The 72,089-nt window shown below is 38.5% G+C and overlaps 1 protein-coding gene and 1 non-coding gene across 4 annotated transcripts; both read left to right on the top strand.

The window, feature by feature from the left end:
• Positions 1-5,502: 5,502 nt before the first annotated feature.
• On the top strand, positions 5,503-5,576 carry TRNAT-AGU (transfer RNA threonine (anticodon AGU)). Its single transcript has one exon. It is a non-coding gene; the product is annotated as a tRNA-Thr (tRNA).
• Positions 5,577-17,224: 11,648 nt separating this feature from the next.
• Positions 17,225-64,347, top strand: LOC150088764 (uncharacterized). 3 transcript variants are annotated; one of them, XM_090369632.1, is made up of 3 exons: positions 17,225-17,609; positions 23,075-23,155; positions 62,625-64,347. In XM_090369632.1, exons 1-3 carry the CDS (start codon positions 17,594-17,596, stop codon positions 63,665-63,667), a joined length of 1,140 nt encoding a protein of 379 aa, XP_090225758.1. In that variant the 5' UTR covers positions 17,225-17,593; the 3' UTR covers positions 63,668-64,347. The 3 variants fall into 3 exon arrangements, with proteins under 3 accessions (XP_090225758.1, XP_090225759.1, XP_090225761.1); XM_090369633.1 differs by lacking the exons at positions 17,225-17,609; positions 23,075-23,155 and adding an exon at positions 29,234-29,770; XM_090369635.1 differs by lacking the exons at positions 17,225-17,609; positions 23,075-23,155 and adding an exon at positions 53,389-53,478 and having other exon boundaries at positions 62,625-64,346.
• The last annotated feature ends 7,742 nt before the right edge of the window (positions 64,348-72,089 follow it).

Raw genomic sequence — 72,089 nt, 5'->3', positions numbered from 1 at the left:
TTAAAATGTTGATTCCCATCGTTCGCGAGCTTCGAACTGCCGCATTTAAAAATGTTCACTTCCATCAGTCACGATTTTTTTTTTAAAGCAGACGAACTGCCGCATTTAAAAATGTTCATTTCCATCGTTCGCGAGCTTTTAAAAGCAGACGAACTGTCGCATTTAAAAGAATGTTGATTCCCATCGTTCGCAAGCTTCGAACTGCCGCATTTAAAAATGTTCACTTCCATCGTTCGCGAGCTTTCAAAAGCAGACGAACTGTTGCATTTACAAATGTTCATTTCCATCGTTCGTGAGCTTTTTTTAAAAGCAGACGTACTGCTGCATTTAAAAATGCTCATTTCCATCGTTCCCGAGCTTGTAAAAGCAAACGAACTGTCGCATTTAAAACTGTTGATTTCCATCGTTCACGAGCTTTTAAAAGCAGACGAACTGCCGCATTTTTAAAGATGTTGATTACCATTTCGACTGAAACTTTTTTTTATCTCTTCTCGATTTGCGCGCGCATCTTTGCGCATGCTGTACTTTTAAAAACAGATAATCCGAACTCTTGATAGATAAAAGCCTAGAACCCAGCTCAGCTTAAAATAAATGAATACATAAATGTCAAAATTAAGCTGAGCATAAACTCATCTATTCTAATTTTCGAACACGTGATGGACATCCACTTCCTCGTGCAATTCTTGTAATCCTAAAAGTGACCCGCTTCTGTAATTAAAACACACACCCTTAACTACGAAGAGGTCGAAGAGAGGGGACGGGTGGGGGGGAGGGAAGAAATAAAAGAAAAAAAATTAGACACGGATGTTGACATCTAATTCCTCTTCTCTCTCTGAGCCTTTTGTGCACTTGTAGAACACTTAATTTATGAAGCCCGGGCATAACTGACGTCATAACACCCGCGTTACTATAGTAACGAATACGTCACAATCCCGGGAATCTTTTTTTTTTTTTTATTGCTATTTCCCGTTTTGGTTAATTTCAGTTATTTGTAGGAGGTTTGCACACGAGATTCTTAATTTATTTATGAGTGAATTTAAGATTCGGGCCCTTTTAGAGGATTTTTTTTTTTTTTTTTTGAGTTCCAATTGATTTGTGAGTGGCTAGTTTTATCTTAATCTCACTATCAGGAGAGTAAGATAAAACTTTCTAAATTTTAACCTATTTTTGACTAAAGGATTTATTTCGTATGTATTTAAAGAAGAAAATATTAGACGTAGGTTGGCAGGGCAATGGCAGACGTATTCCAGACTAGATGGACGCCATAAATTACTGAGTTAAATTATAAATAAATAAATAAAAATAAATTTTGGCCTTGGATTTAAAATACGATCATAAATAGAGAACTTAAAGTCCACGCGCTTAGGATGAAGCAATTGGCAAAAATATTTGTCAATTGTTGTGAAATTCGAGATTAAAGTTCTGTGTGACGTCATCAGTCACGAGGTAGTCTGCTATGAGTCACGCGCTCTTATAATCTGATCGTTTAATTGTCCAGTTGTTTTAGTGAGCGCGTTTTAAATCTGATAGCAGAACAAACAAAATAAATAAATAAAAAACAAATTCTTTGATAACAAAAGACACGATTTTATTATCCATTTTTTTACGCCTGCTAAACACAATTGACTTTCTCCTTTGTGTTTTACTTATGATACCCGTTTTGTGTGTATGTACGCATATGTGTGGAAAAGAGGGGTGGTGTTTGGGGGGGGGTTGAGGGGGTAAACTACAAGTATCTGTCACGTCCGACAGCGTGCAAACGACTATAATCGGCCGGGATAAAAGCAGCTGGTGGTCACGGCATCTAAGGTTTGAACCTTAATTTTGTAACCCAAGCCCAAAGATGTTGACCTTGCCTCCGGAAACACTAATCACGAAGCGGAATTCCGACCATCGGGTTTCGCTCGAGCGATTATTTGTCTACCACCACAAGGGGGCGTAGGGGGATAGGTCATGACGTACCCGATGAGCATGGAATACCATAATGCTAAACCTCTCTTTTTTTTCTTTTAAGGAGTTCAATTTTTTAACCACTTTTGTGTATCGCAGCGCCACCAAGCGGCACGTTTCGGTACTAACGTTTCAATTAAGGTACTCGTAGATTTCCCATCAGTATGGAAGTATGTTTTTAACAACTTTTCCTTATGTGAACTACTCTTTTTTTTTTTTTTTTTTCCAGTTATTTCAACCATCGTAATCTCTTCTCAGACGACACTAATCACCAACCTTCATCCTTGTTTGACTTCCCCATACGGCACAATAAGAGCTAGACGCCGACAATAATAAGGAGTAAATGAGCAGCTTCCGGTGCCGCTAACATTACTTTCAATTACTATCCTTGTCGAGAGGTGGAGGGAAGTCAAATAAGGGGTTTGAAGATGATCCATAGCAGTGAACAGCTGCAGTCAGCAAGGACATCGCTTTCTTCTTCTTCCCCCCCTTCTACTTATATTGCTAAAGGTCAAAGGTTACGTTTGAGAGTAATTACGGTGAATGCGGGTACGCCATCAGCGATAATAACAACACAGTAGCCCCCCCCCCCTTTTTTGAGCTGCAGAGTTATCGCTTAATTGTAAACACTAGAAGTACAGAGATAGCAATGCGCATGCGCTCGAAGGGGGGGGGGACTTCTTCCCCTTCTATACTTTAATTTTTATTAGGCTGTCGGACGAGCAGATTTCTGCTTTTATAGTGTAGTCTGTTACTCTCCCTCCTAAAAACATCTTTTCTACCCCCCCAGAAAATGGGGGGTTTTATGCTGTAAACCTCTGATAGGTTCAAATGCCCTGTTACCTGCATTAATTACTAATCTCAAACAAAAACAGCGTTCATGGTTGACGGTGTGGCGATCACTTCTGAGAACCCCCCCTGTGTTCCCTCCCCCCCTTTGATTGCGCTTCTAATTAAGTCCAGCAAACGTTGAACGATAATTATTCCTAGTGCAAGGATCGTAAGTTTAGAAGGCGGGGGTCATTAATGGAGGGGTAGGCACTAACGTGGTTTTTTTGCCACCTATCCCCCCCCCCTTTTAGATACGAAGAGAAATGACCTAAGGGATTTTTTTTTTTTTCGGGAGCTGCTTCTTGGTAATGTTTATGAACAATTAAAACACCAGGGATAGTTAAGTAGCATTAAGTCAGCAGACTGAACACCGAGCTGCTGTTGCGCCTGCCCTGGTAAATAGCGAGTTAAATATAGACACACGCAGACGAAAAGTGAGCCGATGTTAATGATCCTTCTACGAAGATACTTGAAACGATACTACGATGGATTCATTGCTTTAGAACTTCAATCTTAGCCGTTAAGAAAGTTGGCGATTTTTGGGACCCTCGTTCTTTATGTAACTATTCCTATTCCGCAGCAGACGTATTTCTTTAAAAGCAGAAGACAAGTTAATTATTGCAGATAACTTTTATCGTAAACAAAAAACATTGTTGAAAACAAAAACATTAAATAACTGTTCTATGATCTGTTGGCAGTTAGAAAGATTTAAAAAAAAAAATGGTGGATGCTAACGACCTCTAATGATAAATAATAACAACTCTCTATAGCAGACGAAACACGATTTCAACAATAAAAAGACGAGTGGAGCATTAAAAATTTTCAACGCGCATGTCAGTCGTCTGGGATATCAGGCTGAGCGCACGTGCTGATGTAGAGGAAATGTACAAGATGGTGTTAAAAGTCATCAAGGTGACACATTGCGGTAAGGACTGACCAGGATACATCATCTGACTCTTATCAATATTTCCTAGCGGTGTAACCTACTTTTCTTTTATAATGTGGCGACTTCGTATACCTTCCAAGTGTTAAATATCGTTCGTACTTCTTTTCTAGGTCACCTTTTCTTTATCATTGTTGCTCTAATGTCAGGTGCTTTACAGATGAAATTATGCCACAAGGAGAAAAGCTTTCCGCTTCTTTGAATGTTTGCAGGAACCGGGACCACCTTTCACAATGAGCTGCACATTAGAGGAGTTTTTGTTAGAAATTCGTTCTTTTAAAATACATATAAAAAAAAAATAATAAAAAGAGAGAGAGAGATGGATTTGGCACCAAAAAAAAAAAATATCGTATGTACATTTATACACTACCCCGACAGGAAGTATCGGAACTGTCATTAGACGATTAAGTTAACAAATATAAAGAAAATCCGATCCGAAAGCTGATTTTAAACGTTTTTTTACACTGTTGATTAACCAATGCTTTAATAAATTAAGCAGTATTAGGTGAAATAAAACGGAAATGCGAAACTTTTCCAGGTATTTACTACTTTGTATCCCAAAATAAAGAAATATTTCGGACGCTTTAAAAAAATATACCACGCTAACATGTACACTATCCAGACACGAAGTATTGGCCTGGAGAATGATTTGGGTGTCAAGTATAAAGAAGGTTGAACCCGTATCCACTGAATCCAGAATTTAAACATTTTTTTTTTTTTACTCTTAATTAATTACAGCATTGTACTTTTATCAATTTGGTTGTACTGTTACTGTAATAAAACATAAATGTGAAACTTTGTCAGGTGTTTACTACTTTGTGTTCCAAAATGCTAATAATTATTTCTTGGGTCTACAAGGAATAAATATATGTAGGTAGGGGGAGGTTTGTATTTCCTGGTGCTGTTTTGCAAGGCCATCTTTGCCCGCATTGACTAATTATGAAGCCCTGAACGGATACAGCTATTACTGCATCCAGTAGATTTTTAAAAGCGCTTATTAAATGACAATTACACACTTAATGATACTCGGAACTTGTAGTTGATTCGTCGTAGGTTCTCTCCCCCCCACCAACCATTCTTAGGCAGCAATTTATCTTAATAAAAAGTATAAAAAAGCCGACGCTTATCTGTGTCATGACTTAATCAAATATATTAGTTTTATCGATAAATTTACAGTACAAAATGCAGATGGCAGCCATTGAGCTAGAATGGCTGCTCGCGTGGTGAAAAGTACAACACAGTATCCCACGTGGTCTGCTTTCTATTGTTTACTTATACACAATCCACGTGACAGTAGAAATGGACAACTTTTCTCGCTCAACTAAGCACGTGACATTATTCTTCTACGTCACAATAACTTTAACAATGAGAAACTTACACCGAAAAATGACGTCTGCTTTTTTAATTGCTACATTCGTATAATAGAAGTGATTATACTTCTGGTGCGTTCTTAAACAATTAGAGGCTTTATGAAAACTTAAATGGTTTTTACTTTTTTTTTTTTTTTTTTTTAAACGCGCTGACGTCAATGAGTTTTTTTTTTAGTTATCTTCTGTATAAGAAGTTAAGTGTCTTTTTATATATAAATATGTATAATGTTTTAAAAAAATGTGTCGCAGATGTGAATTCTTAATTTTTCGTATTCTCTTGACTGTGTTGAAAGTACTTGAGAAGAATGAATGTAGAAGGATGACAATGAGAAACGAATGAAGAGAGGCAGGCGTAGTAGGGTGTGAAATACGCCTTCCAAATGACCATTAAGCGAAGCTAGTGGACGTGGCGTCGTGGCTTAGTTGGTTAAAGCGCCTGTCTAGTAAACAGGAGATCGTGGGTTCGAATCCCACCGATGCCTAGGTAGGTTATTTCTTTTTGCTTTTTTTCTAACACAATTATAAAAATATACCTATTTAACCCTAAATACATTTATTTAGAAATTTTGGATAAAGAGAGAAAAATAAATAAATAAAAATATGAGATTCTTTAAACCTAGATTTACAATAATGCATTAAAATTCTGTTTTGCATTTTCGCCAAGGACACTAAGGCTACGAGGTTTCGGTATATCGCTTCCGAAATGGATAGGCTCAATTTGCTGCTTTTTTTTTTTTTTTTTTTTTAATGAAAATCTAAAAAACGAAAGGTCTTTTGGCCTCTAGTATACTTCATGGGTTGAAGGTTGGGAAGACAGAAGAAGATACTTGTCGGAATTAGACTTGAATTTCTGTAGATTGTAATTTTTGAAATACACGAGAAGGGAGGATGTTCTTGAAAATAGAAGCAGAGGGAATAAAGGAGGAAGAGTAAAAGTTGGTTCTGTGAGTTTGAAGTTGGACAGTAAATGGATGCTGACTGGTTGTAGCAGATGTTTGGAGTGATTTGTAAGAGAGAGAGAGAGGTCAGGATTTATAGAAGCCAATTCAGAAGAATGGAGTCTGGAGGCTTGAGAGAGGTTTTAGGGATACCATCCCAGATGTGGGAACAATATTCCATGGTAGAATGGATCGAAATTTCGTACAGAGTGAGTATCTGCTTAGAAGGAAAACAACTCCGAGAGCGAAAGAGAAAACCAAGTTTTTTAGATGCAGAAGAAGCAATATTTGTAATGTGCTTGTGCCAAGAGAGATTAGAAGTCAGGGTAATCCCCAAAAGAGATATATATCATTTTGCCTAGAAATCGGAGTGTCACCAAAGATAAGCACAGAAGCGGAAGAATCCTTTTTGCAAGGTATAAGACAAAACTGAGTTTTAGAAGGGTTGAAATCAACTAAGTTGTCTTTGCCCCACTGGAGAATTACCTGAAGATCGGCATTTAAGGAATTGGAAGTTGATTGAGCAGGACAAGGTTTCTCAAAATGGAAAGTGGAATGCAATGTGCTATCATCGGCAAAACTATGGATAAGATTTCCGGTCAATGGAAGAAGGCCATTAATATAGAAGAGGAAAAGAGTGGGGGAAAGAACTGAACTTGGGGGGTCAGCAGCATTAGTGGAGAAGTTAGAAGACAGAGAGCCATCTACCATCACCCTCAGTGAGCGATCAGAGAGAAAACTGGATAACCAATTACAAAAAACAGTTGGTAAATTGGAAGGTTGTTTAGAAGACCTTTATGCCAAACACGATCGAAAGCCTTTGAAATGTCAAGGGTAACTGCTGCTTGAGTTTCACCAAACTTCTCCATTGAATTTGACCATTTATGGGTAATATAAGCCTCAATATCACCAGTGGATTGACACTGATGGAATCCATACGGCCAATAATTGATCAAATGGAAAGTTTCTACATAGTTTATGGGTTGGCCGTTAATGGATTTTTCCATATCTTTGGAAAGAGAGCAGACGTGCAATTTGACGACAATTAGATGGGGGGTGGGGGTGGATTGGTCACTCTGTTTAAGAACTGAATTTCCCTGCAATTTTCCAATTTTTGTGGAGTGGGGATTTGCTTGCACTAGCTCAAATGCTATTCAATTAATACATACAGTCTTTTCATAAGTACTGGACACCCTTCGGAAGGTAGTGGAAGATGCGAGTCGAAGCGGAGCTTATTGGGGAACTTATTGACTTAATCATGAACTGACATCTTCTACGAAGGGCGTTCTGTGGGATTTATAGTAGAACTCTGGAACAGACAGTGCAGGCACGGAACCTTGATAGAAGATTGACTTTACAAGATGGAGCAATATCGTGCTGATACGTAAAAGGACCATCATGAAATTGGCTGAATGGTATTACGGAATTCTACCGAAACCGAAAATTTACCTTCATACCTGATCACTGTGTAGCATAACTCATTGCTCCAGAATATTTCTTTCCCTTTTTCATCAATCCATGCAAGGCACCATCCAAACAACAAATGGGACTGTTAGTGTCATATGAGTTTTAAGTAGCTCTCCCGTGAAAACCCATGTGCTCTGTCAGTTTTGTAGGAGACATCTTCAGCCATTGTGCAATCCTTTTCAAGAAGTTGCTTATCCGTATTCGTAAACTTCCTGCCTATCGGACTGAGGTCAACTGCTGTATAATATCCCCCTCCCATGTTTTCTATCTTTTCACAGTGTTGAAGACCACTTTTAAGCTTGACACGACAACCGACAATCATGCCTCTTTGGAACCCCATAAACATCTTACTGCGACTCATTTTGGCTGCTATTGTTATAGGTGGTTTTTAGAGCTAGCCTTGTTTACTATCTTCAGAAGATTCCATTACTTTGATACTGTATCACTCCGATAACGAAGTTTGGCAAAGGGTGTGTAATCATCTGAGTCTGTTTTCATATTTTCACTTCCCGTTCCAAATCATCCTACAGGCGTTCAATTGGATTGAGTCAGTCGAATTTGGAGGGCAATCAAGATGGTGATATCTTCATTGTTTTTCTCGAACCACTCGTGCACACTGCGGGCCCGATGACACGGAGCATTACCATCTTGAAAGATTCCGTTTCTGTACGGGAAAAAATCCAACGTGGCAGGGTGCACATGGTCTCCTAAGAGCTGCCAATAGACCTTACCAGTGAAACGTTAATCCATACGCACCAGGGGTCCTAGTTATTGCCGGCAAACGTACTCATATTAAGCAATCACCGCCACCTGGCTGGATAATGGGCACCAGGCACGATGGGTCCATGGACTCGTGTTGCTTTCTCCACACACGAAGGCGTCTTTTGGCGTGTTGCTCCAGGTATTTGGACTCACCCGACCAGCACACTCGTTTCCAGTCCTCCAGTGTCCAACCAACGTGTTATTGACACCACAGCATTCTCCTTCGACGATGATCAGCGGTGAGGAAAGGGTGTCTGTGACCCAAGAGATGCGTGTGCGACACATTGTCATTTGAGGTATTGTTCTTACATTCCCCATATTGTATTGCAATGGTAACTGTTGTATGAGTTCAACGGAAGGTCACAGTATCCTGCCTAGCTCTGCGGCTTAGTCTATTATGGATGGGCGGTCACAATTCAATGATCACTGAGTGTATGTGTGGTCCCCTTTAAGAAGCGAGAGATCCCTCGCGTGTTTTACACTTCAATATTTGTAAAATAATTCACCTCGCTTTAACACCAGGGTGTTTGTCCAGTCTGGTCTCTGATGGACATAATACACATTGGTTACTATTTACTCCTCCCATAATACATCGATAGGTAGGAACACCGTAGGCAATTGCCTACTCTCACTGCTTCGCCTTCTTACTGGATACTCTAGTCCCATATTTGAGAAGCAACTTTTGGTCTTTTTGATCTGGTGTATACGACAGCTCTAAATCTTTTCGTATTTGTTTTACTAATAAAAGGAAGCAGGGTACTTTGTGCGCCACATCTCTAATACCCATACCTGCAGATAACTTACAACTTACACGTCAGCGTTGAAATACCCGTATGTTTTGGTTCTAAGCCGAAATGGCTGTTCCAGTGTGGTAAATATAAAGAATGGTAATGCGCCACCATAACAGACAATAGATTTTCCTTAAGTAAACCCACTAATGGTGTTAGATGGCAGAAGACGATACACATTACATGACAAAGTGGCTAATTTCGGACGTTCCCTTCTATTGCCTTCCTGGAAACAAAGTCGGCTTAGACCGTATTTGAATTCAGCATCCACAAGTGACAATATTTGCATAACCCGCAGAAGATTTGTTGGGTAGAAAGAAGGGTTAGCAGAACAGGTCTCCAACTGTTAAGAAATCAAAAGCGATATTGATAAAGTGGAAACCCCCGAGGGTACTTGAAGCCTTTTTTTTTTTTTTTATTGAAACTTGTTCTTTACATAATCTTGGAGAGACAAAAGTTGATTTCCCAGTTCATTTGTTACGCTGTCCTCCTAGCGACCAGCTAAAGACAATGCAGGGTCAAAGTTCGCGTTCTCCAAAAGAACAAACCAACCTGAAGTAGGGAGTCACTTCAGCATGGCAAATTTGACCTTGGTAAGGTCTGAAAACTATATTTATCTTTCAAATGAGTCCCAAGAAGATGAAACGTAAGAATCCTGAAAAAATAATAATCACTTAGGGTCAGATCTGAGCTGTACAGGGGAGGGGAATTTAATTGTTCAAATCTGGGCTTTATGCACAGGTGCTTTGTGGTTTTAGCTGGAAGGTCACCAACTTACAACAATCCTTTTGTATCCCAGAAAATTGAGGCCGACACTTTTCCAACTGATCGTTGGATCCAAACCTTTTCGGGGTTGGAGGTCCCTTTTGCTTCCTCTGCATGCGTTCTGATTGGGATGCGGGATCGTAAAAATGTAGTCAAGTTTCAACACCAGTCAACAAACGGGATAAAAATGCATCTGGATTAGCGAGAATTAATTTTAAATTCTCTTTTGATGACCCCAACCAGCACTCGTGGGTGGCACAGTTGGTAAGCTCTCCGTCTTCTCCACACCGAGTGGAAAAGATCTCAGTTGGAATCCCGTTGATGACAGGAGGAATTTTTATGGATTTTTTTCACAACATGGCTGAGTTAATCGGTCTCAGGCGAGGTTTCTCCTCCAGCTCGGGTTTCTCGTCCAGCAAACAGAAAATCTACCTCAGTATTTACAGAAAATATACACGGAGCAACATGGCCTTAGTCGCCGATGCTCCTAAAACCCAACAACAACCAACCAACCGAATCCACCCTCTAATGATTGCCATGAATAGAACCCATCGGGAACCCATCTTCCACAAACTTTGGACATTCCCAAATGCTTGTGTATTATTGTTAAAATGCTTCCATGGAAATGTTAAGTACTTTTCCAGGTCCAGAAACTTTAATTCTTCAATAATGGCAATTGTTTCAGAACTGATTGCTTTAGATAGGCGACAAGACTTTGGATCATCCTCAACTGACTTCCGTACTCTTTTGAACTCTGGCGAACATCTTTCAACGGCAGCATAACTGGGTGATACTTCCCCAAACACTCTGGTCATTCTTTTATGGATGTTTTTAGCATTCCTCTCCTCTTTGGTCAAATATTTGATTAGTGAAAGATACTCAGTGTTGGGTATTCGTTCTTTCTCCACCTAACAAGATAAAATTTTGGAAACTGCGTAAGATATTGGCATACAATTCTTTTCGTATTGTTTTATAAGACATTAGGATATCAAAATAACCTACTCCATAATTTCTTAATACATTTTATATTCTCAGAACTTTTTGGCCATCCCTCATAAATTGCTTTTATCCTCTAGTCGATTTTGCCTGTTTTTAGGGATGAAAAACCTGAAATATCGAGTGAAAAAGTCTGTTGAATTCTCATCAGAGACCGTCGAAATCGACTACAGAAATCCCAAAAGATATAAAAGTTTCGTATAATTCCAGACCCAATGGGTGGTTTTGCGAAAAAATCCCCAGCTTGGCATTCTCCTACAGTCCACCGCTGGGTGGCCACTCTGCATACCCATAAACAACTGTGGTCTTTTTAAAGATCTGGAAACACGCCCACCTTGGTGAATTATTGAATGGGATGTTGAGAGACTTCCACAGTAGCGGAGTAATGGGTTTGAAAATATATTTTCTATGAGGAACACGCGGTTTGGAGATTGCAAATCACATTCCAAAATTGCAATCTTAAAATTAATCTCTTGAAATTCGAAATTGGACTGTTGGTTTATCGTCAGATTTGGTGTATACATTTGAAAAGCTAAAGAAAAGGGTTGTTACTGAATATTGAGTAACAGTTACTCAATTGAGTTACTCAATATTGAGTACCAAGCCCCTTTCTTTTTATCCTTTGTCACTATCAGGGTGGAGAAAGACATTTTAACAGTAGACAGCGACGTGTCACATATCATGGAGCTAATATTATAGTCCCTAAAGGGCGTGAAGTCAACCTGGTGGATCTGATCTTCACGGGGAAGATAAAACTAAGGAAGAGAAGCTCAAGAAAGGTAGATCGACCTTTGTCCTATCTCATAAAAACAAATTGGATAATAACTTTTATAGTTTACTCCTTAGACTGCTCTGTTTCAAGAAGGGATGTTTGCGATGTTTTCCACACCACCTCCAAGAGACAAGGGCACAGGAACTAGCATAAACTACGCGTTCCACAAAGTCCCTTAAGTACATCCTTATATAGCATTCCTTCCCCACCTACTCAGTGTGATAACTGACCCACTGGCCCAATGTTCTACATAATATTCGAACATTTCAACTAACCCGATTACATAACGGTATCCATAGAGGGCGCTTCCACCGATGCGTCCCTGGCGAAAAGGTAGAAGGAGGGGGAACGGCGCAATTCAGGTGACCTCATAACTAACCCTCTGTCCAACAAAGGAATTCTATAAGTGCTCGCCCTTGACCTTTCACCTCATTAGCATTTCTCGTGACTGAGCCTCGTTCCGTCTTAGCAAACGTCAACGGTGGTTAGTGTGTATACGGATTCCGTACATATTCCAACGCCCCCTGTAGTGACACGTCTATCAGGGGTCGTTGAGGGAGAGAAAAAAAAATAAAAAAAGTGTCCGACTCTGTAGCAACGATCCGGGTATCAGTAAGGCCGCCTCTTTTATGGCCCTTAAAAACTCCCGCTCGTGCGCAATTTCCGGGACGGTTGCCATGGAAACGGCCGATTTTTCCGACGGGTGGTCGCTGTGCTGGATGTTAGGATCTCACTATCGGCAACATCTTAAGATCTATTAAGCGTCTTCTTGATAAGTGGGACTCTCAGAATTAGTTCGGGCTCGATACAGGTTGCCATCCTCCCCCATCCCACCTTGTGGTTAGTCAGAACACCTCCCTCCCTCGGTGTGAGGTTCGAAGACTGCGTGGTGTTGAAACATAAAATTGCATCTGTGCAAAGTATAAATATCCGACTTAACAAGCTGTAAAATCTCGCTGTTCCAGGTACAGGTGTGTTCTGGGAAGGGTTTTACGACTACTTTTATTAGAGAAACGACTTTGGCTCGCAGCTCGTATCCAACCTTGTAGACCGCATCAACCGACATGAAAGGCAAACCGCTCGTTTGCTACCAAATACCCTTCGAGTCGACTGCTTTTTATAGAACGTTCAACTCTCCTCCCTCCATATCGGACTGACAGAGGAGTTCTTAGAAAACTAGGGATTCAAAATGGCCGGGCTCACATTTTAAGATGATTACAATGCGAAGAGAGAAGACTTTATTTTATTATAGGTTTATTGTTACTCTTTGTAGATTCACTATCCAAAAAATTAGAAACTTTTATTCAATATCTAGTAAGTTCACCTTTTGCCCGAATTACGGTCCGTCTACATCGTGGCTTGGATTCCAGTATGTGTTTGAAGGAGTCTAGCTCCAGATTTGACTATTCTTCCCTCAGGATATTTGTCAACTGTATTGTGATCGGTAGAGAAGTTGAACTGCCCTTTCCAGCATTCCAGACATTTTCAATTCAGTTTACATCTGGAGAATTAGGCGGCCAGTGTAGATGTTGGAAATCTTGGGAATGTTCCTCGAACCATTCAGTTAGAATTTTCGCACGGTGGATAGTGGTATCGTCTTATTGAAAGAATCGATCGCAATCCGGATTAAAATGAAGCATTGAAGGGTGAAGTTGGTCCGAATCGACACTTTAAATGTAGTACGCCCTTCTAACAGTACAAGCGGAGCCAGCCCGTACCAACAGACCATTCCACCTCCAGCTTGAATGGTGGACACGAGACAGTTTGGGTGTACTGTTTTTTTACACTGCTCCAGAGTCCAATGGAATCTTTGAATATTTTATAGAAAGAAGTCACTTTCGTACAGCCACAAAGACTATCAAAACCCAGATTCTTCAACTCCTACCGCATAGTTCCACTGAAAGCGGTTTGTTTTTTTCCTAAATTGAATTTTTCGGACATTTTGCTGCACACTGGATCTTCTATTCTGACGCACAATTCGATTTAAATGAAACCCTTTATTCCACATTCCACCTTAAAATCTCGTCCTTTATCTAAACTTTTGTTTTCCAATAAATGTGCTAAGGCTCTTCAATATAAAAATGTTGCATATCGCAGTTGGCTTGCATCCAAATCTTCAGCTCAATTTCTGCCTACACCAGAACTCGCAACAATTGTAAAACAGTTGTTAATTAGTCCAAACTGGATTTTGAACAGGCTAAGAACAGAAAACTTGTTTCTTGTCCAAATGATAGTCGAGCATTCTGGTCTCTTGCCAAAGTTAGTGGCTGCAACTTTTGCCCATCTCTGCTCCCACCTCTGTCCAAACCAAATGGTTCTGTTGTCACTTCAGCCAAGGATAAAGTTGACCTGCTAGCATCCTATTTTCCTTTCAACTTCGTGTATTGATGATCTTGGTAAACCACCTCCTACCATTCCCAGTACACTCCATTCAATTCCTTCTGTGGCTTTCTGTCAAAAAGGATGTGAGAAGGATTTTGAACGATCATGATGCCAAAAAACCACCAGGTCCTGATGGTATTTCTCACTTATTTCCAAAATCTGTGCTCCTGAACTTACTCCTCTTCTGTTATCACCTTTTTACACTTTCTTATTCCACCGGTGTTTTTCTTTCTGCTTGGAAATTTTTTCAAGTCCAGCCAGTTCCTAAAAACGGTGACAAATCCTTTCCATCCAATTATCGTCCCAATTATCGCACAGCCTTGATTCATCAGACCATCCACGTTCGATGTTGTCATTTAAGATAGTACCAAGTCCTTTTGGAAGTTTCATTTGAATCCAAATGCTTGTAAAGTTGGAAATTTAATATATTTTTTTTTCATTCTTTTGCGAGAAACAGAATTGCTGTTTAAGAAAACTTAAAAAGAACACCAAGAATAGTGACTAGCGTTGCATAAGATGCTTCAGCCAGGAAAGACGAGATGAAAATTGTAATCAGAGGGCGTTGCACGAGGAAAGAAAAACGCATGTACGAACTACCTCTGAGAAACACATCACTTGTGAAAGGTTGACGACAATTCTTAATTTTTCCTTGTAAACATTTTAAGGAAAGTGCGCCATATTTTATTTTCTTATTTTTTGTTAAGTAGGCAACGTGATTGCATTCTCTAATATTGGTACAAAATCATCAGCAATAAAAATATATTTTAAAAACATTAACAGATTCAACCATAGTTAAAAGCAGGGACAACTACGCATGCTCCACGATGTTCAATAAACTTTTCATGAACTCCATCGTGCATAAATAAAGCAGATACATATTAACTTCGTGCCCCCCATTTTGGGCCCTTTTGGGATTATTATAATGTTTATTATGTGATATCATCAAAATTGAAATTGTCCATCAGATATATGATCCAATGGAAGACAGAAGATTGACCATCCCTAACAGTTGCTACTCTTGAGGTGGTCATAAATTATGATTTTTATTAATACTCACTGGCCAAAAAATTAGAAATCTTTATTCACTATCTAGTAGGGTCACCTTTTGTTCGAATTGCAGTCCGTATACATCGTGGCAGAGATTCAGCTAAGTATCAGAGGAAGTCTAGGTCCAGATTTCACCATCCTTCCATCAGGATATTTGTTAGATACTGTGTCGTGGCCGATGGAGAACTCCGAAGCCGAACTACCATTTCCAACGCATTCCAGACATTCTCAATTGGATTCAGATATGGAGAATTGGTTGGCCAGAGTGTTGGGAATGTTCTCGAACCATTCAGATGCAATTCTCGCACCATGGACAGTTGCATTGTCTTGTTGAAAGAATCCATTGCAATTCAGGTATAAATGAAGCATTGCAGGAAGAAGTTGGTTCAACAAGATAGAAAGATATTCATTGGAGGTAGTATGACCTTCTATTGTTATGAACAGACCCAGTCCGTACCAACAGAACATATCCAATACCATGATACCACCTCCGCTTGATTGGTGGACACGAGACAGTCTGGATGCATAACTTCATGACGTTAACACCACACATCACTCCACCATTTGTGTCGAAAAGTATAAATCGAGACTCGTTGGATCAAATGATCTTTTTCTACTGTTCCAGTCCAATCTGCTGACACCAATTGCAAAACATTTCTAATTTTTTGTCCAGTGAGTATGTATTATATTTTATTATTCATCTGTGTATTGTCTATTCCTTCATTATCTTTCCTACTTATTATCCCACCTGTTGCATTAGCATTGTCCTCTGACAACTGTTGTCTATTTTCGAGGCAACAATCGCCCCTGAAGGCACTGAGGTCCACAACGCAAACTGGTTGCTCCAATAATTCTCACAATGATCAGAAGATTCAAGAGCTGAGGATTATTCTCTTCAAAAATAATACACTGGATTGAACCCCATATATCTCATGAGCTATTGAGGATGACTCATAAAACATCTATACAAAAAGGATAGATAAATACATACGTATACGCATAAGGAAATCATCACTAATAAAACACAATTTAAATTTCCATTCAATCCACTATTAATAACTACTATTAGAGTGGCTGCTTTCCTATTCGTCTAAACTTTCAATTTTATAATTAACCAAATATAACTAATTAATTAATTTTTCTGGCCGCCTACGACGACAGGCAGTGCTTCAGATTTACAACTTTGTTTCCCTGAACGAAACAGACTACTTCTTGGTTTATTAGCCCATAATGCAGTACACTTGCAACGAGTTGCCTCGGTATTGCACTACTATATACCTCACTGATTAAGTAACACGATAAACACTTTCAAAGACACATTTTTCTACATGATTTGTTTATAGGGAAACCCAACCCTACCCTTTTCGTTGTTTGCGTGACGCAATGGCTGACGTATTTTATTTTCTAACAGAAACCAACTGGATTTCCTCCAGACTCACTTAGTGTGACGAAATCACCAAAAGAACCTGTTAATAACACGAACAGTGACGAGATTTAACAATGATATATTCGGCTGATTGCTGTTCTATCGATTTTCCTCAACACTATCGAACGTAAACAGATTACAAAAGACTTTTTTTGTATGAAATACCCGGTAAAAATCAACTAGTCGCTTGAACTACTGAAATTAACCATGTTTACTTGTTATGTAAAATTATCATCATTGTCTCAGTTGCTAAGCAACCATTTAGAATGTCGCAGAGGCTATTATTGAAAAGCGCAATGGCAACAATTTGCTTCTGAAATGCGTGCGCGGCTTCTGCTATTCAACAACAATGAAATATACTGTTAGTAGAAGCAGACGAACGTCTTGTATCTGATTAATTTCAACAATGGACTCTTTTATATCGTTTGCGTTGACCAACAGATACAAAATCGGACTCGGTGTCTTACCAGTCGTGTATTTTGGGTAGGACATAAACCAAATAAACAGAAAGGGCAACATTCAACACCGCAAGCTGTGTCGGTGTCAACCCTCGCGTGTTGCAAGCACGCGCAGGTACCTCAACAATACCACGAAACCGACGTCAGCAGAGAAGGGGAGGATTGGCTAAGGGAGAAGAGGGGAGGGAAGGCCGGGAATCCTCGCCTTACATTGTCATACATGGTCATGAAATCGGCTACCTGGGCCTCTGGGGTAGTTTCGTAGCGACCGCCGCAAGGTCGCATGCTTTTGGCGAACTTCTCCGCTTGTTGTCTCAGGTGTGCACCGAGGCACCCAGCTAGTTCTCCGGGACCGCTTCCACAGCGACCGCTGCTCGCTCAGTCTGGCTGTGTGTGTGTGTGTGTGTAGCCGGAAAAAGCCTTCGGGGAGGAGGAGGGGGGAACCTCAGAGAGGAGATGAATAATTTATGAAGTGCGGTGACGCGAAACGGGAGGGTCGATTTCGCCAATCACCGCTCGGAAAGCAACTGCTGAGCGAACAGTCGGGTGCTGAACTTTTCAGTTCCTTTAGCTAGTTCGCTGGCCACCTGTATTTCTCGCGAGGTAGTGGCTCAAAGTGGAGCACCCCAGACAGTTGGTGGATTACTTAGTTGTGCAAAGTCTACCGGAAACGTGCGTCTTGGAAACCCCAACTTCAGATGACCACCCTGAAAGGTAAAATTTCACTTTAAACGCTTTCTCTGGCAGACGTGAATTTTCTCTGTACTTGTACTCACTGTACTTTAGCCGAAATTGTGATTTATCTTTAAATAATGCTCTGATTTCTAATAAATACTCCAGTGCAGTTCTAATCTCAAATAATGGCGCCTTTTTAAGGCTTAGCTACCCGCAATTTAAAATCATTAATGCTCGTGTTGTCTATTTCAATCGTTTGGCCAAAAGAAATCTATTTCTCTGCATAAACATTTATAAAATATCGTCTGATGTTTATGTAACTAACGATAGTAGCGCCATCCCACTATTATTGCCACAGAATGACAACAATACTAGAAGATAATTGTTGCTGACAACAATGTTCCGTTATTCTAAATTGTTAACATTATCTTTGAGAAGTTTGATAATAAAAAGAAAAATGATTATTTATTAAACAGCGCAGAAGACTTTAAAGAAAACAGATTGGTACTTGTTTATATTCCGGGAAAGATTAATCTGTCTAAATATACAGTAAGGAGAAGGAGCAGCTTTGTTTAACACCTGTTAACATTATTTTACCAGCAGTTACAAGAAGATTAGGCCTATCATTGTGATCATCGTACTAGAAACTGCACAATCATTACTTTCCTCGGATAATCACTTACGCCAGTAAAGCCGGTAGCTTTTATCACATCCGATTCAGACAGGTATTTCGAATACGAGAACTCTCCACTAAATTGCCTGATAACTGACTTTGATAACAATGTCCACAATGGCAGTGGCTGAACAATGGGTAATGGTGCGTACAGCCGTAAACAGATGAAACCGCGGAGGTCAATGTGATGCCATCAAGAGGCCACACGGACAGTTGGTTTCACAATAGAAAAGAAAACAAAAAAATTTATTTTTTTCTTTTGTTTTATTTTGGTGATTACGTAGGAGGGGATGAAGGAAGGAGGAAAATCTACAAAAGAAAGTGATTTCTGAGTGGCTTTGGTCTTGGATTCTTCCCGATGGGAATATTGTACGAAATTGTTTGTGTTTAGTGATAACAGTGTCTTTGTGATATTATTCGATTTACAAACATGCCTTAGAGCACACTTGATTTGTAGGATTAAGACATTCTGTGCTTTTATAAATTATTCGGCAGCAGAGCACGATTCAAAGTTGAGTTTTTACTAAGGTCGTAATCATTGGCCTTGTAACAGTTTCGTTTGGTTTTTTTGATATTAATTCAAGCTTCAAGTGCAGCTAATTTAACGATTTGTCCCACCAGTAACTTAATGAGGGCCACTAGCGAACAATGCCAGAAAAAAAAAAAAAAAGAAAGAAAAAGATTTAATTCCATCTGAAGTTAATTTCACCTCATTCATTTGTTGACATATTCTCCTATATCGTGACTGCCATAAATAAAAAACAGGAACTAACACGTGTAAAGTTTTCATTTTAATTTCTAAGTACTTTGTCGGAGTTTTATTTAGATATTTATATTTATATTAGATATTTTATTTATCTGAATATTTCCATTAAAAAAGCATTCCTGTTTTGTTTGAAAAGATGCAAAGTCATCTGTTTATTAAAGCAGACATAAAAATAATATATAGAAAGTCACGTGTTTTGAATTACACGAATTAAAATAATCAATTTATTCATTTATTTAGATATTTATTTATTTATTTAGATATATTTCAATATTTCCATTTAAAAAAGCATTCCTGTTTTGCTTGAAAATATGCAAAAGATATGAAGGCGATTACATCTTTTGCATGTTTATTAAAGCAGACGTAAAAACAATATATGGAAAGTCAAGTGTTTTGAATTCCACGAATTAAAATAATCAATTTATTCATTTATTTATCTATTTATTTATTTATTTAGATATATTTGAATATTTCCATTAAAAAGGCATTCCTGTTTTGCTTGAAATGATGCAAAAGATATAAAGGCGATTACATCTTTTGCATGTTTATTAAAGCAGACGTACAAAAATATATAAAGAAAGTCACATATTTTGAATTCCACGAATTAAAATAATCAATTTATTTATATATAATTTTATTTATTTATTTAGACATTTATTTATTTATTTATTTATATATTTTTTATTTATTTATTTAGACATTTATTTATTTATTTATATATATTTTTATTTTTTTATTTAGACATTTATTTATTTATTTAGATATATTTCAATATTTTCATTAAAGAGGCATTCCTGTTTTGCTTGAAAAGATGCAAAAGATATGAAGGCGATTACATCTTTTGCATGTTTATTAAAGCAGACGTAAAACAATATAAAGTCACGTGTTTTGAATATTCCTAGAAATAAAATAATCAATTTCACGCGGGTTTACTTTCATAGGCAGACGTTACACGTGACCAATATTCACGTGATTTGACTTCAATAAATCCAAATAATGTCAATTTCACGCGCTTGCTCATGTTTACTAATAAAATTGTGTTTTTTTTAATTAATATCTTTATTCTAGCTAAGATAAAAGAATATTCGAAAGTCAAATATTGAATTATTAAGTAAATATTAAATAATTTTATTAAATCAGTCTTCTTTTGAAGTTTTGAAGGGCTTTTTTTTTTTTTTTTTATCTTCTTCTTTTAAGCGAAGAGAGGTGGGGAAGGTGTAACATTCTCCTTCCACTTAAAGCAGTGATGGACTTAAGGTAGGCACGCACAGTGCCAGTTACTGCATTTCTGAGATTTTTCCAAGAACTGCTCAACCGGATATGCACTGGATCGTCTGTTAAATAATCATGGCAGTAGACGGCTCAGCGAATTGGTACTTCGTTTTTCTTTCTTTCTTTCTCTTAGAGGTATGATATTGTCCCAAATTCTGCAACACTAAAAGCTACAAAAGTGCTAAGATACATTTAGGAGTAGGCTAGAATTTTTTTTTTTTTTTTTTTTTAGCATACGTGCAAAGCGACTTTTCTGCCTTCACCGAAAGTTGCAGCAGATAACGAAATACTTCTGACCTTCGTAAAGAACCAAACTACGAGTAAAGAGGCAAAGAGATGACCTAAAGACCTACATTGTGAGAGAAAGTTAGGGTTAAGATATTTCTGGCCGGAAATGGAAATTAGTCTTTTGCAAACATTTCAATATAATGAAAATGTTTTTAAACTAAAAATACTTTTTTTTTCTCTATAAAAACTTTAATTAATTTTTATTTAAATCAACTTTTATGTTTTAAAATTATTAAACACTTTTAAGTAATTAAATTAAAAATACAAAATTACAAAATTTATCAAGACACTTTTTCTTAACTTTAAACATAATAAATATACATTGATAGTGGGAAGACTAGGTTTGTGTCAAGCACGTATATTCGGTGTGCTGTGAACATCAAGGCAACTAAGGTCACGTGACTGTACTATTGTGAGTTACGTTCGGTTTGCTTCAGGTTGAGTCCAGCTGCCTCAGCCATTATTGGTTTTTACGAAACATGTAGGAACACAGAGAAGGCAATTTGTAGAGGTGCGTGCCCTTTGATCTGCTTTCTGGAGCTCCTCGATTGAGAGTTCCTCCTGGATTCTTATTAGGACTGTACAACAAGATTTTAACCTAGACCATTGAAAATTAGTGAAACTACTACACTGTCAGAGGATGCCAGTATGCGAAACGCCCATAAAAGCTGTTCCCGTTACAACAGGAATCGAACCCAGCTTCTTCCACATAGTGGAGAACTTTAGTTCGATTTTTGTGCTAGTAGAGGGCATCGATTTATTGCAAAATTTTCTTTTGAATGGCAAACTAGGGGGATTCTCCACCCCTACTCGCTTCTTTTGATAAAATAAAATACAGAAGCTTTCGACACTGTGTGTGTCTCTTCCTCAGTTATGAATACATAAATACGTTACATATGGAATCAAGAATGGTACCGCGTGGTCATGCTAGATAAATAAAGCGCGTGCACGAGGTTTATCTAGCATGACCACACTAAAACAGCTTGTTTTACCACAGTAAAACAAGCTTCTGTTACGTATTTTAGTATTTGTTACGTATGACCACGTAACCCACATCCCTCTTCTCTCATTGGCTGAATAAATATTACTAGGAGGAAAATGATTTTAATATATAGAAAGATAACTATTACAAAACTCATGATATTTCAATAGATATTGAGCATAAACAGCCGAACTCATTCCGTAGCCGAGTGGTCAACACAAGGGGCCTTGAGTGACTGGAGTTCAAGCCCGTGACTACTAAACACGGTGCTCTTTCTTGTATTCTTTTTATCTTGTGAATTCCTCTGACCGTGTGGTCGTCCCGGATTATAAACAGAAAAATTTATTTATTATTTCTCTCTTTTCATCAGTTTTAGCTGTATTACAACTTCGAAAACTGATTTCTTATACGGCATGAGCTCACATCGAACTTCTTTACCATTGCTTTGTCTGCACATTGCTGCTAGAAACCACCCTCTATCTGATGAGGAACCAGTTAGGACTGAAGTGGGCTGTTTATCTTGTGTAGAAGCCATCTGTTTGAAAGTAGTGCAATATCAGGACAACCCGTTGCAAATGCAAGTTTCTTCTGCTGCTAGAATTAAAACTATTGCATCATGTATGCAATTTAAATTGTGCTGGCCGCAAAAAAGATTCTCAATTTTTGTAAAATGGGCCAGATTTTACAGTTCAACTTGTGAACAAGAGCAACTCCAGGCAAAGGTCATTTTTTTTTTCAAAAGTGCAATACTAGGGCAACTCGCTGCAAAATACACGATTTACTTTTGCTGTTTAGAAACAAAGGAGCACATGCGCAGCAGAATAAACATAACTATTTACGTCTTCCAATTATTGTTTCTGGGCTTCATATTTTTATAAAATAAAAAGGTGTTTAAATATATTTGCATTTTCTGATTAATACTTTCAAAATTTTAAATTTTTTTATGATTTTAAAAATTAACTTAAATATTACAAACATCTTTTTAATAAATCTTTAAAATATAAAGATAATAATGATATTTTTTATTAAAAAAATTGAACTTCACACTATATCGCATGCGTATTAAGAATCAAAAATAAACCACACGATATCGCATGCGCATTAAGAATCCAAAAGAAACTAGACGATATAGCACGCGCCTTAAGAATCCAAAAGAAACCTGTATTTGTGAAAATATAATGAAGATTTTCTTAAATAAATGAAGAGAGAGAGGAAGTTAAGTGTTTTAATTCATACCTGGTCAACCATATCTAATGAAGCAAACGATCACTTACATTAATAATTAATTACATCGACCGAGTCTACCCTGACTTTTACCACATATAACAGCACCAATTAGAAAATAGCTCGAGGATATCAGCAATGCAAGTGCAAAATGGGTTAGATAAGTGCACGTAAACAGCTATTTATAACCCGCCATGTGCAAAGATACCATTGTCTTGCCAGATGTAAATGACCGACATTATCTGTTCTGTTAGCTCCTTTATTTATTTATAATAATTTAATTTTTTTTTTTTTTTCAGAAAGGACGGACGACTGTCTCCCCGCACTGCCCCCAGACCTCATCCAGGAACAACACAAACCTGTCGACCTGACGACACGAGGTAAGCGTTCTGTATTTCATCTATTTCTCCACCAGATGTCCTATCAAACCCCCAATACCTTTAGGCCTAGCAACTTAACAATGGCTTTTTGTTTTCTTCTTTGCTTCCAACCAACCTTTTTTTTTTTTTTTTTTTTGATAAAAGTAGCTTGCCCCGGGGGCATATTCAACACTGGCAGGCGACTTGGCAGTGATTACAAACACATGATCGTCTCGAGGAAACTAATTACCACTAATTATGTTCTCTGATAAAAGAATTGCTCGAGTAGAGGAATGTTCGTGCAGATAGACGTGCTAATATCTATTGTCACCTATTAGCTAATGCAATCGGTTTTTATCACGTGATTTTATATCAATCGATCCTCAATTGCACAATTATAATAACTTAGAACGAGAAATCCTGGTTCTAAATGCATTTATAATGTATGTATCCTATTAAAGTAGTTTCTTCTGATGACCCCTTGTGGAGCAAAACCAACTTTTGGTCCACATAAGGTAACTAAGGCTACGAGACGTCGGTATCCTGAGTCTGTCAATTGCATGTGCTTGATGTGGTTATGTCAGTTCTGCGGGAGAAAAAACCTGAGTTTCTGAGAGTCAAAAAAAAAAAAAAACCTATACAACCCCCATTAGATATTGACTTGCTTGTTTTATTTTTATTTTATTTTTTTTTTTAAATCCTGGAAGCTCTGGCTTTTTATCCAACATAACAGACAAACCGACCATATAATTTACGAGATTTACGTAGTTTCCTCAGCACTATTAAAATCAACCAACCAATCCATGGAGCTAGCATATCGCCATATGTGATTCCCTAATATTTTTGCAGGGTAGTGTATAACGTACAGCGATAAATCTAATAGAAACAACTATTCTAGTAGCAGTTTGTTTCAGTTGAAAGTGAATACTTGACACACTATTTCGATTAATTCAATTTTTAACCACTAGGCGGACTTTGAATTCTGGTATTTTGGCTCTATTTCAAGCTTTCTATAATAATAAAACAATAACCAGTTTGTAATATAATAAAATATTACAAACTAGTTATTGTTTCTTTCTACTGTTTCTGTCTTCTTCTCGATCATAGTTTACCCCCTATAGCTTGATGGATACACAGACAAGAGCAAACCCAAACTTTTGGTCCGCAGCAATAAGGTCACGAGATGTCGGTATCCAGTGTCTGTCAGTTCTGTGGGAAAAGAAACCCGAGTTTCTGCGAGTCAAACAACTATACAACCCCCATTAGATACTGATTGTTTTTTTTTTCCCCTGGAAGCTCGGGCTTTTCATCCAGAAAAACGGACAAACCGGCTGTATAATTTACGAGATTTACAGATACATTATACTGATACCTCGTAGCCTTACTTTCCTAAACACTATTAAAACCAACCAACCAACCAATCCAAGGAGCTAGCATATCACGATATGCGATTCTCTAATATTTTGGCAGGGTAGTGTATAATGTACAACGATAACAGAAACAACTATTCTAGTGGCAGTTTGTTTCAGTTTAAAGCGAATACTTTGCGCACTATTTAGATTAATTCAGCTTTTAACCACTAGGTGGACTTTGAATTCTGGTATTTTGGCTGTTGTGAAATCGATCTTCGAGTGGAATTAATTAATTAAATTAAATTAATATATTTCCCTGATCAAACTGTCAGCATACATTAATTGTAAAATTAGACCTTTTGGCAATATATTAACTGTGGCACTTGCAATGTTTTGGGTTTGAATCCTAATAATGATTGCAACGCATGCGCTAGAGTTTTAGGAGCCGAATACAATATAACTGTGCGAGAATTATCTCAGAAAAATTATGAGTTTTGTCTTTTTATTACTTTGAAGCTCAGACTTCATGCACCATACGAGAATTCGTATGTTTACAACTTTTGACTGAGTATTATCACTAGTGGCCACTTGATGAGGACTAATTAGTTTCAAAACATTCTGTCATAGAGGAGTTTCAAACTTTTAAACAAATGGTCAAGGGCAACTCGAGGAAAAGGTCATCTTTTTCAAAGTAGTGCAATACCAGGGAAACTCGGTGCAAAGGCAAAGTTTGTCTTACAGTACGCGTTCAGACAATTCCGGTTTAAATCTTGCTTGATGCAAAAATTCATGAAAGGACAAGATAGTCCTGCACACTTTTTATAAAGAGTTTTATTTGAAAGCATTTGATTGTTCTATTTCCTCAAATTAATCTCCAAAACTGGAACTGAAACTTACAAGATGGGGAGTGCTCTTAACAATCATGTTTCCACTACTTTATGAACAACCCTCGTAAAATACAACTTTTCTAGAAAGTATGCACAATCGGGATGTGTGTTATTTGATCTTATTAACAAAGAGATCAGGCGCAGTAATAACCAACGCAAAAAAATGCTTCACGGACTTTTCCGATTTATTTATTGGCTCAAATGAATACACTGAGCGCTCAAAAGTTTAGAGAACAAATGCCAAAACGCGAATGCATTTTTAATTATAAATAAAAGAAGAATCGCAGCCGTTCAGAGCAGCTTCGACTCTTTCATTGAGAAAGGCGTGCTGTAGGGGACACGAGAATTTCCCGAGGCTCATGATGATGGCTGGATCTCAGCTCCTTGTTATTAATGCATTCTCTCTATCTTGCATACTATTATCGCCAGGGTATTGTCTTCTTTACAAGTGTGAGAATAACTCATTAAAGCCCTTCCAATAAAGATATTACCATCCCTTTAATTTTACGGTAGATTATGAACTGGTTGTCAATCGGGGTTCCCTAACTCACCCTCCCCGCCCTTCCATCGGCAACTGTTTTTTCAAATCAGATACAAAAGCTGCCAATCTGCCAATTCGACCTTTAATGAAACAGCTGATCCTTAAAGCCTAAGGGAGTCCCATTAGATTTATTGTTGCCCATTTAAAGTAAGGACCTTTGGTAAATAAATCAAAGATGTAAACCCTCAGGAAACAAATTCCTTACTCTCTTCCTATACGTTAAAAAAAAAAAAGAAAGAAAGAAAACGTAGAAGCAAATATCGCATCCACTTGGACTATCTGGCCGAACCAAGTATTACAAAGTGACTTACGGGGGCCACTGAGGGGCGGGGTGTTCACCAGGAAAAAGCTTGTTAATTCGTGCCTAGAAGCAACTGTCAAACTTGTCGGGTATGGGTCATGGCCTGGGCGGGAGAAGATGCAAGGGAGGACTGAGTCTTCAAACACGGCAGAAGTTAAGTGCCACTGCTAATGCTTTGTAATGATGCTACTGGTTCTTTTTTCCGATGGACTTGAGAAAATGGATTTAAGGAACGATCTCAGCAGGAAGGGCACAGACAGATCTGTAATGTTTGTGCATGTTTCCTGCCCCTTCCCCATTCCACCTCTTGCGGGAGTTCCGGCCTATCTGGATTCCTGCGGTCTTCATCACGAACAAACCCAATTACTTTTGCTTGCATTGAAAGGGTTGTGTGTGTGAGGCAGATGGGGGGGGGGGAAATGCGAGTTGACTTAAGCACCTGACAGAGACTGTTGCCTACAGCAACAACATATGGAGAGCATGTTGGCTTTGCGGACATTGAAAAAACACTGAATCAACCAAATCATTTGTTTCACGTTGGAGAAAATTGAGGATTAAACCAACGAATTAATAAAACAAATGAGTGGTAATTGTGATCTATCTTGCTTTCGTGTTTTTCACTAGTTTGCAAGGTCTCTGGATGGTCAAGAAGAGATCTAGAAGAGAAATTTCGTTTTCAAAAACCGAAGTGATATTGATCACTTTATTTTAACAGCAAAGGGAAATTCGTTTATAATGAATTTGTTTCACAGGGTAAGACAGTAAATAAGGGGTAGTATGCACAAGTTTCGGATGGTTTGGTTAAAAGAATTCACTGATTACGGCTAAGTTTCAAGAAAATGGAAACTGGGCCGAATTCTGCTCTGATTATCGGAGGTTTTGGCAAAGCCTGGGATTGTGGAGCTAAACTACCCTTTCTTTTCTCTGCATTACCAACCCCCGCGCTACTTCTCGTTCCCTCAAATCAAATCCAGGCTGAAAGGATAACGATTTCAAGGTGTAGAGGACAATAAAAGGAAATATAACAAAGTAACTGGTGGCAGTCAATTGAAATGCATTTAAAAATATTTCCAACTGCTGTACAAGCCATTTCAGTATTGTATAACTGTTTGAGGCAATTATATTGAAAACATTTCCTTTTTCATTCTAATATCTGATTTTCTTTAAACCTACTCAGTCGAGGAACTTAATTCTCAAACCTTGTAATTGCATGTATTTCAGGGATGAAAAACCGGAAAATTGCCTTATACTCGTACAAATTAACGCACGAACCTCCAGTCTATCCTGGATGGGTGCGTGAACAGCAAATTTACCTTTCAGCGTCTAAGGCAAGGGGGCGTGGAGAAGTTTTACGTAAACAGATTACAATAGGTGGACCGTGACCTAAAACTCTATTCCAAATGAAAAGCAAATTTAATACCTTTGTTTCGTGATAAACCAGATTATAATTAGAAGCTTAGATTTTTAACCGGAAACAAGAAATCAAAGCTCACTGCTTCCTGTCCGCATTCTTCACACCGTGTCCAAAAAGCAATTTCGCTAAACATTTCCTCGCGTCAATTTTCATCTTTTTTTCCTGTTTGCGAGTTGGGATATTAGGGCGTTTACATGAGAATGATGACTTAGAGCCCTAAAAATACCACGCGAATTAGCCAACTCGCTACGTGTACTCCATAAATATAACCACCTCATTTAAAGAGGCATTCTACTTGCTCAACAAGTGCAATGTCACCCCCATGATAGTGGCACTGTTTCCTTAAAAAATTCGCACACTTTTTTTAAAAAAAAAAAACAATCTCATTCTATCTTACTACAGAAGCCTGTTGAGTTAGGCTCAAGTGGATGACTACTCATGCTTAATTCAGAAGTAAGAACTCTGATGTAAATTATCACTGCTAGCTATGAGACGTCCCTAGGGAATGAGGTAAACTTTTCCGAAATTGGGAACACTTGTTTGCAATATGAGCTCTTAAATGGTGCATCTGTTATGCCAGATTGCAGATTGGTGATATCGTATTTCGTCCCAGCTGCTTCTAGTGCTTTGTCGGCTTTGAATTGCGTCAGTACTTGAAGATTCCAAGAGAAGAAATAAAATTCTCTGGCAGTGCTGAGAGGGTGTGGTTCTACGTAGACAGGTTTCACCCTCCCCCAAGTCGGGAAAGAAAAGCAGCTGCGTGAAATTAGCGAAATTTCAGATGTAATAACACATATGGTATGCAGAGAGTTGCTGGGATTCTCAATCCAAAATATAGCAGAACGAACGGTTAACCTTCTATGGTATTTTGTCTTCTTCAGCCTCTCCTGTCCTTAACTTTTACTAAATATTAAAAACGCTTATTGAACAGGTTGAAATCTTCTGATGCAACGTCTTCAACTTCGTTTCCTCCCTCCTTCAAGTGTAAAGGACCTGTTAAAAAGGTTGAGGACCTCTGTTTTGCGTTAGTGTGGGAACAATGAGGGAGGGGTACGATACCACTGTGACGTGTGTCCAAATGTAGACCAAGATGGCGTCCTTTTCGTGCTGCTCGTTCGTTACCATGAAAGTGACCCGGATTTCAACCACGAGACGATTTCGAAGTTGGTGACCGCGAAACTTGGCCACTGGACCTTGAAAAGATGGGTGTTAGTGGTTTTTATATTAGGGTCTTCACCGCACCTGCAGTCTGACCCCATTTTCTCTTTACTGAACAGACCGTTGGTTCGTTGCAGATTCTTATTTACAGCGAGAACATTCCAAACTTGGCTAGTTCCGGAAGCAGCTATCGCCTGTACTCGTGGGTATGTAAACACTTCGTGCTTCACTCTGCACGCTCGCCTGCAAAACCCCCCTCCCCACCCATCCTTAATTCCTCCTTCCCTCTCGCCATCACTTCGTTCTTGCTCGGTAAGCCGAGACGTACAGTGACATAGTTCTCTTTTCTGCCGTTAGGGGGGTCGCACTTCATGGACCGAAGAATCCAGGTGAAAAGAAAGCATCAAGTTCAAGGAATTGCCCATGGAAACGCAGTGGAGAAAGACGACGGAGGAGCTGGTTGAGAAAGGGGTGTTGCGGCAAACTACCGTCGACTGTGAAGGCGGAAGTATTAAGAGAAAACATCGGACACTGTGTTCACCAGATGTCGCCACCGGCGCAGCCTTCCAGAGGGTGTTTTTCCGTGGATAATCACGACGCAGTTTCCCCCGGTCTACGATCCATGTCGCTCCGTCAGCGGAGCTCTGGGTAATGCACGTGTAGTGCTCTGCAACGGCGTCTCAAGCTCTTCCCCCCCCCTCAACCCGTATCCTCCCTACCCGTAAGAAGGACGTTAGTGAGGGGTGTTCTGGCGTGCTTCAGTGGCAGGCGGTCTCGCAGGGTCGTCGCCTGGCGTGCGCCTTACGCGGCAGTAGTCCAGTCGAATATGTTCTACCCTCCAAGAAGCCGGAACTGATAATCTCGCTCAGCACGAGGTACGAAGTGGTAGCGAATGATTGGTAGACTCCAGCCTGGGCCTCCCGGACCCTCGGTTAACTCGCCACCAGGACGCATACCACGAAGGAGCTGTTCCAGTGCCACAGGTAGGTGGCGGCCTGTTTGTGAGAGAGAGAATGTGGTGGGGAAAGGAGAAAATGAGTGAGTGACTTTTAGCTGCACGCGCATAAGTTACACTTGGGTATTAATGTGCGAAGGAAACGCCATTTGTGTGCCACTAATTTTTTTTAAGCTTATTTGAAACACACGGAATCTTTTAAAAATAAGACTTCTCGAATTTGCATCAGAGTTAAGTCCCACCCACCTGACATCACCAACTTATTTTGGATGGAAAAGTGCTTTATATTTGGTTGGGCGCTTAAACTTTTATTGATTTGAGGTTAATTATTTATTTCACTATAATTCGGAAGCGTATCGAACTATAGAATATCACTTTGAATTGTACACCACCAGATTTTATTTTAAAGGAAAAAAGTGCCGAATAAGACCAAGCTAATTACTACATTGTGTACATAACTTATGCGCACGTTGTGTACACAACTTGTGCACACTTGTGTATACATAACTAATTTCACTCGTGTACTACGTTGCATTGTGCATTTAGATTGGCTTTAACTTTTTATAAAAATAATTAACATTATTGCGCATAATATATTATGCTAATTTTGCCTATTAGAATAATTTATGCAACATAATTCCTCATTAGCATAATTTATGCAGTCTAACAAATTAGATGAATTCCTAATTGGCCAATAACAGACACATGTACACCCTGCGTGTTTTTGTTTATTTATTTCAGTATTGTTCGATAACATGATTGCAGAACTAATAGTGTAAAGGAGAGTGTTATATGGTGGGTTATTTAATTTGGCCCTGGAGCCATTATCTAGGGCCAGATTCCAGATAATGTAGCAGGACGTTATCGAATGATGTGCATTATATCTATGTAGGATTCAGCGATACTGTACTTTTGAATAAAAAGTTTTAAAAGCTTATAATTTTTAAATAAGTGTAGTTTCTAGTTTTATTATATTTTAATTATTATAGTTAAAGGTGAATAAAGGGAATTAGAAACTATTATTAAAAAAACAAAACAAAACAGTGGTCTTATGTATGAGCAAAGTTTTGTTTTCTGATAGTTAATTCAATATTTCGTCAAGAGATGGTGCTGATAATATCGTTCGCTTGCTATATAATTATAGTAGTATATCATCTTGGCGATGTTTACAAAATAAATGTCGTCTCCTTTGAAAAATTACAAAACTGGAAATTTTTGTTTTCAGTTCCCGGTTCTGTAAAGAACCAAACGTTTAACAAATATAATTAAAATTAGTCTAGAAAACAATTACAGTATTTGAGTTTCTTGTAGATTTGTATTTGTGAAAGAAAATGCTTTTATTATTATTATTATTATTATTATTATTTATAACTCGGCCATTGTGAAAAAGCCTATAACATTTATCTCATCTACGGGACTCGAAGAACTAAGGTCTTTTCCACCTTCTGTGGGAGGACGGCGATCCTACCAACTATGCTACCCACAAGGATATCATTTGCAGGATCCATGGTCAATCCATGAGGGTCAAAGGGGAAGTTGCCCATCTTTTAGGTGTGAAAAGTTCTTTAGTTTTCTTATTGCACTCACAGACGCTTGGATCTGTTGCTAGCAGCACGAAGTATTACAAGTCTCATTAATATGTGTAACTGGGTTGGATTATGTATAGAGACATTAATAGCTTTAGTGAGATTCATTCTGCAAACAGACGTCCGATATATTTATTGTATTTCATGGCATCTTCCATCTTATGGGTAGGAGAAACTATTCTGTTCTAGAGTCATTGACATTAGCTTACCCTAGTTATAAATAGACTCTCATAGGGGACTGTCCAGGCGATATTGTCCTATAGACAATATCGCTTCCTAAAAGTAATTGGGGCAAAAATAAAAGAAAAATGCATGTTGCGTGTAATATGAAATCCATATTTAATGTCTTAAATTTTTAATACCTCTAAACTATAGTAATTATTTTAAATCCTTAAATTATTTTTAAATATTATTTTCATTTTGTTGTTGCAGTAAGGTTTTAGACTCATTGGAGACTCTACGCCATATTGCGCCATTTATATTATGTTTGTAAATTGCGTGTGTTGTGTACTCTGTTTGCTGGTCGAAAAATCCGAATTTTAAGGAGAAAAACCATGCTACTCTCGCCTGAGACCAACTAACCACGCTGTGAAGAAGATCCATAAAAATTCCTTGCCTCATTGACGGGATTCGAACTCTAGTCTTTTCTCTCCGATGTGGAGAGGACGTTGAGATTATACCAACTGTGATACCCCTCGAGGGTTTAGTCAAAGATCGTCAGTAGGTGGCGCTCTTGAGATGCAAGGTAACAGTTAGTAAAAATGGCGTCGTTACAAGAGTGTACAGTGGAGAATGATAACGGTAGGTCAGAAGTACTCCCACCCTCCCGTACTGACTACTCGCGGTTCCAACTCCCCCAGAAAGGGTCTGAGAGGCCTCCGTGACATCATTGCGAACTACCAATTAGAAAAGAAACTCATGCCTTTATTTCGTGTTGGTATAACCTGTTTAAAGAGATAGGCAGAGTCCTTCACAAGAAAGGTGACGACCAACCGTGTCTCGAAAAAACATCTCGAGTTTGTACGGCAGGTGTTCATCCATACTTCACAAGAATGAGTCCTTGTAAAGTACTAATAGATGCTACAGTCAACATTATACAAGGAGTTACATAAGCGTTTACATCTTAATGCATACAAACTAAAGATGTTACAAGCCAGATGGCAGGACAACAGAAAAATTTTACCATAAGCATATTTGATCAAATGGGATAATGACAATTTTTTTCAGACGTCTACGAAACTATAGCAGAACTCAGAATAAAGTGTCCCGAAATAGCTTTATTTTTCTTGAGTCGAGATTACAATACGCTTTGCCTTGAACCAAGCTGCAACCTTGAACATTTTCTATGGTAAAATCATGGTTGGAAGACATATTTTGAATGGACTTTGCAGATCGTCATCTGCGTTCTTTCTTCTTGAAAATAACTCCCCCTCACAAATAGACCTCTGCTTATATAAGGAGTGAGGGCAGGATACAAATTAGAAGCTGCAGCAATTAGTCCGGATTTCTGTTGAATCCACTTTCTTTTTAAACTTTGGTTTTTGGAGCGACAAGCCTTCGTAGATAGCACAGTTGGTAGGATCGCCATCCTCCCCACACCGGGTGGAAAAGACCTGAGTTCGAGTCCCGTCAATAATGAGTGGTATAAGCGTAAAATTTCAAAATTGCCCTTACAATTCGTGCCTCACTTCACCACTTCCCAACAGGTGGATCTGAACCTACAATTCAGTGCATAGATGTTCGCCCATAGTAGATTGTACATGGTACAATGCTATTCGGTATTCTCGTGTTTACTGAATACATTTTAATTTTATTTTAATTTTATTTTAAATTACAACTATATAGGGTTAAATCAAACAAGCAATTTACAGATATTCCTTCCAACATCCTGATGAACTAATAAAATAAACATGCACATAATCCTAAGTCAGAAATGCAGTTGCTAGTGTAGGGTTTTAGGACATTAGCCACTGTCTGAAAGTTGCGTGTGTTCTGTGGTCGATTTGCCTGCTTACGAAACCGAGTTTTCGGTCAAAAAACGCCCCTACCCCTCCACCTGAGACCATTAACTCAGCCATGATGCGAAAAAGACCCATAAAAATTCCTCGCAACACTGACTTGATTCAAACTCAGGTCTTTCCATCGGTGGAGGAGACGGTGATTATACCAACTGTGTTTGCTACCCACGAGAGCTTACCCAGTGGGGAGGATGGAACTTATATACACTGTGCTACTCGGGAGGACCAGAACTTGTATTGTGGTTTGGGATTTTAAAGTAGTCGCTGAAGACATTAAGGCAATGAAGCCTCAGTTCTTTATCTGTGGAATGTGTTTATTCTATTGACAGAATTTTATACGTTACACATGAAAATCTTTTCACGGATGAAAAGCGCATCGGCTACAGAACATCACTTTGAATTCTCACCACGAACTACAGAATATCACTTTGAATTATCTCCAGGAGTGGAAAAAAACCTATGCATTTCTACTGAACCGACTAACTTGGCCACGGCGTGAAAAGTCCATAAAAACGAAGGACGTCATAACGGAATCTAACCCAAACCTATCCCTATAGGAGAACAAATAAATACGTCAATGTAAACCGCATGGCTACTGAGCCTTATAGTTTATAAAAAGATAGAGATTTGTTCTTGCCTATGTAGCTTGCGACATGTTAAATATTGGAAGAGAAGCTGGTGTACCCGAATCAAAATGTTCTAAACCAACAGAGCTGTGCTGGGTTATTGGTGCTATACAGATACTGCATGTTTAAGATTATAGGGTGTCCTATGGAGTCACGGTCTCTTCATAACCACAATAATTAGATGCTAAAAGGAAGTTGTTGAAAATCCCGTCTGTTATCATAGGAACATTAACAAGGAGTACTTGCTTTAGGGACACTTCCTGACAACTGAGTCTCGTCCGTAGACGTTACTATGACAACTGAGGTTTCAGAACTCACCACGCGCCGCTGTAGTATAGAATTAGATGGTTATACGTGCAGACAAGTATGCAAATCACAAAGCCAGTGTGCGTCGGCATGCTGATTACTCACCTGCCAATTCTCCGCTAGTGGATAGATTGTGAAGTGTCGTATGTCAACAGCATGATAAAGGGAACCCAAGTGTGACGGTGAGTCACTTGAGATAAAGGTAAGTTGACTTTGAACTGCCTAGAGAGTTATAATAATAAGATTACCCAAAGAGGCCACTCGCCGTTTAGAAGAATCTTTGGAAGACAGTATCGCATTACTTCATTTGGGACCACTTTTCTTTTTGACTTTAATAAACAAGACAGTTCACACTGCTTATCATTTTGATTATCTACTGAAGATTGCGATGGTCTTCAGCACGAGACCCTTGACGAATTATATATCAAAGCAATACTTCCATTCCTGCATAATCAAAATACTTTCTGGCTGAATCACTTCATTTATAACGGACAAAAAGATAATAATTTCAAAAACTCTTAATGGACTCGTGGTTGGGCAATAAATCTTTTGATTTCATTAGGCTTCTGTTTCTTCTGTAAGTGGGTTAACACAACCTGATAGTTCCGACTGCGTATGAAAAGAGCTGGATGGTACAATCGTTTTCTTACAAATTCCCCCCACTTATGACATTTAATTTGCAATCTTGTAAACTATCTTTCTTGTAAAGACAACTTTATCGCTAGAAAACTGGGCCACGATCTCTCTTTCAGTGTAAGTGTAGGCTTATAATATAACGCTAATTTCTGCATAACAGGAAAGTGTTTATGTCATTAGGTTTCATATAATCCTGTCTCCAATGTTTAACATTTCTTCCCATACTTCCGAGACTGGTTCCACAACTTGCAAACAGATCTGACTCAGAAGCTGGTTTTATTACTCGCTTCGATTAATAATTATCTGACCCCACGGATTTCTTTTAATCAATAACTTAAATTTATTCTTAACTTTAAAGATGAGCCAAACATTATGACCACCTTCCTAATAGCGCGTGGGTCCCCTTTAGCTGTAATAATCTAGGTCTTTTGTTGTAGTAGGGTTTTAGGAGCATTGGCGGCTAAGGCCATATTGCTCCATATACACTATCTGTAAATTGCGTATGTTCTGTGGTCGATTTTCTGTTTGCTGACGAAAAACCCGAGTTTCCGGAAGAAAAACCATACTACCCTCGCCTGAGACCGACTAACTCAGCCACGTTGTGAAAAAGGCTTATAAAAATTCCCCACGTCATTGATGGGACTCTAACTCAGTCAGGTCTTTTCCACCAGTTGTGAGGAGGAACACGCTTCTGCCAACTGTGCCACCCACGAGGGTAACCGCGGTCTTGTGTCATTGACTCCACGAGACCGCGAAAGGTGGCCTAGCGTATACTAGAACAACGATGCGAGGCACTGGAAAATGTTGCGTTCCATTGCACCCACAATCGTTCAACGGGATTTATGTCGCGGGATTTGGGAGCCAGGGAAGCGCACGAAATGCTTAGACATGATCTTCGAACCATTCCTGCACAATGAGGGTTTTGTGACACGAGGCGTTGTCTTGTTGAAAGAGTGCAGTGCCATCTGAATACACAGTAGCCATGTAGGGCAATCTTGGTCCGAAATAATGTCAAAATTAGGATCTGCCAGTGAAGGTGTATTCGATTGTTGTTGTTTGTTATTTGGTTTTTAGGAGCATTAGCAACTAAGGCTATATTGCTCCGGGGATATGCGGTGGTCATTCCCTGACCTTTCCGCATCCTCCGTATTTGGTGGTCACGGGCTCGAACCCCGGTCTAATCAAGAAGCGTGTGCTACGCACTGCCACTCCTGCCCACCTGGCTACGGAGGCGCCAAGGTGTAATCAATAGGGGTAAGGGAACCCAGTGATGTCCATAAAAACATCTCCCAAACCACGATACCACTGTCGCCGGCCTGTTTTGGTCCAACAATGCAGTCCGGTTCAGCTGCTCGCCGTCGAATACGAACCGTCCAGTGGCATGATGGAGCCGGAACCTTGATTCCTCAAAAGAGGCTAGCAGCTATTTTCAAATCGTCCAATGTTCAGGTACGGTGCTCCCGTGCCCACTGCAGGCAGAGGTGTTGATGACAGTCGCTCAATAAGGGTACATGAACAGGTCGCCTACACCTTAGGCCTATTCGCAAGTGCGTCCGCTGGATGGTGTGCTCAGAAACGGTTCTCTATGTACTCTGGTTGTAGTTTCCGTTAATTGAGGGATCCTGAGTCATCTGTTGTACCGGACAGCACGTGCCAACCGCCGCTCACCTCGACTGTTAGTGGTGGTCTCCCAGTCCCAGGATATTGGGTGGTTGTGTGTTCCTCTTCAGATCATTCCCGCCACACTTTCACAACGGCGAACAGCCGACAATTCCTGCAATTGCTGAGATGCTGGCTCCCACCCGCTTAGCTGCGAAAATCATTATCCGTTCGAACTCAGTCCTTCCCTTTCCCCATTGCACGGATTTCGTACTTACGAATTAACAGGCACAACCGTCACTATATATGCTGCGTCCGTAGGCCGTCGACGTCACTCCTAGGTGCTATTGTTGTGTTTTAAGCGCATCAGCAACTTAGGCCATATTGCGCCGTAATGTTTGTTCTGTGGTCGATTTGTTGTTTTGCTGGACGAAAAAATCCGAGTTCCGGGGAGTAAAACCCATGCTACCCTCGTCTGAGACCGACTGACTCGGCCACAACGTGAAAAGATCCACAAAAATTCCTCGCGTCATTGACGGGAGTCGAACTGAGGTCTTTTCCACCCGGTATGGGATGTACGGTGATTATACCAACTGTGCTACCCACGAGAGCTCCTAAGTGCTGTGGGATGCATCCAATCATGGAGACAGGGATGGTCATGATGTTTTGGCTCATGAGTGTATATTGTCTCCTTTTTATTGATTATGTATAACAATCTATGTGAATCGACTTCCAAACAAGTATGGTTGTCGGTGCTCCTTTAACAGGTGCTGCACTTGCAAGTTCAAAGACCAGGGTCATTCAAATCTTTAATGGAACAAATATTTAAACATATATTAATTAGCATTTTAATATTTTAATGATTTTAATATATTTCGTCAATTAATTTCAAAGAGGGTCGTCAAAGCATTGCTGTTATTTTGCTTTCCAATTTATCTTAGAAATGTGAGTTTGGGTTGAGATTAACTCTCTGTGCTGGCCACTGCAACATTCCGATGTTGCAGTGGTCAGCACAGTACATTGTTGTGTTGGAAGGTGTTATTTAAAACTTTCGCAGGATAAGATACAGAATTGTTTACAACATCCTCTCCTCCTCTTAGCTTCTTAGGACAACCTCAAGTAGTAAGAGTCCTCCAATAATCCTCTACATCCAAATACGTCCGTCAGACTGGAAGAGTGCTTTGCCTAATTCATCTCTCCAGAGGACCAATTTCTTGATTCACAATCCAAGTTAGGTCTTGGGCGCTTTGCACCATTGCACGATATCATTCGAGTTACTCTTTGTGCAAAATAAGCGATATTAATGATCAAATTGGTGGAAGGGACAGTTACTGTTTGTGCAAAATAAATGAAAATTATGAAGAACGGAATACAGGTAATGTGTAACTTTCTTTCCTCCCCAAAAAGATAGTCGAACGCACAGGGTTGGATGGAAATAAAATCACCCAATAACAAACCATCTTTATATTGATTATTATTTACTATTAAATTTTTATGTAAAACTAAATAGAAGAAAGATTTTCGTTTTCTGTGGAGGGGAATTTTTGGCGATGGGCAAGCTCAAACAGGCGATGAGTGGAGGGAGGGGGGAAGAGAGAAAGCTAATAGTGGAGATACACCACTTCTATTTGAGTTTTACTTATTCCCGCGATAAAATTAGCTCATCAGTAATTGAAATTATCATAACCTTAATTAAGATAGTTCTGGATATGAGTTACATAAACAAGATTTTTGAACCAAGTGCTAGTCACGTGTAAATAATGTAGCCCCTCATGTTTTCAAACAGTATGTCGAATGAACCGCTTGTTTTTCTCAGGATATTTCTCGGGATATTCTAAAACGAACAATTTATTTAGCACTAGTTTTACGCCAACTGCTGAAATCCTTACACGGTGATTTTTAATTAGGCTAACAGAAAGTGTTTTGTGAGCTGGTGCATTGTCATTGCGAAGAATCCTTTCAGTTGTCTAAATATCTTCCCATTTGTTACGTGACTTGTTAAAATTGTGAGCAAAACCAATGCAGAGATGTGATTTCTCTTAATTGGTTTTGCTCTCCTAGATTTGACTCGATGAGAAACAGTTGTACACCACTCTATGGTGGTGTATCATAGACAAGTATAAGGGATATTCATAAGAGTTATTATAAGAATTATCAAAAAGGTCACATAACAGAAGTCGATACAAATGCTCGAAAATATGATTACATGACATCAGTACAGCATATGATCCCCTCCAACGGCTGAACAGGCCTCACAGCGGTGAACCATGCTCGATATAAGGGTGTTTATAAGATTCTGTGGTAAAAAATACCATTCTTCCACCAGCGCGGACCTTAGCTTACTAAGTGACTGAGGAGTTGGCTGTCGGTGTGCCGTGCGATGCCCAAGGGTGTGTCTCACATATGTTCGATCGGATTAAGTCTGGTGATCGTGCTGTTGGCCACGGATTCGAGGATCTGTTCTTGGTACCTCTGCGCAGTTAAGGTACCCCTATCAAAAACATGAAGACGGGATGCGGCCGTTCATCATTATTCCGCACCACACGAAAACGCCGCCTCCACTGTAAGTGACCCTTTCTCTGATGTTGATGATATGGTGCAGTATTCCTCGTCTCCAGATGAAATAACGTCTAGAATCTGTTTGTAGGCTAAAACGGGACTCGTCATAGAGCAGAACTATACCCCATTTGTTAGTGGTACAAGTCACATGTTTATGGCACAAGTTTTGATGAGCTGGTTTGGGATTAATGGGATACAAACCACTGGCTTACTTACGTAGAGTCAATTTGAATTGAGCTTTCTGAACACAGTCCGGTTGGAAATGTTTTCACCTGTGGCCGCAGCAACCCCAAAGAGACAGTTGATGACAGGACATCGTAGGGTTCCGTTTTCTCTTAGAACCAGATAGGGATCTATTCTGGTTGATGTAGCCCTTGGCGACTTTGGCCAGCTGTTTTTATAATGGTTCCTGTCTCCTGAAACTGCTTCATAGTGCGGACACTGCGTGACACATTCAGCCAACGTGCCACCTTCGCCTGAGACTGCCCGGCTTCAAGTCGTCCAACGGCATGCCATCTCAAAGAATTATCCAAACGAAGATGACTTGCCATCCTGAGTACTGGAGATGTGGATATCCTACAGAGCAAGCCAAAAAAACGGGTAATAAAGTGACGTGGTCGCAACCCGTGTTTTTATAGGCATGAATAATTTGCATAATGTGCGGCTCTGTGTAAGGTGGTAGATCGATTTTTATTGGATACTCGGAATTTGCATGCCAGGATGCCTATTATATCAAATATTCGGCGACACTGTTCGCAATAAAACATTAATGAAAAACCCAAGAGCTCACATCTGGTGAGTATGGGCTTGGCACACCAATGGTCCTGAGCTGGATATCATCATCCTTCTCTTTCTTGGTGATTCCCTTCTACTTTTCTCTCTCTCAGAGTAACTCGGAAATTTTTTTTGGCTGGTGCAGCATAAGCCTCAGGCTTCCTTGCACTATATGGCTAGTAATAATAACATTTTCTTCTGTTAATTTTGTGGAGCAGTGTAGCATTATTTTTATCTGCAAGCTGCATAAATGGTAACACTTGCAGAGTGAAATTCCTCCTGGCGGCCATTACGCAAACGAAATTATTTATTTATTTAATTTTTAAAACTTCAGTGGTTACAAAATAACGATTGAACGTTCCAAGGTACACCTAATTTAAACCTGTTATTAAATTGGATAAATAACGTGATTTACAGGAGACAAAAGAACAGTGTTCAATCCACTCATCCTCTTCCTGCTGATAAAGAAAACGCTATAAGTGAGCAGAAGAAAGCAAAGAAAGAACTGTCTTAAAATGGTACTTTAAAAACACCTGTACAGACATTACCCATACGTGGAGTGCATGCCAGATGCGTTAAAGGGTAAAGCAAATGCGCATACGTCCCCCTCCCCAGCCCTCCACTTCTCCACTCCCTGTTCATCTTGCTCAAACACACCCGTATAGAAATCTTCGTTTACGTGATACGCTTAAAGTCACGTGGTAACAGTCTCCTGGTTCAAGTGCTGCTACTGGAGCCACTGCTGGTACAAAGTATGTGTTCACCGATTGCTCACTTAGTAGCAATAGAGAACAAATTCAACCCGGAAGCGGAAGTAGCTGAAAGCTATCTTTATCCATGGAAACCAATCATTCCCTACACCTTGAAAAATATCTTTCTCAAAGTCACGCACTACGTTTTCACTTGTTAGCTTTCACTGATGTAAACTTTTCTTTTAAAAAAAAATTAATAAATAAACTTTGTTCACGAGACAAGTTATTTTTAAGTAAACTAAAATCGCTCTTTAAATTATGACCTTTTTTTATCTCTGAATAAAAAGGATTATTTTATTATTAACGGTCAGTTATTTAAGTAAAAATAATTTATTTAAAAAATTATATTCAGTATTTATTTAATTAATTAATTTATATTAATTAAATATTATATGATTAAATAATTATGTTTATAATTAAATATCATTAAACTGCCACTCTATAGTAGTGAAAAAATTTCGATTAATTACAGAATTAGTTAGAATTATTAGTTATAGCAAACATTCTGTTCACTAGCATTCCTTTTTTTTGCTTTTGTTTGTTTTAATTTTATAATCGACTGTTTTAATAATCGATTATAAATCATTCGATTATGCCCATCACTAATTCCTTCAGTAATAACTCATTCGAATATTCCAGTCATTGATGTTAGTAACGGTCTCAAATAAGTATGATAAAAATAGTTTTCTTTTGTTTTTAACTTCTACATGATTAAAGCTGTATGATTTCCCACAATTTTGCTTTTGTTTCTTTCCCCTCAGAAAAAGCCTGGGACCATTGATCCACGTAATTCAGTTTTGCATCCATTGACAAATGCAAAGTACTGCATATGGGTAGAAGAAACCCCAGAGAAACGTACCAACTGTGTGGTACTACACTTAGGGTGTTAGAAAATAAAAAATACCTGGGGGTAATTGTGCAGGCAGATATGAAATTTTCTGAGCAGTGCAGACAGGCTGCCAGAGTAGGGCTTGGGGTATTGTTAATGATATACAGGAATTTTGCTAGTAAGGAAAAGGAGGTGATTATCCCTTTGTATAAGGCTATGGTCAGGCCAGGTCTAGAGGCCTCATTTTAGGAAGGATGTAGAGTCGCTTGAGCGAGTACAGAGAAGGGCAACAAGATTGGTGAGGGGAACGAAAGGGTGCTCTTACCAAAAAAGGTTTAAGTGCTGCAAATTGCGACGTCTGGTGATTAGTCGCCAGCGGGGTGATCTGATTGAGGTGTATCGAGCCTTGAATGGGTTGAGCAGGCTCAATTCTGATGAGAGTCTTCCTCTTGCTCAGATTACGAATCTGAGGGGGAGATAGATTCAAATTGAGGAAAGACAGTTGTAGAATAGATGTGCGGAAATTTGCCATTAGCCAGTGGGTGGTTGATTGCTGGAACAAACTTCCATCTGTCGTTGTGGAAGTTGATAGTTTAAATAAATTCAAGGAGGAACTGGACAAAGAGGAACGTTTAGATGGAATGGATGTGTGAAATGTTTTTTTTGGGGGGGGGGGGGCTGATGCTACATAAGTTTGCTTTCTTGCATCACACCCCTCCTCGATTAGTACTACTACCATTGTGATTTTTTTCTTGTAGAGGATCTGTGTTCTCATTTTGAATTTGAGATCAATGGTGTGAATTTTAACCAAATAGGATAGAGTGATAAATAGAATGTATAGGTTTTAAGAAATATTTTAGGAACATTAAATTGTAGAAATATTATATTTTAAGTCAAAAATTCTCTTATCTGAGATTTTTTTCAGGAATGACTGCATCCGGGTACGATGTATTTAGAATAGTATTGAAATTAAATAAACCTGGTAAGAGGAAAAAAACTCAAGTTTTTTTGTTCATATAGTAAGAAGAGAAAACTTTCTGTTGAAGAATATAATGGAAGGAAAAACCGAGGGGAAGAGGTGCAGAGGAAAATCTGCAACTAGGCGGAAGGATGGGATCAGTGGTGAACTTCTGGGCATGACACTTTGCGATGCTTCTCGTATAGCACAGAATCGATGCAGTTGGAGGAATTTGTTGGTGGTCACAACAGCTCCTCAGGGAGCTATGTGACTGGAAGAAGAGAAGAGGAAGAAGGAATAAAAGCAAGCTTTGATTCTAAATCAGTGCATGGGGAAATAATTAGAAGTATAAAGCGAGATGACTTCTAATTATTTCCCCTTTGATTTAGGATCAAAGGCGTCTGGAGACTAGGCACCTGTGAGGTGATCTGATTGAGGTATATAAGGCCTTGAATGGGTTGAACAGCCTCAGTGCTGATGGGATTCTTCCTCTTACTCAGATTACAGACCTGAGGGGACATTCAAATTGAGGAAGGACAGTTGTAGAATAGGTGTTCGGAAATTTGCTTTTAGCCAGCGGGATTGCTGGAACAAACTTCCATCTGTCGTTGTGGAAGTTGATCAATTCAAGGAAGAAGTGGACAAACTTTTAGAGCGAACGGTTGTGACATGGGAATTATTTTTGGCAGATGCTGCATAAGCTTGCTTTCTTGCATCATATGCCTCTACTAATGCTAACTGCGAAATACCTTAAAAAACAAACAAACTAGTATGCTGGAATATATTTCAAAAATATTTACGCACAAAATTATCCTTGAAAAAGGATAAATTAATAAAATTGTTTAGTAAATAAAAGTATTTCATTAATTTTTGTTGAAATTTATTATTTGAGACAATTTAACTATACGCCAACTTTTAATATTTAGATTTTTTTAATTTTTAAATGACATGGATTGGCTTTACTGGTTGCATAAGTATACGTTAGAAGATAATCTTCACTTTCAAATAAGATTTCAACTCATAACTGAGGTATGAACAATCACGTGATTCCGATTTGTATAGAGAACATGTGACAAAGTCACTGATTGTGGGTCTAAGGCTGAGAACGCTGATTACGAGAAAGCACTAGCAAAGCGAGCCAAGAGGCGGGGGGGGGGGGGTAAGGCGTTCACATTCAGCAAGAATGACACACGAGTTGAACTTTTCAATGATATTTACAATTGAAAAGAAACTGGAATCTTTCGGGAATGTTAGTCTGATTGATTTAAAATAAATGATATAATAGCCTCAAAATGGGTTTGTTGGAAAAGCTACTGAGATTAAAGGAGGGCAAGGCTCGGCTACAGGGTAGAATGATACTAACGCGCATGTGAGTATATCAAATGGTTGGGAATGTTAATGAGAGAATCTTTAGACACCAGGAAGATCCTCAATGGATTGGAAAAGTGATAATGTCTCTCCAATCCGCAAAGGAAGTGCAAAATAGGAGCTGGGTAACTGCAGACTAGCGAGTTTGACTTCTGTGATAACGAAGATCATGGAGTCCGTAAGTAAGGGTGCAATTCAGGACCATCTCGACAACAATGGTATCTTGAGTACATCCGACATGGGCTCGTTAAGGGTCATGCCTCACCAATCTGTTCAATTACTACCATGTAGGAATTGAACAGTTGTACACTGAAAGGGCAGAATTCATGGGATACCTGGTTCCTGGACAACGCGACGCTGTCACCCCTCTCGCTAGTAGACGAACCCACAGCTTGGCAGGTTTATGGATACACTGCATTCACGTAGACGGTAATTCGATGTCAGTATAGATAAACGTCATGAGTTAACCGACTTTGAAAGAGGGATGATAGTGGGTGCCCGACGCATGGGTCACTCTATCGCAGAGGTGGTACAGAAATTGCACTATCCCTGTTCAACAGTATTAAGAGTGTATCGGGAATACACCATTTCCGGAATAACATCTCATCATAGACAGCGCTATGGGCAAAAAAAAAATATATATATATATTATATTAGGGCCACCCATTATTTCTAATATATACCCATATATGTATTTTATCTGTAAATTGCGTGTGTTCTCTGGTCGTATTAGTAATGGTCGCATGGTGCAAGAAAGCCTATGGCTTATGCTGCACCAGCCAAAAAAAAAAAACAAAATAAAACAATGAAAAAAAAATTAATAAAAGAAAAGGAAATTAAACCTATCATCCTATGCGTTTCCCTCACCCAAAGGTACTATCCAGATGACCTTTGAATTATCCCAAACTGTCAGCCTCTACCACCCATGTAGGCAACTTATTCCAGTAATTTATAACTCGCTGGCTAAAATAAAACTTCCTGCAGTCCTATCTAAACATCTCCCCTCGTAACTTGAATTTATGTCCCCTAGTTCTAGCATCATTTCTAATCTTGAAAATTTCGTCCTCATTCATTTTGCTGATACCTTTCACAGCCTTAAACACTTCATTCAAATCTCCTCTAAGGTGTCTAGTTTCCAAATTCTGCAACCCACATATTCGAAGTCTTTCTTCATAAGGACGCCTTTTTGCCGATCTCACCAGGCGAGCTACCCGTCTTTTCACCCTTTCAAGAAGCTCGATGTCTTTCTTTTGGTGCGGTCTCCATACTTGAACACAGTATTCCAAGTGTGGTCTAACAAAAGCCTTATATAATGGTATTATCACTAGCATTAGCATTAGCATTAGTAGAGGCATATGATGCAAGAAAGCAAGCTTATTCAGCATCAGCCAAAAAAAAAAAAAAAACCCTCTCCCATTTCACCCCTCCGTTCGTTCGAAATACCTGTCCAGTTGAGCTTTAAATTTGTTTAGGCTATCAACTTCAACAACAAGTGATGGAAGTCGGTTCCACCAACCAACCACCCGCTGGCCAAAGGCAAATTTCCGCACATTTATCCGACATCCGTCCTTCCTCAATTTGAATTTATGCCCTCTGAGGTGATTATTCTGAGAAAGATGAAGAATCCCATTGGCATTGAGCATGCTCAAACCATTCAAAGCCTTATACACCTCTATCAGATCACCTCGCCGGTGCCTAGTCTCCAGACTCTGTAATTTGCAAAACTTAAGCCTTTCTTCGTAAGAGCAACCCTTTTTTCCATTTACTAATCTTGTTGCCCTTCTCTGTACCCGTTCCAGAAGCTCTACATCCTTCTTGAAATGAGGCCTCCAGACCTGTATACAGTACTCAAGATGTGGCCTGACCATTGCCTTATACAAGGGAATAATCACCTCCTTATCCCTGCTAGAAAAATTCCTGTATATCATTGACAAGACACCATGAGCTACTCTTGCAGCTCGTCTGCACTGCTCAGAGAACTTCATATCTGCCTGCACAATTACCCCCAGGTCCTTTTCATTCTCCACCACTGTCAGTGTAGTACCGCAGAGTTGATACATTGCTCTGGGGTTACTGTTACCCATATGTAGTACTTTACATTTGTCAATGTTAAACTTCATTTGCCACCTCTCAGCCCATCTGTTCAACCTTTCCAGATCCTGTTGCAGCAGCATAGCGTCAGTAGTGTCCTTAACGACCCTGCCAACCTTTGTATCATCTGCAAACTTAGACATTAAACTTGATATCCCATCATCAATATCATTCATAAACACCGAAAACAACAATGGACCCAACACTGAACCTTGAGGAACTCCACTAATAACATTAGTCCACGTTGAGCAGTGTCCATTGATTACCACTCTCTGTCTTCTGCCACTCAACCATCCCCTTATCCATAGCAGCAATTTGCCTCCAATGCCACACTGCTCCAATTTGTGCAGCAGTCTTCCATGTGCAACAGTATCAAAAGCCTTTCTAAGATCCAAATATATAATATCAAAGTTATTCCCTGCATCCAGTTCTTTTGTGACTACATCATAGTATCCAATCAAATTGGTCAGGCAAGACCTGCCCTTAACAAAACCATGCTGCGTCTGAGCTATAACTGAATTCTTGTCTAGATGATCCTGCAGTGCTTCTTTAACCAGTGCCTCCATTAATTTACCTGGAACAGAAGTTAAACTAACACGTCCCTATCTCTACTTGCAAAAGTTCGATAGATCATCGATAGGACACCATGGTCCTTCCTTGCAACCTGTTTACAATGCCCAGAGAATTTCATGTCTGACCGTATCGTAACACCCAAGTCCCTTTCCTCCAGTACTGGGTTTAGTTGAACTCCACCAAGTGAATAAGTTATTTTGGGATTACTGTTTCCCAGGTGTAATACCTTACACTTTGTTGGATTAAAGCATAGCTGCCATTTTTCTGACCATTCCTGAAGTCTATCTAGGTCTCTCTGAAGAAGCTCAGCTTGACAGTGATCATTACCTACTCTACCAATTTTAACGTCATCTGCAAATTTAGACATCTCGCCCTCTATCAATTCATCGATGTCGTTTATGAAAATTAAAAACAACAGTGGTCCTAATACTGATCCTTGGGGAACCCCACTTCTTACATCAACCCAATCTGAGGAATAGCCATTTATCACAACCCTCTGCCTCCTGCCCTGAAGCTATCCTGCTATCCATCTAAGGATTTTCCCAGTGATTCCAACCCGTTCCAGCTTATAAAGCAACCGCTCATGTGGGACTGAGTCAAAAGCTTTGCTGAAATCTAAATAAACAACGCCGAAATTATTCCCCAAATCCAGTTCATGAGTGACCCTTTCAAAATAGCGAACCAGATTTGTTAAACATGATTTTCCCATTACAAAACCATGCTGAGTATCCTTGAGAATTTCAGTTCTATCCAAGTGATCCTGAATTCCACCATTGATCATTGCCTCCATGATTTTCCCTCCACTGAAGTCAGACTGACAGGTCGATAATTTCCCACTTCACTTTTAGAACCACCCTTATGTATGGGGGATACATTGGCACTTTTCCAATCCAACGGAATCTCCCCAGAGTCTAGTGGTGCTCCCATAATTAGCCTCAATGGTTCAATGCACTCACTTGCCGCCTTCCTTAAGATTATAGGGTATATTCCATCAACTCCAGGAGCCTTACTGGTCTGTAGGCTCGAAAGTTTTTTTCATTAAATAATCTTGCGAAATTTCAATATCATTAATTACATATTTTTCAACTTCGCTCCCACAATTTCCCATTGCCACAAAAGGTTTTTCATTTGTAAATATCGATGCAAAATAACTGTTGAGTTCATCTGCAACGGCAGCTGGTATATTTAATACTATCCCCTTTCCCTTACGTAAAGGTCCGATCTGGATTGTCCTGATGTCCTTAGCATTTATATATGTAAAGAATTTCTTATCTCCCCTCTTTGCTCTGTTTGCTAGCGATTTCTCATAAACTGCCTTCGCCTGTCGAACCTTTTCTGTGGCTCTATTACAGATCATCTTGTAGCTGTTATAGGCTTCGGTACTTTTTATTGCTCTGTAACCTTTCCATGCCACCTTTTTCTGCTCAAGTAATGTGGCAACTTCACTATTCACCAACTTGGAACCTTCCTCGTGGAGTTTTTTTTTTTTTTTTTTTTAATGGTAAATACGCATTCAAGTCGTCTGTGATTAATGTTTTAAAAGCATACCACAGTTCAATTGTATTCATTCTCTGCGGTATATCTACCCAGTTAATAGAGGCCATGTAGCACCTTAAGGCATCGTAATTTCCTTTTCTGAAATTAAAACCCATTCCTTTGCCTTTTACTACTGCTACCTCTCTCTTCATCATCCACCATAGAACTCCGTGATCACTTCCTTCTACTGGTTCCTCTACTGTCAGCTCTGTTATGTCATCTGATTCATGTGTGATGATGAGGTCTAGGATATTCTTTTCTCTAGTACTTTCCCTGACATGTTGATACAAATAACAGTCATCTAGTTGATTTAAATTTTTTTTTTCCCCATGTCGAGTTTCCTTCCCATTTACTCCAATCAATTAGAGGCAAATTGAAATCACCCATAATAAGACATTGACGCTTACTTGCCCATGCCATTTGCATGTAGAGGCCCTCGTCATAATCTTCACAATCACCTGGTCTGTAGATTACTCCTACTCGCATTATACCTTTGTTTCCAACTATCTCACACCATGCAGATTCTATACTAGCACGTGAAACGTCTGAATCCGGGAAAGCTATCGTCGCACTCTGTCTGCTTCTGATAAGAAGCATTACCCCTTCTATCTACCCTATCCTTTCTCAATACATTATACAAGCCGTACTGAAACTCATCATCCCCTATTTCTGGGTGGCACCACGTTTCCGCAAGCCCTATTATGTCCGCGTTACTTGTTTTAACCAGCAGTTCGAATTCGCTCATTTTATTGACGACACTTCTAACATTACTGTATAAACAATTAAGACTTACTGTTGTATATTTAACAACCCTAACACAACCCTTGTAGTTTTTTAGGCTCTCTTCCCTGGAATTAGCTACCCGCTCACTTGAAACGGTTCTGCCCCCAGAACATCTAGATAATATGTCCAGTTGGGTAACAGATAAGAACTCTTGAGTTATGGTCAAAGTAACCAATATTATCAGAAAATTTCGTCCAGCAAATTGCCCGTTTGCTGGACGAAAAAAACCTCAATTTCTGGGGGGAAAATCTTGCTATCTACGCCTGAGACCGACTAACTCGGGCACGGAGTGAAAAAAGCCCATTAAAGTTCCTCCCGTCATCGACGGGATTCGAACCAGGCCTTTTCCACCCAGTGTGGGGAGGACGGTGACGATACCACTATGCTACCGCGCAGACAGCGCTGTGGGCAGAGAAAGGTGGTGGATGAACGTGGCCGTCGACATCTATCTCGAATTTTTTCAGCCAACCGGAGAGCGACAGTGGCACAAATCAGGCGCCTCCGTAGCCAGGTGGGAAGGAGCAGCAGTGCGTAGCACACGCTTCTTGATTAGACCGGGGTTCGAGCCCGTCACCACTAAATACAGAGGATGCGGAAAGGTCAGAATGACCACCGCATATTCACGGAGCAATATGGCCTTAGTTGCTAATGCTCCTAAAAACTAACTAACTAACTGGCACAAATCATCGCCGACTTTAACGAGGGAGGTGACAGAAACGTCTCCACCAAGACGATCAGGCAATCATTAGCCACAATAGGTTATGGAAGCCGCCGACCCACCAGAGTTCCATTGCGAACACCACGACAGGACTCTGCGCCTCAACTGGGCGAAAGAACATCGGCACTGGACCTTGGATGATTGGAGACGGGTCTCCTGGTCCGGTGAGTCCCGTTTCCAGTTGTTTCGAGCGGACGGGAGGGTGAGTATCTGGCGGAAACCGCACGAAGCTATGCATCCATCATGTCAACACGGTTCAGGAAGGTGGACGGTCGGTAATAGTTTGGGGCGTGTTCAAGTGGCACACTTTAGGACCTCTGGTAAGTCTGGACGCATCTCTGATGGTCCAGATTACGTGTCCATCCTTGCAGACCATCTACATCCCTTCATGGTCGTCGTGTGCCCAATGGACTCTTCCAGCAGAACAGTGCGCCTCTACACAGAGCCGTGGTGACTAGAACGTAGTTCGAAGAGCATTCCGCAGATTTTATCACCATGGAATGGCCTCCTCGTTTACCGGACATGAACCTTGTGGAGCATCTTTGGGATACTGTAGAAATGTCTGTTCGAGCTTTGGATTCTCCACCCAGGAATGCGACGGAATTATGGACAGCGGTGCAGCAAGCCTGGAAGGAAATACCTATGGGACGCTTTAGTGAACTAGTGGATTCAATGCCATGCCTCGACGTGTGACTGTCCTTATCAGGGCGAAAGGTGGGCATACCCATTACTAGGTAGGTAACCCATGATTTCTGTCCACTCAGTGTAAGCAGGTAACAATTTTTACATTATATACTTAGCCATTAGTAAAGTTTTTCGGTACCATCCTTCGTGGAAGGAAGGTTCTTATGTAAACTAGAAATTGGAGTTACTGGTACACCCCCTACGCTAGATCACAAGGCTAAAGCATAGGATAGAGAGAAGTTGTCATAAATTATCAGTCTGCAGGGTGGACCAGCGTAACGAGAAGTCCGCTGGGCTTGGTGTTAGATCCCGCCTAATTTTCATAAATAATATTGACCAAGGCATCCAAGTGAAAATATCAGTTTTTTATTTGAAGGTGGGAAAGGTGGTTAACAATTCGAGCAGGCCATGATGCTTCAAAAAAACTTGGATCGGTTGCATAGGAGGGTGGGTTGAAAAGTTCTTAGCCCAATAGAGATCGAAAGGTTTTCGTAAAAGGCAATATTGCTAATCTGTTCTGTGACTTTTCTTGTGTATTCGCAGAAAATTTCAGATCTGTAACAAGGGTCTTCTCCTTTACAGAGGGCGTTGAAGTGTGAAAGGTGAATGAAGACAGCGACTGTTCAGAACATCAAGCACTGTACAGTCATTGAGTACCTTCATTTAAATTAAATGTTGCCAAAATAAATTCATGACGACATGAATTTCTGACCTTTATCATCATTTTGGAGCTAATAAAGGTCAGTTTTGGAGGCTATATGTCACTATGGACGAAGCGGTGGTGCACCACTTCGACCCCGAAACAAAATAACAATCGAAACAGTGGAAACATCCCTCTTCTCCCTTTCCTAAAAAGTTTGGAATGCAGAAGTCGGCTGGGAAAGTTATGGTATTCGCACAGCGTTTGTGACCTAGGCAACATTGCGTGACTCTGAGTTCGAGTTATCACAACATTCCCCATACTCATCGGATTTGGCTCCATTGAACTACTTTCTATTTCCAAATCTCATAAAGGATTTGAAAGGACAATAATTCGACAGTGACAGTACTCCGATGGATGCAGTCAACAACTGGTTTGAGTCAAAATAAATGTTCTGAATTTTACGAAAGCTAGACGATTGTGCCAAAAGGTGTGTTGACTTAAGTGGGAGCTATGGTGAAAAAATAAATGGGTTTTCAGAAAACCGAAAAATGGCAACTGGAGTTTAATGCTTTGAAATGTAAGATTATGCATTTGGGGAATAGAAATCCTGGAGTCATGTATAGCTAGGGATAGAGGACAGAAAAAGAAATTAGATCAAATATTTCTAATGTCGCAACTAAAAACGGTTCAGATGCAGTTTTTACGTTATATTGAAGAACAGCCTGATTCAACGTCAACGATTTGATGTTTATAAAAATAAAAAAGGAAAAAAGTTGGTTCAATTTTAATGAAATTTGGGATAGCTCGAAAACCTTTCCGAAGAAGCTATATATAAAATTTCACAAAAATTAATCCATCAGAAGTTGAGTTATTACATGCGGACGGACTTACAAAGAAATAATAATTGCCGGGTTTTTATTGGTCCGATGTTTTAAATGAAATTTGAAATTTTTTACACAAATCTTTCTAAAAGAACAAACTGTTAAATTTTATGAAAAGCCACCTACTGGGAGTTAGTTATTATATGCAGACTGTTAGACAGACGGACGAAAGGATGTGGTGAAGACAAATAAGTGCTTTACGTATGTTCTAACGGGTCTAATAGAGATTGCCATCGTTCGAGTAGAATAATTTTAGACAAACTATAGCGCATGTTATGTGGTTGCATTTCTTTTGTGTCAGCAATGTGAACTGTATGTGTTCTTTAATGAAAATTATATTTTTTAATTATCTCACTGACAGCTTCGAACTACAGAATAATTCGACATTTTTGTATGGGTCATACTAAGACACTGAATTCCATATTTGTCTGATGAATAGAAGAGCCAATGAACGGGCACATGTTTGGGCAATCTGTAAGTGATCTCTCTGTTCTTAGATTGGTTTTTAGAGGAGAAAGAACAAAAACATACAACCCTCCCCCGAGGTAGAGTACTTCAGCCCCAGCGTGAAAACCAGTCTGTACACGGCTCTTCAATAGATACAAGATTCGAATTTGGGTCTTTTCCACACACTTTGGAAGGACGAACATTTGGGCAATCTGTAGGGGATCTCTCTGTTCTTAGATTGTGACGAGACATGGGTACACTAATAACGCACGAAGAATACATCTACGATTCTAAAAGAGCCATCAGCGTCAAGGTGTAAGCAGAAGGTTGGACAATCACAAACGGAATGGATTTTATCAAAATGTTTCACTTTTGTTTTTCAACTTATTTGTATTCTTACTTAAAATTATGACTAAATCTCTCTCTTACAAAAATTCGAAGTTATCCTTACCATCAAAGTTGAATTCATCTCTGTATCTTTAAAATGCCCTCATAAGACCAAAGTTTCAATTACTGCACCCATGAAATAATTTGTGCCGAATGGTATTCAGCTACCCGGTTCAGAGCTGGTTTTAAAGAAACCCTAAAGCTCTCTTGAGTTTCGATGCGTGGTATCTAGGCCATGATAATAGCTTAATAGTTGTAAACTTCCTTAGCTTGTAAAAGTGTCCGAGTTGACTTACGACCACCTGTCATATATTGCTTCTCTCAAGGTCATCACACTATATCTCTTAAATTGCACTTGCTCAACCATATTTTCCATAAATTAAAAAAAAAAAAAAAAAAATCCTTCGTTGGAAAAAAATAATTTCTACACATACAGGTAAATTCAAAAATATGTACACAGTTGTTTTCCTTGAAAAACTGCGCGGTGGATGATCACCAACCGTGTCTTAAAAAAAAAAAAAAAATAATAATAATAAAAAAAACAAGGAAAAAATAGCAAGAAAACATTTTTTTCCCTTCCAGAGAGAATAAAAACAAATAATTCGAAATGCCTGATATTGTTTAAAAGTTTATAAAATGGCCACATTCGTTTTTATTAATTAAACATAACTATTTAACAAATACATATTAAACACGAAGAGCTAATAGCGAGAAAGAGTAATCATTACCTTGTTCTAATTATCAAAATTTTCGATCATGATTCCTCCACTGGTTGCCACACTATTGCGCATGCTTTTCTAGCTAAATGTTATTGCGTATTTAATGACGTTTTAAAATGACGTAATGCGCATGTCTCGCTACTTCAACAGGGAAAACAAGACAGTTTGTGTTACTTGGTAAAATAGCATGGCATGGTTGCCTCTTCTTTTCTGGCGCGGATTAAGAAACTTGTTAACTTTGCTCATTTAATTAGTCATATTCTGTAAGTATACATTTCTTTAAAATTAGCATAAATTTGATATTTGACACCCTTATGGGCGGTATTTCGCTTAATTAGCAAGGAAATGTGGGATTGTAAAATGTCTTAATATAAACAGAAGATATTTGATCGTTTGCTTTAAAAGATGTCTTTTTTAACTTAACAAAACGTTTACTTAGGCGATATACTTCTTGATTTTTAATAATTTATTGAGTTATTTTTAAAGTAAAGTGATATGAGTCATGTTTTCAAAGGCTTTGGGCGTATAATTCAAACAGACTCCTTGATCGTCTGCCATCCGCGTTTCTAATTCGCGTCGAAAGTTCCGCTTGTTTTTCGGACGTCGATTAATGAGACAGGACGAAGATTGGAAATATCGTTAAATAAACAAGATACTTGAAGGAGGAGGGATGGGAGGAAAAAGAAAAGAAAAAGGCGATGTATCGTTTGGCACCCTTTGAAACCCGGACGCACACTTCTTACCTCTCTTTCTGCCCCGAAGTGCAGTCTATAAGGAATAATAAACGACTAGGGACATATGTCGTCAGGCGAATACTTGATATTATGTACTTGGAAACCTGTTCGGTCCATCACTGTGTAGGAATGTGTTTATCCCAAGTGTCGATTATTTCGTTTGTTTTGGTTTGGTTGAGAAGATATGGCGACAGGGATAATAAGACATCTGTACAGCGTGCCACTGTAGCAATGTAAACATGATATCGCTGTTTATTAAAGGATGGACTCTCGGCTGACGAAGTGATCCATGTTGCCTCGTCATATGTCGTTATATGTACAGACACATCGTGGTGAGTCAATTGGCGTTCGCAGAACTTTGTACTCGACAAACATTTCTCGGTTTCTTCTCATTCAAGGTATGTCGGTCATTATTAATTAAGATTGATTATTCGGGCAGACGACTCTCGAATGCATCGTACAAATGTCATCTTACGAACTATTACTTAGATCGTTTGTTAATGATCGAAATTTATTCGTGTGCATGCGCACTGTGAGTGTTCCATTATTAGAAAGAATGGGGGCGTTCAAAGATCATTAGGAGACAGTGATTAACACTGATATTAGCGTAAAATGTTTTTTATACATTGCAATAGTTTAACTAGATTTTCTTTTATCTGCTGTTAGTTTGAAGCATGCGCAGTTCAATTGAAATAGGTGAACAGTATGCGCAGTGCGTCCCCGATTTTTTTTCTTTCTTTCTACCCCCCCCCCCCATTTTTTTTTTTTTTTTCTTTTTCTTTCTTTACTGTCGTTTCTCTTTTCTCACAGACGTAGACCGGAGTTGGAAAACTGCCTTCTGCAACTGTAACAGTGTTTGGGCTTAAATTTTACTTTTATTGTGTATTCTCTGCTCCACCTGGGGCGGGTGTTCTATGAAAAACCTTCATCCTGTTTCTCTCCCACTTGTTCTTTGTAGGCCCACCTGCTTCGATTCCTCACGCAGATAGCAGAACTGCACGATAGAATTACTGCCACTCGTATTACCGTATTAGAAACATTTGCTCACGTGTTTGTCTAGCTGCTGTTTATGTTAAGTAGCGATGGTAATATTCATCATAATTGAATGTATTTGATTTCGTTACTAATATTTTGGATTAGATAGCTTATTTTGGGAGGGGGGGGATGACGTAAGAAAGTGGATTGGACAAAAATTAAAAATTCAGAGACGTTAATTTTAATAAAAATAAAATTATTTCATTTATGCATTTTATTTAAAATGATTGAATTGTTGATTGTTTGGAATCCTCATGCGAAGATTCACTAGAAGAAACTCGTGTCCAAATTAACTTGATGGTATTAGGAAACCTGTTTTCTGCAATAAGTGATAATTGTTTCTGTCTGTTATACATGAACTGTAATTGGGTACTCTGTAATGCATGTTTTAATAAAATAAATAAAATGTTATTAATACGAAAAATAACAGCCAAATTATTTCTAATTAATAAACGAAATTAATTAGAAAGTAGACATGTACATTTAGCAGTATCTAAGATCGAGAAATCTTATCTCTTAATTAGTGAATGTATAGACTGAAAGAAAATCCGGTGGGGTCCGGAGGAAATTTTGATAGCTTCATTGCTTAAAGGCAGAACAGTAAGAAATCCGAATGCAAATTTCTTTGGACGTAATTGGCTCGACAATTTATATTTTATTTTCGAAATTTAGAGGTAAAAATATAGTACGATTGAATTACAGACTTCCTTTCATTAACTTGATTTTATTTTAGTGCAACATTGTAGAAGACACTGTAGAGATTTTTTTTTTTTTTTTTGCATTCGCTCATGTGACTACATTTAACGGACTGACTGACTCATGTGCCCTTGTAAAAGTGAAGTGGGGTTTAAAAGCGAATTCCGAAATTGTTATCCTATTACTGAGTAGCAAGATGAAGTGCCAGAGCTCTGATGTCACTGAATAAACGGTTGTTTTAAGTTGGTCACGATTTAAGAAAACTATTAAAACATACATGTACAAAAAATTCTATAGCAACAAAGCTAGAATGCCAAAATAAACCAAAAATTACCAAAAAGACAAAAAATATTAAAAATTTGGCAAATATAAACAAAATTCAAGCTTTGTGACGTCACAAGTTTAATTATAAGCAGGATCATTGAGAAAAATAAGTGTTTTAATAAATTCCATTTTAATGATAATGAAAATTAAGAAAACAAACAAGTATTAATTTTTTATAGTTAACTTAAAGGATGCAAACTAATTTTATATAAGAAAGATCATAAATAATTCAGCAAAATATGCAAGCGTCAGTATGTTTTATTTTCAAACCACTTTTAAAAGTTTATATTTAATATTTTCTAATAGTTAAGCATTTTTTATGATAATCTTAACACGAAATTTACCAAAACCTGTGGTATGAGTTGTTTCTGGTATTTGGATTGGTACAAGGTTGGAAAGTGAGTTGTCTGTACTGCAATTCGAATATCTGCAGCTTCTAATTATCAGAAAAATTCGGTTATCAGCTCGAATAGAGGAATCAGTAAAAACCAAAAATAGTTCAATGAGTTTGCAGTCGTGAATGTATTCTGGATACACTCAATGGCCAAAAAATTAGAAACAATTTTCAGTTGACGTCAATAGATAATTAACGTACGATATAATTACAAGTACCTTGGTGTCAAATAAACACTGCACGCTTTACAGAGGTTTCTTGATCCATTCAGTTATGGGGAAGACAGGTGATCTTTCCGATTTTCATATAGTTAGAAGTCGTATTACCTCCCATGAATTCGGTAGAGAACGGCTTCGCAGTTTCCTACCGACCAAAATACATTAGCTGACAAATAACCTGATGGAAGAATGCTCAAATCTGGAGCTAGACTCCCTCAGACCCTTAGTGGAATCTGCCACGGGCTGTAATTCGAGCAAAAGGTGATCCTACCAGATACTGAATAAAGGTTTCTGATATATTTTGGCTGGGGTGTAGTTGATGTATTCGTTCTAACTAGTTTCAGGGTAATAGTGGAATTAGAGGCAACAGTTTGGAAGAACAGTGCAGTGGAAGTATCTGTAAAGAAGGCTAACCGCAGGATTAACAGAATACTTTATATTGGCCATTATTTGTATTAGGGTGCCACACCTCCGTCCCTGTATGTGTTGCTTACACCCGGGTGGTCTCATCGATCATAATAGACATTTATAGAACATTTGAAACCAATCCAGATATTTGTGACAAAAACGTTGTGTACAATTTAAGCTTGTCTGGTGGTATTAGAAAAACCGTGTTATGTACGCCATCATCTATGATCTACCTTGCTCAGAGAGCAGTTTCTTAATTTGAATAGTTGCTATAGTTACCAGAACGTTTTAATTCGTACATGCCGCTTAATGTCTTAAATCTGTCTGAAGTGACTCGAATTAAATTGTTAGGTTGACAACCAAATTGCAGTTGATCGTATCTGGGCAGTGTCATCCCCTAACTTGTTTTAGCTGGTGTAGTTTATAACTAAAACATGTTTGCGGTTGGCCGATAATTACGCTGGATAATATGCTCTCCGTACCCGTTGTCTGCAGGTGAGAGAAGACGGGTTCATTTTAGGGCGGGGGGGATGATTAGTGATGGATGATTAACTCCAATTTACTCGTCCCCCCCAAACTCAAGGTTTCATAATAGGTAGCACCTTTTAATAACTGCGGTCATATCGCATCGCTTTATCCACGCTTCGTTTACATCTTTTGTCCTTGAAAAAGGTAATCGGATTGCTCCTCCCACAGAATCTTCGGAGGGTGACGTGTTTCGAAGACGACACGTGCTTCTTCTCTCAACCTTTTCTGACGTCACTGCAGCGAAGTTTCGCAATCAGCACTGTGGTAATACGGAGTTCGTTCTACGAGTTGCTGCTGCAACTTTGAAATAAATACAGGCCGTAACCAATTGCCACATCACCTGTACAACACGGAACTGCTTGACCTCGAAATCGGCACTATTATTATTATTGTTTATTTATTTATAATTTGCCCTTTCCGGATCGAATAAGTCCGTATACGATGCGGAGAACAGTTCGAGGGGAGAAAATGTTTTGAAACTGCTCATTGTACTGTATGTGTACGTGATATGAGTTCGAGGAAAGGGATTTGAAGCACGTTTAGGTGTGCAGGGAGGCGGAATATACCCCGCTACTCCTACTGGGGTACTGGGGAATCTCTCATCTCCAGGTGTGATCATATATCTTTCCTCCGATGCGATTAACTCGTTCGCATGGTAATCAACATACTTAAATACCCCCCCCCCTCCTCTAATTGTACCTAAAGGCCTTCCCCAAGTAGGCTTGTAAACCTCAGTAAAAGAAAAGAAAAACATTTAAATTTAAGATGGCTATCCTACGTTCCAAATATTAGCAAGTTATTCTATACTAAGATGACAGTGAATACAGACGTTTCAGCGTGTTTTTTTTTTCCTGCAATTCTTCATCAGGGAAACGAAAACAAAAACCCTTGTGGGCATTGCACTGATTATGACTGCTGTCCTTTCACATCGTCTGATAAAGGCTTTGGTTCGAATCCCATCTAAGAGGAGAGAAATTTTACGGGCTTTTTTTCCACACCGTAACCGAGTTAGTCGGTCTTGGCCGAAAGGTACATGATTCATGCGTCCTGAAAACGTAAATGCATTAATGCTAAATTATAAGAAAAAAAAAAAAAAAATCCTCTCTCGTAACAATTAGGGATGGGCAAGACAGAAGACAATTGTAATTGATTGCAGTTTTCATAAAATGCATAAGGCGAATTGAAACTGAACGCCTGTATGTTAGGGAGTGGAGATGAGTTAGTGAGAGATGAACTGTGGTTGTTTGAGAGTTCCTTATCGCATCGACTACTTTGGCTTAATGCTCCAGTTGATGTTAGTATTAGATCAGCAATTCTCATTCAAAAATGTACCGCGGATCATTGGATTTTCTAAAATTTCTAATAACCTACCCTCGTGGGTGTAGCACAGTTGGTACCATCCTCCCCACGGATGGAAAAGACCTGAGTTCTAATCCCGTCGATGACGCGAGGAATTTTTATGGATCTTTTGCATAACGTGGTCTCGTGCGAGAGGAGCATGGTTTTTCTTCCAGCAAAGAAAAAAATCGACCACAGAATACATGCAATGTGCAGATATATTATATACAGCGCAATATGGCCCGAGTTGCTGATGTGCCTAAAACCCTAACAACAACCAACCAATACAGACCTGTAAAATAATTTTAATTACATACTAAACGATTTTCATCGTCTATTATGTTGGTACAATTGTGTGTTCACGGATCGATCTGTATGTTGTTCTGAATGAAAAAACTCTACCCTTCTGTTTGAGATCTGCTGACTACAAATTGAAGAGAACTTAAGAATTCCTCGAGTCTCTAAACAAATTTATTTGCAATCCAGCAAATACTGTATATGCTCATTTAGGTAGTATTAGGACACAAATATGATGAAAATAAAATTTTATGAAAATGTTTATATTCAAAACAAGATGTAAAGAGTTAAAATGAAATGGAACACTAACAATAGCGATTTTTTTAAACAATAAACCTTTAATGAATGTCTTAAACCGCCGAGTAAAGGTTCTGTATTGCAATGTCCCTTTAACGGTCTTATATTGAATGATTTTATTTCTTTTATAACTTGATGCTAAAACCATTCTGAAAGAAGTTTGGAATTCCCTCATTAATTCTTCGTTTAGGAAAGATTTCCGTTCTGCATAAACAAAATACATAAAAAAAAGAAGAAAGTTCGGATTATAGAGTTCCGAATTAGCGAGGTTTTTATTGTAAATATATATACGTTTTTGTACTACGTTTGTTTTTAGCACACGGAGCAAAATAAAAGGGTCAGAGATATTTAAGAGAACATAAGATTATTACCGTATTTAGCGATTATGTGAGCCCAAACACGGTTAACCAAAACGCGTGTACTGATTTACCCTCGCGTTAACCACTCGAACAACTTCATCATTGCTACCATATTGTGATATAATTTACCCGCATAATTAACACTTTTAACAAGTAGTTCGTTCAGTTGTTATTTTCTGTAGTGATAGAAACAAAATTTTAATCCGCTGTACCTGTAGACATAATGTCGTATTGCTATATAAGCCTCATTTTTAATAAGATGAGGAATAAGGTTTCAAAATTTATCAGTTTGAAATGGTCCATTGTAATGTTTCCTGAGTTTGAAGAGAATGATCTTTATTACAATTTTAGTACACAGAGATGTCAAAAACTGGCAATTTGCCCTTCAGGACAGGGGTTAAAAATGTTGTACCGGCCCGTATGGGAATCGAACCCACCAACTTAGCTAACGGGCCGTCGAGGCTCTTCTGTAATAGAAACTTAACAGATAATTTCAGACCATCATATGAAATTTTACAACATCCCCTTTTCAGCAAATTAGGTCCCCTGTTGTACCCCTTTTTCCCCCACACGGAGTTAATATCCACCCCACCCATCGTATTCCAAGCTGAAAACATCTTTTAAGTTTTTATCCTTTGGACAACGTAGTGGCGCGTTTACGCATAGGCGTACTAGGCGCGCGCATTATATATTTCAACTGTTTGGTGGCCCTCCAAATATGGGGGGGGCAAACAGTCGAAATATAGATCCAAATTAAAAGACTCTTGTAGCAATAGGGGTTCCAAAATCCCAATTGGTTTAAAAGTGCCACTGAGTCAATGCTTCACAAACATGGAGTGTTTTGGTACTTTATGACCTTCGACCTTGAAGCAATGATGACACGGACAGTGCAACAAAAAAAAAAAAAAAAAACATTCGCTTGTCCTCGTGACAGTACCAGTGTCGGGAAATAGGTGAAAAGGATGTCACATCAAAAAAGGGAGACAGATTAGGGAAGCAACCATTTAACGTCTCTGCCCACCTGTTCATTGGATCATCTTCATTTAGCATCCTTTGCACACGATGCCACCCCTTTTATGTAACATCAACCATCGCGATTGCTAAAGGCTAAAACGGACGTTAGCTGATACACTTTGTCTATTTCCGGTCGGCATTCATTTGAAAAGTAAAGTTTCCACATCGGGTAGAGAATGGAGGGTATTATGATCATGATACAACCGTTTCCGGAGGAATTTGTGTTATGCGTCTGTCTATATGGGGCAGTATTTGGAAGACCCTGAAACTTTCAACCGATCGACAATAGACTAAAATGTGCGAGGTGGCTAGAACACACCACACCGATGCATCCGGTAGGTTTGTAACGGCTGTTTCCGGTATATGTAATCAACTTCCGGTTTCGATGAATACTTCCCCTTCCCCCCTTCTACTTTTTTAAGCCTTTCCTTCGACAACGGAAATTCGTTCAATAGGTGTGCGGACTATATGCAATTAAATTCTAGGTTATAAGTTCTTCCTCTGACATCGAAAACTATTTTCATACTGGATTGTGTGTTTTCTCCCTTTTACCCTATAAATCTTCATCAAAGTTTACTGTTAAAATAAATAAAAGTGAACAGGTATACGCAGATAGTGTGACGTAAGCAGGTACTGTGTTCAATGTGCATGCGCAAACGAAAGGGAAAGGTGTGTCTTTGTTATAGATTGATTTTTCGTTTGAAGTACTCGCTGCTGCCGTAAGGGGGCGTTTTAGTCATTAGTTTTGCAGATTTTTAAGTAAAGCAGTGTTGTTTTGGTTACAAGTGTAAAAGTAACGCGATTTATTTATTTTTTTGCATATATTGCACTTTTTTCCTTAACCAATTTCATACTTTTATTTTCGGGTTCCAGAAATGAATGAAAAATCTGTGACGAAGTCACATATTTAATTATATACAGATTTTATATGTGAGACTTCTCTGGCACTGACGTATGTACTGTTCATTCGAATATGGCTTATCCTTCATAACGAGTTGCCTTGGGTATTGCACTATTTTCAATAATCATCGATTCCATACTGAGTCATCTTAAATTTGAAATGCTGTCCACAACGAGTTGCATTAGTACTATATGGGGCAGTGCATCAAGGTGGAGGTACCAATTAAAAAGGCATTGCCACCTTTTCTAATAAAAAAACTATTTTGTTTACTAAAATAGTGTAATATTGAGGCAGTTGGTGCTGGTAGATCATTCTGTGTGAAAGATCTGTGCTTTGCAGAAAAAAAAAAGTTGCTTTTGCCATAACATGGTCCCGAAGAGAATGATTTGAATCCTTCTTCACCAAATGAGTCCGTCTCATCACCAAGCTCAACAGCACCAACTCTTACATCCTGTATATCCGTGGCTAAACCGAAATCACCATCATCCCCAGCGAAATAATAATAATGTTCATGCAAATAAATGTTTTTATCGTTTGTTTATGATTGTAGTTAAAAATCTGCTCTAAAGCCCTTAAGACCTTAAGCCGACATTAGAAAGTCGGATGGTAAATCGGTGGATGATCAATGATCTTCTGTATGTCGCTGTCTGAATAAGAAATTGAATGTTCTGTGTTTTAATAGTTTATTTTAAGGTTTTTTTTTTGGAGGGGTGTCAATTAAAATATCAAATCACCATTTGTATTTGTATAGGTAAATTCGTTAAGCAACCTAATTTATCTATAATATACATGTAAAATATACACTTTAATTTATCTGTGTTATTCACGTACATTATATATTCTAATTTTCTTGTTTTTCTCCCTAGGGATGGACACAAACATCACTCTGTGGCAGTTTCTTTTGGAATTGTTGCTCAGCAACCAGTATAACAGCATCATCACGTGGACTAATAATGATGGTGAATTCAAGCTGGTTAATGCCGAGGAGGTAGCTCGACTCTGGGGTTTAAGAAAGAACAAACATAACATGAACTATGATAAATTGAGTCGGGCTTTACGTTATTATTATGACAAGAACATCATCAAAAAGGTTCTCGGACAGAAGTTCGTGTACCGCTTTGTGTCTTTTCCAGAGACGGTGAAAACCGAGAACAAAATCCCTTTCCATGTAAAAATGGAGGCAATTAGCAATACCACTAGTGTGTCTCTTAGTCCTAAACCTTCTTATCTATCCCCTAGACCTTCATTTTCTCCCGCATTTCCCGGGCAGCAACAGCAGATGCCTTTACCAGCATCTTCACCAGATCTACCAGAAGACATGAGTATGAAGTCTTCCAACAGAGAGCGGGAAACCTATTGGATTTCTATCTCACCTGCCTCTAAAGAAAACAAGCGCCCCCCAGAAGACTCGGACGATAACAGCCGTTCACCTAGTAGTACAAGTTCCCCTGGTCCATCAAAGAGGTCTAAAGGGGACCAAGAGAATGATTTGAATCCTTCTTCACCAGATGAGTCCGTCTCGTCACCAAGCTCAACAGCACCATCAACTCCTACATCCTGTATATCCGTGGCAAAACCGAAGCCAAAACCTCCTCCAATACCATCTCTTCCAAGCAGTCCTATCCCAACTCCGAGACCATCAGCTACCCTTGCTCCACTTCACACTCCAACAGTGGCATTGAGAAGTCCCTTCTTCCATCAGAAAACCCCTGGATTACCGACTATTTGGAGTCCCTTCATGAGCAGTCCACATTATACGACTTCAGGCACCGCAACCACCACCCACTTTCAGTTCCCTTCACACATCGGCTTAGCTCCCTTGAGCCCATATTTTGGACACACCTACTCACCTTTTGACACTTTTCTCATATCATCGACTCCCAGTAAGTCAATACCGGTGTTGCAGTGATAGACCCACATAGCTAGTGTACTCTTGAAAGATAGGCATGATGTCGGCGATTCTGGAGCATCGTGTTGCTGTCATTTGCACGTGCTAGTCCGCGGGTGATGGAAATTGGGTGCATAAGTGTGAAAGATCCAAATAGAAAACATCGTGGATTGTCAAGCATGTTGGAATGTTAGCGATCATAGGCGCTGACCCTAACTGGAGTGCCTTACTCAGAATAGCCTCACAGGTATATATATATATATGGACGAGACATCGCTATTGTAAATTCGGTTTAAACTTGTATTTGCTTTTTGTTGAAATAGGGGCCAGTGTGAAAACTATGGGTATATTACCTGCTTATTGTATAAATACAGTGCATATACTTTTCTAAAAAAACATTGTGTACAGTTGAAGATTACTTCCAAGTTTTATTTTGTTGTTGTGTGCTCATATTTCTCGTTTTAAAAGTCGATTTCGCATAATGAAAGAAGTAGTGACGTCATAGCTTTCTCCCTCACTTTTTATGAAGCGTATATGGAATGAAAAAATCCAATGATAAACGAACCAACATTCATAGAAATCAGTCGCCATTTTTAACCAGTTAAATTACTACTAATTTTACGTTTTAATTAATAGTTTGTGATCTTCAAGTTAAATGTTTAATCATTGTAAATACGTGCTTTAAAAAAAAGCTCATATGTGAATAATCTCAGTGGAGTTACTAATATTAAAAATAATACTTTTGAAAAAAAAAAAAAAAAATTGAAATTAGACTCGTCTGGTTGTATCTCCAAAAATATATTTTCACAATATTCAGCAACAGCAAAAGTTGTTTGGTGTTAAGTAAGGTTGCTGATATTTTTGAATGTCGCTGTATAAATCTTAACAGTTATAAAACTTTAAATTAATCACCGGAATGTATACATTTGAAGTTACAAAGTTACCTGTGTAAATAGAGTTTCCATCTTGCTTTCGTGTTGACCATTAGTCGGTTTTTTAGATATAATTTTCACGGAGAATCCAGCCATAATCGGCCCACATTCGCCTTATATTTTGACTTCACATTATGAAAAATTAAAAAATAATAATTAGGCAATTAATCTGTTAAATCCATGTTTCCCCATTTTAACTTCGCCCTGAAAATAGTAATAAATTACTAAACTGATCTTCACGTTTATCGTAAATGTTATTAATATATATATTCAGCAATTTTAATCAATGTTTGTACAAAATGGCTGACCGGAAATTGCACACGTCAAAGGCAAAGATGGCAACCCTATATAACAATGTCAATATCTAATGTACTTTTTAACAAAATGTAATAGTTAATTCAAGACAGTTTTTTGTGATTAATAAATACCTGTTGTTGGTAGTTTTGCTGAATTTAACGATTTTAATTTTAGACATTTTTTGGCTGTCCTTTCAGCAAGATACAGCCATTAAGAAATATAAAAAAAAAATGTCGTCTTTCAATTTACTATGTCGCATGCATTCTGCTAAACTACAAATACACAAACGTCTATTTATTGGATAATATTTCATTCAAAAGTTGCAATAATTGTTATAGTGTGTATACGTAATAAATAAATGACTTTTTAAGATTTGTAAATTAGATGGACTTACGAATATTATCATCCTTCTGGTGTTGTGTTTATAGATGTTGTATACGTGAACGAAAGCCGATATTTTTATGACTTTGCCGCCAGATGTCGCTCCACTGAATTGTAAAAAGTATATTTGGAGCTATTTTAACTTGTGTACAGTTGTAACATGTTTCATAAAATTACGTTACAGAGATAGATGAAAAATATATTTTAATTATAAAAATGCAACTCTTTGTTCACAAAAAAAAAAAAAAGATTATTAGCTGTAATTTGCTTATTTTAGATAAGAATATAATATCGATTTATTAAGTTATTGTGTGTTTATTGAACTATTAACACATTTTCACTTACATAAACAGAACAAACTGCTTTCCTTTGCTATAAAATCGATTACTTTTTTTAAATTAAAGTAATCGATTTTTAAATTATTAATGATTTTAACTTATGCCTCGTAATAATTTTAATTATGCAGAATTTGTAGTAAATTATGTATGATAATACGGAGTATCATAATTATTTTAAATCGTCATAAAACATCAATAGGCAATAACATCCGTATATCAACTTTTAACTGCGTTAAGGCAACCATCTTGGCAGGGGGACCTTGATGTTGGTCGAGTGATAAGGCGCCAGACCCTGCCAAGATTGTTGATATAATTATTTTAAATATTGGCAAGATTTTTTTCAGTTTAAATGTAGATATTTTAAAACTGTGCATGTGGCTCACATCTGGTGAGTATGGGTTTGGCACACCCAGGGTCCTGAGCTGGATATCATCATTCTTCTCTGTCTTGGTGATTCCCTTCTATTCTCTCTCTCTCTCCTCAGGATTTTTTTTTTTTTTTTTTTTTTTTTGGCTGGTGCAGCAAAAGCCCCAGGCTTCCTTGCACCATATAGCTAATATTAATAATAATGATCACCCAGACTGAGGACACAACCAGGTAGCCAGGATAATAAATCAGAAGCTAGCAAGGAAATACCAGTTGATTAAAGAAAGTACTGTATACCGTACTACAAGTAGGAACCCCAGGCACTACTAGAGACCACAACCCACAAGCTGTACTGGGACGCGCCATAATAACGGATAAGACAGTCCCTCACAACAGACCGGACATAACCCTTGTGGACAAGAAGGAAAATGCTACCTATCTTTTGACATAGCGGTACCCAACACTGGCAACCTGCAGAAAAGCCATGGGGAAAAAATCAGTAAGTACACGAACCTAAGATAGGAGATCAAAGAGATGTGGCATATGCAACAAGCAACGACCATCTCGATTATCGTGTCAACCACAGGTATGGTACCAAAAACCCTACATAATAGCCTAGCAGCAATAGGCCTCCCAGCGAACACCTACAAGGAACTCCAGAAAGTCGCAATCCTGAACCCCTTTAGGATAGTCAGAGAATTCCTCGACCAACAGTAACACCAGACATAACAACGACCACCCTGTGTACTTGGGAGCAATACCCGTCACGAGGTGGAACCCCCAATCAGGGAGAAATAATATAATAATAATATTCATGTAATCAATGGTAATTTTGCATAAACCACTACCATACGGCTATATTACTTAAAATAATTATTTCATTAATTAATTAAAATAGAATGTAACTTATCTGTTGATTTTGAGTCTGTAATTGTATCAAATAAAGCCTGCAGTGAACAAGATTTTTTAAAAACAGAATGACAGGAGGACAAAAAAAAAAAAAAAAAAAGAATATTTTTTTAGGACTTCCAAACGAAAGGAAAGAAATTAATGATTACGATGTCGCTGACCTTCATATCTCAAAGTTTTGGATAGTGACCTACATCCAACTGAATTTAGAACTAGCTGGACTGCAACATATTAGCTAATGTGAATATTCATGTATTTGGCTTGCAGGTAAAAAAGGTGTGGTTATTTGTATATTACGAGAGTAAAGGTACCAGTCATGGTCCCCAGACCCCTCCCTTCTTTGATGCAAACTTGCACAAAACGGTATCTGTTTACTTCAGAATAGGTAAATGACGATACATAATGAATCGACAATGGTACAGAAGTAGAAATTAGCCTTGGTGTTAATGATTTACAGACCAGTAGCCCATGTCTCTGCATTCTTTATTGGTAGACTACGTGTCCTTTTATCTCTTTTGAAGGCACATGCTTTAACTAATGATGCTGGACTATTAAAAACACCCATTTTAATGTAATGAATACTGGAAAACCTCTTGTTAGGAAAAAGAAAGAAGTCAAAGGGAGCCCAATATGACGAATGAGAGGATGATCAAACTGCGTGATTTATTTATTCATTTTAATTTTATTTATTTATTATTTTTTTTTTTTGCGGGTAACTTTCTTACCGAAGGTGAGGAGCTGGAATATTGTCACAGTGAACAATCAATTTAGTTACCCAAAGATCTTTTGTTTTTTTCGATGAATAGAATCACTTAACCAATTCAGAATGTCCTAATAATAAGCTTAATGAACTCTAAATTCTTTGTTCTAACTAGTAATTGAAAATTTTACGACACAAAAAACATATGAATTATTTATACGTTGGTAATTATCAGTAGATTATTCCAAATAATGCATGCATATTGGTAATCCGCGACGAAACATGTCAAAATATGCCCCCGCGGGAGGCTGTTGCTATAGGGTTTTAGGCGCATCAGCAACTTAGACCATATTGTCTGTAAATTACATGTGTTCTGTGGTCGATTTGCTGTTCTCTGGATAAAAAAGACCAATAAAAATTCCTCGTACCATTGAAGGGTTTCGAACTCGGGTCTTTTCCAGCTGGTCTGGGGAGGATGGCGATTATACCAACAGTGCTACCCATAAGGGTCCCCCCCCCGAAAGAGGAGGGGAAGGGATATCCAATTATCTTATAGCGGCTCACGATAAAATCATCTCGTGGTACAGTAGTATATGCCTCACATATTACTCTCGAGACTGAAAAGAGAATTTCCCGAATTCACTATTCAAAAAATAACCAAAATTGTTCTTTCCTTGCTTTTAGATACAGAAATTTCAACTTATAATGCTTGTTAACAAAGGTTTTGGTAACATAAAATGAAACTAACTTTTAAATTAATTCCTAATCTGGAAACACATTTTACAGCATTCAATTTCAAAAAATAAAATAAAAGAAAAGAAACCTACAATAATATTTATATATTATTGCGTTTTTAGAACGAAATGACTCATAATTAGGAGTCATCCGTTCTTAGATCAAATGACTCATTAAGCCATCTATCAGGAGACTGTAATAACAGGTTCAAGCATGTTGGTTGAACCTTGCGGGATGAAGATAAAAGGTGGGCACTGCATGAATACTGTAGTAATGTTATGTAAACTCCATTGAATATATGAAAAGAAAGGCCATTAGCTGTTCCCATGGCATGACGTAAACCAAAGAGTCTTCCTACTCCTGGACCACCAACTAATTGAAAAGAACTTGCCATTCTCGTTGAAAAAGACGACCCGACCCAATCGAAGATCTACATTGCTCAGACCTGGTCCATGATTCAAATCTATTAAAGCAACAGGCAGAAGTTTCAAGGTCAAGGCTGCGAAAATGGAATTCGACAACTGAATGTACAAGAATTTTCGTATTTCAGAAAGATTCCCTTTGTACGTGCCTAGATATACAAAATGGACTGATGGAAAACTAGGATTTTAACAGCTGAAAAATGGCGACCTTCGTTGGTTCATCTGAAATAAGTTTAAATGCAGTTAAATACTTAATGGAAACAAAAATCCTTCAATACCTTTAGCCCATTCTACTGGAATAAATCTTTTGGACATACACAGGAATGGCACCCACACCGTAAATTGGACTGACTCGGTCAACACCATGCAAGATCGCCTAATAATTATCGATATTCCTTGGACTTATTGGAGCATACTTCTATCCTAATGACTAATTATTGTTATGATCCTTTAACTTGAAACTCTTTACTATAGAGAAACTAAAACATGCCATTTCCAAAATGCCTGCAAACAAATGTTCTGGCTTGGATCGTTTAGAAAATATTGTTAATGCAAAATTCTACAAGTAGGACACCAAACATATTGTTTTTTCCAATTTATAAATGTCTACATGAATGTATCTTCCCTCTCATTTGAAAAAAGGCTTTATCAAAAATATCACAGAACGTAAAATCATATTGTCCTATAGTCATGCTTGCAAACACAGGAGAGCTAATTGCAGATAAAATTTTCTAATGTGAAGATCCATTTCCTTCTATCGTAGTAAGATCCACTAACCTCCGGAAATGAAACTTCTTTTTTCTTAAATAATACTTCTTTCTCAATTCTCCAATAATTTGGGCAGCAAGCCTTTACTAAACTAATCGACAAAATCAACAGAACACGTAGAAAACGTGGTGTAACTCGTGCAGCTTGCGATGAAGCTGGAATTTGGTATGATGTAAGTCTTGTAATCGGGCTGGCCACGGTAGCCGTTGAATATCTCCAGTTTCAAGATACACCACTTGAGCTTTATGTGCAATGGCGTTGTCGTGCATGAAAAAAAAATCTGGGTCAACAGCACTCCTAAAAAGTCGCGCTTAGGGTTCGAGGATCTGTTCTCTGTGCGGTTATCGTACCACTATGAAAAACATGAAGAGCCGTTGATCATTATTCCGCCCCACATGAGAAAACAGCCTCCACCGTAAGTGTCCCTTTCTCTGATGTTGAAGGGATGGTACAGCATTCCTCGTTGTCTCCAGAAGGAATAACGACTAGAATCTGTTTGTAGGCTAAAACTTATCAAAGAACAGAACTGTACCCCAATTGTCAGGGCTCCAAGTGACATGTTCATGGCACCAGTTCCAACCATCTCTGCAGTGATTTGGGGTAAATGAGATTTAAGGAATTTGTGTTTGTACGGCTGTCTCCAGGGTTTCTTCTATACACCGGGGTAAATGAAATCAAAATCAAATCAAATTATTATATTAGGGCCACCCATTATTTCTAATATATACCCATATATGTATTTTGTCTGTAAATTGCGTGTGTTCTCTGGTCGATTTGCCTGTTTTGCTGGACGAAAAAAACCTAGTTTCTAGGGACTTTGCTATCTATACCTGAGACCGACTAACTCAGCCACAGAGTGAAAAAAGCCCATTAAGGGGAGTAAATGAGATACAAATCACTGTCTTTCTGAATAGAGTCCAATTGAATTGAGCCTTCTTAATACAGTTCGATCTGTTCTGATTGACGTAGCCCTCAGGCGACCTTTGCTAGCTCTTCTTGTAATGGTTTCTGTCTCCTGAAACTACTTCCATAGTGCCGAGACGACACTGCCTGGCATATTAAGCGAACGTGCCACTTCCGGCGACTGCCCGTCTTCAAGTAGTCCAACGTCCTGCCATCTCAAAGAATCATCTAAACGACAATGACTTATCGTCCTGAGTACTGGAGACGTGGCTCTCCCACTGAACAAGCCAAAAAATGGGAATGAAGTGATATCGTTGCAACCCGTGTTTTTATCGGTATGAATAATTTGCATAATGTGCTATTCTGTAATAAGATAGATCGATTTCTATTGGATACTCGGAATTTGCATGAGGGATGACTATTATATCAAGTATTCGCCTTCTATTATATCAAGTATTCTTCAATTAATTTTTATTAATCGCCTTATAACCAACTTCCAAGATGAGGCAAGGTCTGGATCGAGGACCGCACTGATATACTACTTTTCTTGGTTACGCAAAGCAGGTAAACTCTGCTTAAACAAGAAAAGTAGTAAATCAATATTTCTTTTCAATAATTCTGGTCCAAGTGCCTTAAAGAAGGTATTTATCTTGCCCTTGGACTTCTAAATTTATTGCTGAACTCTTTGCTGCACCTGACATCGTACTGGAGTTTATGCCTTAATGTAACTTTTCAGCCTTTTCTTTCTTTCTTTTTTTTTTTTTTTTTTAATGTGGATCTCTGTTGAGGCGGGACCTTCGTTGGTATCACCAGTTGGGCATCTGGTCACACGAGAGTTTTATTTTTATTTACTGTTTTTATTATTTTTTTATCATTCATTTGTATTTTTATTATTTATTTTATTTTTTTCAATTTTATTATTTATAATTTATTTTTTTATTTATTTATTACTTCAATTTTATAATTTTTATTATTATATTTTAATTTTCAATTCCGTCTACTTGGTAGGACAGCAGGCACATATACTTGTGGTCCGCTTCCTTGTGACATGGACGGGTACTGGAAAGCAACTGTTTTGATTACTGTTTCCTGGTAGCAAAATGGCCAGAAACAACACACATACACACTGCACAAATATAGCACTACACTCGTTTCTGGTCTTTTTATGGAATTCTGTACCATCACAGAGAATTACAGGGGAGTTGAACTAATTTCGGAGCAGCCTTTGATCAGATACAACACATGACCACATATTCATGTTTTCCGGGAATTGGATAAAGGAAACTTATGAGGGGTCGTCCCAGATTTAAATACAATCAAATATAAAGATATTAAAGTTAGTTTATTTATTATCTTGTGTAATATCTTATGTAATAATCACTAATTAATAATAATCGTCAATTAATATTATTTTAAACATAATATCAATTAATAATGATTATTATAACCTTTCTAAATAAAAATAGGCGAGAAAATCAGGTTAAAAAACAGTAATAAGTGAACAAAATAATTAATTAAATAATAAATAAAATAATTTAAAAAAAATCCAGTCACACTCCTGTTTATACAGTTCAGCACCAAGGCTTTAAAATACACATTATTATTATTTATTTTATTATGACTCAAGGAGGGAGGAAGAATTACATTTGGAATAGCCGCTAACAGGCGTGGCGCTGCATGCCAAAATTATTT

This window comes from Mastigoproctus giganteus, chromosome 3 (genome assembly GCF_048544385.1).
Source record: "Mastigoproctus giganteus isolate SK-2022 chromosome 3, ASM4854438v1, whole genome shotgun sequence".
NCBI lineage: Eukaryota > Metazoa > Arthropoda > Arachnida > Uropygi > Thelyphonidae > Mastigoproctus > Mastigoproctus giganteus.
The sequence above is the reverse complement of the archived record's forward strand: the minus strand, read 5'-3'. Positions and strand labels throughout refer to the sequence as shown.

Excerpts from the sequence above, each read along its gene's own strand:
- LOC150088764 (XM_090369632.1), top strand. Across the intron at positions 23,156-62,624 it reads TGTCGACCTGACGACACGAG|GGATGGACACAAACATCACT; the intron begins GTAAGCGTTCTG and ends TTTTCTCCCTAG.